This window comes from Pan paniscus, chromosome Y (genome assembly GCF_029289425.2).
Source record: "Pan paniscus chromosome Y, NHGRI_mPanPan1-v2.0_pri, whole genome shotgun sequence".
NCBI lineage: Eukaryota > Metazoa > Chordata > Mammalia > Primates > Hominidae > Pan > Pan paniscus.
In genome coordinates this window covers 38,580,253-38,652,341 of record NC_073273.2, presented here as the reverse complement: position 1 = coordinate 38,652,341, position 72,089 = coordinate 38,580,253, and the positions used below count along the sequence as shown (strand labels likewise).

General features: G+C 39.3%; 1 protein-coding gene across 5 annotated transcripts; it reads right to left on the bottom strand.

The window, feature by feature from the left end:
* Window positions 1–53,362: 53,362 nt before the first annotated feature.
* DDX3Y (DEAD-box helicase 3 Y-linked) lies at window positions 53,363–69,999 on the bottom strand. 5 transcript variants are annotated; one of them, XM_055107199.2, is made up of 18 exons: window positions 69,585–69,999; window positions 69,019–69,065; window positions 66,372–66,429; window positions 64,557–64,604; window positions 61,971–62,100; window positions 61,054–61,209; window positions 60,874–60,973; window positions 60,038–60,173; window positions 59,250–59,335; window positions 58,880–58,978; window positions 58,635–58,795; window positions 58,085–58,229; window positions 57,832–57,976; window positions 57,417–57,598; window positions 57,227–57,344; window positions 56,797–56,950; window positions 56,288–56,427; window positions 53,363–55,796 (listed from the first exon to the last, which is right to left on the bottom strand). In XM_055107199.2, exons 2-18 carry the CDS (start codon window positions 69,061–69,063, stop codon window positions 55,717–55,719), a joined length of 1,983 nt encoding a protein of 660 aa, XP_054963174.1. In that variant the 5' UTR covers window positions 69,064–69,065; window positions 69,585–69,999; the 3' UTR covers window positions 53,363–55,716. The 5 variants fall into 5 exon arrangements, with proteins under 5 accessions (XP_054963174.1, XP_063458131.1, XP_054963175.1 ...); XM_063602061.1 differs by lacking the exon at window positions 69,585–69,999 and adding an exon at window positions 62,752–63,812 and having other exon boundaries at window positions 69,009–69,127; XM_055107200.2 differs by lacking the exon at window positions 69,585–69,999 and having other exon boundaries at window positions 69,019–69,303.
* Between the last annotated feature and the right edge of the window lie 2,090 nt (window positions 70,000–72,089).

Below are 72,089 nucleotides of genomic sequence, written 5' to 3'. Positions count from 1 at the left end.
TTTCTAGTGGTTTTAAATGGATTATACCTACAGTCCATGGTTTTTTAGACCATTGTGCCAAGTTCATGACACTTGAACATGCCTGCCTTTACTAAATCTCTAAGTACACTGAAAATATTTAATGCCTACACCCTTAGTTGTCACATGCTATAAACTTAAGACCACAATTGCCAAGTGTTTAAGATCTAAATATTTTTCTCTGAATTAAATAAAGGCTGCAGTAATGGGTATGTCATTTCCAAATTCTCTACTAGACATTTCATGCATGAGCTATAGAACTCTGGAGAAACATTACAACGTACTTCAAGGAGAATCCAGGGCATAGACTCTCTATGGAGGATATAAGCTTCTTTTTCCATGGCTATAGATTCCTATGTCTTAATCAAAACCTTTGGAAGGAATGGCCATACATCTAGTCAGATTGCCATCATATTTGACTATTCCACACTTCCAACAGTGAGAGAAAGATATCCTGGAATATATTCTGGCTACTAATAGAAAATTAGTTAACCCCACTTAGACTAGGCACTCTGGTGAAAGATTTAAAAATGTGGAACATCTCTGGTGCTCATAGAGCATTCGGAAAAAAATAATTACAATTATATCAGTGAGACAAAGATAAGAATTCTTTTAACATAGAGGAAAAAGGTACTATAGGAACCCAGCAATAGGTATACACAGTCCATCATGATTGATAATTTGGCATGTGGTTTACCATACAGCTTTAAAAACTTTATTTATATCATATCTTATTGCTACTGTATCATTTTGGATAAGAACTTTATATTCCCTGAAACTATACATTTAATTTTTCTTACAAATTTAGACATAACTGAAGCATGATATACAACACATTTTTATTGTACAATTTTATCATTTTGACAAAGACAACAAAAGCTTCCATCACTCAAACATTTCTCACACCACTTTGTAATTCATCCCTTCACTTAACCCATCCTTATTCAACTAGTGATCAGCTTTTCTTACTATAAAACAGTATTTATATTCTAGAATGTCATAATAGACACTCAGTTTCTTTTTTAGTGTAATAATTTCAATATCCATCCATGTTGTTTCATGTATCAATGATCATTACATTTTATTTCTGAACAGTATTAATAAATGTAACTCACCATGTAAACAGAATTAAAAGCAAAAATAATATAAATCATCTCAAAATCAAGAAACAGTCAAATACCACATATTCTCACTTACAAGTGGGAGCCAAATAATATGTACACATGGACATTGAGAGTGGAATAATAGATATTGGAGGCCTCGAAGGGTGTGAAGTTTGTAGATGATATCAAATAACTTAATGGGTACAATGTACATTATTTGCATAATGGTTGCATTGAAAGTCCAGACTTCACCACTACACAATATATCCTATCCATGTAACAAAATGGACCTTGTTCTCCTTACCTACAAAAAAAAAAAAAAAGACATACAAACTGACAATAGGTAATTTTTTTTTTTTTTTGAGACAGTCTCACTCTGTTGCCCAGGCTGGAGTGCAGTGGTGTGATCTCAGCTCACTGCAACATCTGCCTCCTGGATTCAAGCAATTTTCCTGCCTCAGCCTCCCAAGTAGCTAGGATTACGGGCATTCCATCACATCCAGCTAATCTTTGTATTTTTAGTAGAGACAGGGTTTCACCATATTGGCTAGACTGGTCTTCGACTGACCTCAGGTTATTTGTCCACCTAGGCCTCCCAAAGTGCTGGGATTACAGGCATGAACAACTGCACCCCGTCGCCAATAGGTAAACTTTTAAATGCTCGATATGACTAATCATTAGTGCGATATTAATAAAAACCACTGTGAGATATCAGCACACCCCAGTTAGAATAACTATTATCAAAAGCCAAAAGATGCTAGCAAGCCTGTATAGAAAGGATGTATAGATGCTGGCAAGGAGGTATAGATGTGGAAGACAGTGTGGCGATTCCTCAGGGATCTAGAACTAGAAATACCATTTGACCCAGCCATCGCATAACTGGGTATATACCCAAAGGATTATAAATCATGCTGCTATAAAGACACATGCACACGTATGTTTATTGCAGCACTATTCACAATAGGAAAGACTTGGAACCAACCCAAATGTCCATCAAGGATAGACTGGATTAAGAAAATGTGGCACATATACACCATGGAATACTATGCAGCCATAAAAAAGTATGAGTTCATGTCCTTTGTAGGGACATGGATGAAGCTGGAAACCATCATTCTCAGCAAACTATCGCAAGGACAAAAAACCAAACACTGCACGTTCTCACTCGTAGGTGGGAATTGGGCAATGAGAACACTTGGACACAGGAAGGGGAACATCACACACCAGGGCCTTTTGTGGGGTGGGGGGAGGGGGGAGAGATAGCATTAGGAGAAATACCTAATGTAAGTGACAAGTTAATGGGTGCAGCACAGCAACATAGCACGTGTATACATACGTGCCAAACCTGCACATTGTGCACATGTACCCTAGAACTTAAAGTATAATTAAAAAAAAAAAGAAAGGGGAACTCTGTTGAATGGAATGCTAATTAGTACAATCAGTGTGGAAAACAGTCCAGAGGTTTCTCAAAACATTAACTACTTGGTATAATACTCAAAAGAAATGAAATCAATATGTTGAATAGGTATCTGCACTTCCATGCTTACTGCAGCACTGTTCACAATAGCCGAGATACGGAATCAAACCATGTGTTATCAGCAGGTGAATGGATTTTAAAATGTGGTATATATATGCAATAAAATACTATTCAGTTATAAAAAATAATGAGATCCTGTCATTTGGTAATTGACCTAATTGAATGACTTTATAATGTATACATAGATTAAAAGATCACATTAGGCCCCATAAATATACACAATTATTGTCAGTTTAAGCATTTAAAAAATCTAATGGCTGAGATGACTAAGCCGAAAGGGCAATAGCTATTTTGTTTTGTTTTGTTTCAGTTTGGCTTGTAAATAGACTATTTTAGTCACTATGGCTTTTGTGTTGCAAATGAGAGGTTCTTTTTAAGAACAGATTTTCTCTCTAAACTTACCTATTTTCTTTAGATTAATGATAGATGGCATGGGTGCTTTCTTAAAATATCAGTATTTCTGAGATATTAAATCTAACGAAATCTACTTAAATCTAGCTTTTATAAACCATATTGTAATAACACAAAAATTATTTGTATTCTTAAAAAGTAAATAAAAATGTTCTCTTTGGTTGATTGTTATATGGGACTTTTAATCACTTATTCAACCTTAAGAAAAAAGGTTAATAAATACCCTCTAATAAAACTTCTTAAAGCTGAGCAACTAATAGCCAAGTGTTTTCTTACTTACACTTTCCATTTCATATTGCCTACATTTTGAACCAAAACATTTGAACATCAAGAGTTTGTACCAGTTTACTTTTTTTGTATTGTTCACAGCTATCTTTTTTCAATTTTTAAAATTATTTACTTCTTAAATTGTGGTAAAATATAGATTATATAAAACTCACCATTTTAACTACTTTAAGTATATAGTTCAAAAGTATTAAGTACATTCACATTATTATACATGGCAAATTATAAAGAGTTTCTTACATCTTTGTATATGATTGTGATTTCAATCTGATAATTTTGTGTGGGTGATTAAAAACTCAGACATTAAAAATCTTATAGATTTTCTTGAAAAAATTTAATGTTGGTAAATTAACAGCATTATAAAACTAAAATATGAAAATGCTAAACAATAATATTCTGGCATTTATAAACTATTCTTAGATTTGAAAGATTTGTATCTCTTAAACGGCACACAATAACATTAAGAAAATGAACATAAATATCACTCTGGCTTGATATCTCAATGCCCATATGTTAGTTATTTAATTAAATTTCATATTAAATTAACATAACTAAATGTAAGTTGGTTATTTTGTTAACTAAATATAAAAAGTCATGTTGCTTGGCCAGGCATGGAGGCTCATGCTTGTAATCCCAGCACTTTGGGAGGCTGCGGTGGGTGGATCACCTGAGGTCAGGGGTTCAAGACTAGCCTGGGCAACATGGTGAAAACTTGTCTCTACTAAAAATACAAAAATTAGCTGGGCATGGTGGTGCAAGTCTGTAATCACAGCTACTGGGAAGGCTGAGGCAAGAGAATCACTTGAATGGGGAGGCGGAAGTTGCAGTGAGCTGAGATCATGCCACTGCACTTCAGCCTGGGTGACAAAGTGAGACTCTATCTCAAAAAAAAGAAAAAAGTTATATTGCTTAACATTAATATATGTAACTTTTACTAATTAATTTACAAAGACTTTTAAAATATAATATTCTAGGTATAAATATAGAGGCATGTTAAGTTGGTGCAGGAGTAATTGTGGTTTTGTCCTTGTAATGCCTTTTTAATGGCAAAACCCACAATTACTCTTGCACCAACCTAATAAATAGTTGGATTTCTCAAGCTAGGCTTACAGACCCATAAAAAGTACCTTGGGAAAACTGGCCTCATGTTTTGTGTACACAGTTCCTGTACAAGATTCCTAACCTGTGGTAAGTAAAGAATGTCACTTCCCACCAGGCCCAGGAGCCCCGATTGTCTTGGAACCTCAAAAGAAGAGAAATCTACCCAACTTATAGGTATTTGACGGGACAAACCCATGGCTGGGCTGGGTTTTAAAAATGTCTTATTTGAGATTACTCATACAACAGAGTTCCATCAGAACCCATTTTAAAAGCCTATGTGAAAATAATTATTCCTGCTGCACTTTATGTAAATAGGCCAAGTTATAGTAAGACTGAAGTATATTTTGTGAACAAATCAGTCCCATCATTATTACTATTATTATTATTTTTTTTAATTGTGAGATGGAGTCTCGCTCTGTCGCCGAGGCTGGAGTGCAGTGGTGCGAACTCAGCTCGCTGTAAGCTCCATCTCCCAGGTTCATGCCATTCTCCTGCCTCAGCCTCCAGAGTAGGTGGGACTACAGGCACCTGCCACCAAGTGTGGCTAATTTTTTTTGTATTTTTAGTAGACCCAGGGTTTCACCGTGTTTGCCAGGATGGTCTCAATCTCCTGACCTCATGATCTGCCCGCCTTGGCCTCCCAAAGTGCTGGGATTACAGGTGTGGCCACCGCACCCAGCCCATTTTTTATTTTTAACAAAAGTAAGAAATGGAGAGAAAAAACTATGTTTCAAAAATTATGATATACCTCTCATTAAATTCTGGTCTCATCAGTTGTTTTTAAGTTTTTGTCAGTATTTTAGACTAAGCATGCTTATTCCTGTGAACCGACCAGTGATCTCTGGCTGCTGATCAGAAGAAACAAAAGGGATGAGTAATGTAAAAGTCTAGATCAATATTCTAGTTCTAGGTACATATTGGAATCAGGTGGCAGCCCCATGCACCCAAGTCTTAGCAGGACTAGCTACCAGTTACTGGGGCATGTAAGCAGCCTCAGGATTTTTGGAGCTGTCCTCACTCTCTTCTTTTGTTTTGAAATCTCTGCATGTTTCAAAACCCAAGGACTCTTTTATATTTGTGGCCAATCAGCTCACCAATGTCACCCTGCTAACTGAACTGGAACTTGTACCATAGGCTATTGATGGATTTGGCTCTGCAACCCCACCCAAATCTCATCTTGTAGCTCCCATAATTCCCATATGTTGTGGGAGTGGCCCGGTGGGAGATGATTGAATCTTGGGGGCAGGTCTTTCCACTGCTATTCTGCTGATAGTGAATGGGTCTCATGAGATTTGATGGTTTTAAAATGGGAGTTTCTCTGTGCAAGGTCTCCCTCTTCGCCTGCTGCCATCCACGTAAAATGTGACTTGCTCCTCTTTGCCTTCTGCCATGATTGTGAGGCCTCCCCAGCCATGCAGAACTGTAAGTTCAATAAATCTCTTTCTTTTGTAAATTGCCCAGTCTTGGGTATACCTTTATCAGCAGTGTGAAAACAGACTAATGCAGCTACCCATCCCAAGACATCTTTACAGACCCTGGCAACCTCTCTTCCAGTTCCAATGACCAGAAATTCCATCCTTCCCATGATAAAAAGAGCTATCCAATTAATTCCCCTTCTTGTGGGACTTGGCATTACAGCCAGTACAGGAACCAAAATTGCTGGAATCACAAAAGCCCCCTTAACCAGCTCTCAGAGGGAATACCAACAACACTAACGTCGTGACTAGAACCTTAACTATTATGCAAGAACAAATGGACTCTTTAGCAGCTGTAGTCGCCAAAATTGTCAAGGAGTAGATATGCTGACAGCAGCACAAGGAGAAATTTGTTTAGCCTTAGACTAAAAGTGTTGCTTTTGGGTAAATCAACAGGGAAAAGTATAAGACAACATCAAATACTGCTTAAATCGTGCCTCCAAGTTATGGGAACGAGCTTCAGAGAGTTGGTTAGATTGGGAATAAATCTGAAAATGGTTCTGAGGGGTTCTTCTTTTGTCAGGACCACTTGTTACTCTCCTACTTTTGCTCTTTTTTGGTCCATGTCTTCTAAGTTTAATAATCCAATTTGTCTCCTCTTGCCCTCGGGCCATCAAGCTCCAGATGATCCTCAATGAAGAATACCCTCCTCTCAATATTCAAGGGGCACCCTGATACAGGGGACCCCTGGACTGCGCATCAGTGGGACAGAAAGGAGATGAAATCCTGCCCTTGAGTCTAAGCTAAACTATTTTGTAAGTTCCTGCCACTTCACAGACCCTGGTTAGAGTTAGAAACATTCCATGGGGCCATAGAAATATCCTGCCCAACCATCTGACTTTCTGATCATCACACCCTACCAGAAAAAGGGCCAACCACGTGATCACAAGAATTTTATCCACATCCTTCCAGGCAGCAAGCCATATTGCCCAGAGCCCTCCCACTACACCTATGATTATCCCAGCCTGTAAGTGGCAGATGACTCTGGCATTAAGCTGGTCCCCACCTCTGCAGGTTACTCTGGCAATAAACCTGCATTGCCATAGACCTGTCATCTCTGTCTTTCTTTAACCCTTGCATTTCCTTAAAAACCTAACACCTTGGACCTGGCTGGATACCGCTTTCACCAACCCATGCAGTCACCCTGCCCTGACAGCTAGGAAGAGGACAAGACCTAAAGAACAACCACCACCATCAGTCAGTCAGCAGGAAGCAGTTATAGAATATTGACATTTGCTCAAAGATTTGGGGTCTTGGGCTCTTGAGGGAGAAAATGTTACAAGAAGTTAGTCGGGCATGAGCAGGGCAGGAGAGGGCTCACCACCCCCACCTGCCAGGGATGTCAGGTGATCAGGAGATGGTTCCACTGTTGGCACATTGCCTCTCTAAGAATGGTAATTGGGCAGCCAGCACCAGGGAGAGACAATCTGCTGCTGATCAACAGCTGTTAACATTAACTTGTTAATTGAATGCAGGCACCAGAAGAAGCAATAAGGGTTTCCAATAAAATCACAGGTATTGGGGTAGTGAGCCTGAATACGTGTATTAGGAGACAAAATGGTAGAGTATGACCTTTTGGGGGCACTCCACCAGAAGAGGAAACAAAGCCTCAGATGGGCATGCACACAACTTCCTAAACACACTGAGTGTGCTCACTTCCCAAGCAGAAGGAAGGCATTGTGCATGTGGACAGCCACTCTAAAGGAAAAATCATGGGAAAGTGAGAGGTGGGCCATCCTCTAAAGTCCTGGGGTCAAGGTTAAACATTGCACTTTGTCCTTCACATCACCACTTGGGATTCTTCTCAGTGTAACTTCCCTTTCTTTCCTGCTCTAAAGCCTTTTAATAAACTTCCATTCCAGCTGTTAAAAAAAAAAAAGTAAATAGCAGGATTTCTGAAAAATAAATAGAAAAATCATGCTGTAATTCCAGTGGTCTTTAGGTTGATTTCATAATAAACTATATATTACTCTTCAAATGTAACTTTTAGAGTTAGAATATTTATAGAATTTGTTGATAAAATAAAGTGCAAATACACACTCAGATTTGAAGTTAACATTTATATAATTTATTATATAAATTTCTATATACATATATATATAACAGAACATGAGCGAATTTACTCACAATACAGTCTTAAGGAACAGTAAAACTAACACAACATTTACTATCTGGTACCTTAAATGAAGTATTCAGAAATCTGGTAGTTCATAAAAGCTACCATTGTGACAACTCTTGCATGCTATACATTTTCCTTTATAATATATACTAAGTACACTTGCATATCAAACTCAGAGCCTTGAAATGTATACCTCCTAAAGCACTATTTTGATTTCATATGTTGTGTTGGCAAACATAAGATTTAAATTCCATTATTTGTCCCTCTAAAGAGTGAAATGCTAAACATAAAAAGCAAATGTTTAAATAAATAAAACCTGCAATGAGCATGAGGCTAGCCTGCCCTGCGCACCTCCCAGAGACCTGCCACTCCCAGTGTCTCTGTCACACATCCAGTGGCTTAGGCCCACTCACCTGCTTCTTCCACCGTGCATACAGAACAAAATCCTGAAAATTGGCTTACTCCCCCTGCTGAGGTTGTTGGTTCCCACACATATTCTCCAGGAGGTCAGAGGGAAGACCAGACCACCAACCATACCAATAACTATAGATGTAGTCCAGGAGCCTGAGGATTGGCATACCCTATGTGCCACCACCACTGATGTGTACACATGCCATCCAGGGGCCTGAGGATAGGCCAGATGCCATTGTCACCAGCACTCAATGTCCTGTCACCTAACAGACTTAACATATCCATCACTACCCACCACTGTGGACACCCATGTATGTCATCCAGGATCCTGAGAACAGGTCCAATCTACTGGCTGCTCCTTGTGCCCATGTGCCACTTCCAAGGAAGGGAAACCAGCTTGCCAAGTCTGCCACCACCACTGCTGACGCCCATTCATGTTTGCCACTTGGGGCCTGTATACAAGCCCACCTAGTCAGCTACCACTATGACTGATGCAAAGGTATGTCATTGTGAGGCTTGAGTACCAGCCCACAAGGGACCCCCACTGCCACCTCCAGCACCCTTGTATGTCACCCAAGAGCTCAAAAGCCAGCACATCATTACCAATGCTCATACTAAATAATGGCCCTTCTGGTGTTCCCATCTCCAGGAAAGCCTACAACAGCCCCCACAAAACCCACAGCCTAAACCTCTAAGGAACTTATATAAAACACTAAAACTACTGAATAAATCATATGGAGAATACAGTAGAGCCCTCACCAGAATCAAGCCAAAGTACATTATGCAACCAACACTTTTGATACACATGCAGAAAAATAGGGCTTACTCTATAAAAGACAATTTATAAAATTATAAGAAGCAACCAGATGTGCATATATCAAATAAGAATTTTAAAATTGTGAGAAAGCAAAGGAACATAGCACCTCCAATGGAACATAATAATTATCCAATGACAGATCACAAAGAAAATAAAATTTATAAAATATAAGAAAAAGAAATTGGAATAATAATCTGAGTAAGAAAACTCAGCAAGACACAAGAGGACACAAAGAGATAATACAAAGAAATCAGAAAAACAATTTATGATCTAAATAAGAAATTCAATAGATAGAAATGATAAAAAGGAACCAATATCCTGCAACTGAAGAATTCAATGATTAAAATTTAAAAACACAATTTAAGCTCAATAATAGAGTAGACCAAACGGAGGAAAGAATTTCCTACTTGAAGACAGTTCTTTTTAAATAAACTAAACCAAAAAAAAAGAATAAAAAATGCCAAGGAACCCTACAAGACATATAGAGCAAAATCAAGCAAACAAATAATTGAATTTGGAGTTTAAGGAAAAGCAGAAGAAATAGGAAAATAAATGGAAAATTTTTAAATAAAAAATAGCTGACAAATTTCTACATCTTGTTAGAGATTCAGACATCCACATGTATACTCTGAGACACATTATAGTCAAACTTTCAAAAGGAAAAGGCAGAAAGAGAATTCTCAAAACAGTAAGAGACAAGCATCAAGTCACATACAGGAATTATCAGCAGACTAACAGCACTTTCTAGCAGAAACATTACAGAAAAGGAAAAAAATTGTGTGATATATTCAAAGTGATAAAATAAAAAAACCCCTGCTAGTCAAGAACACTATATTCAACAAAGATATTATTCAAAAATAAAGAAAAAATAAAGTCTTTCCCACCCAAGCAAAAACTGAAGAAATTCTCTACAACTATACCTGCCCCACAAAAAGGTAATTAAGGGAGTTCTACATCTGGGAGGAACTCTCAAAATTAGACATAGAAGAAACATAACTCACTTGAGTTATGCTGAGGTTGTTCGTTGCCACACATATTCTCCAGGAGGTCAGAGGGCTGTACTGTATTCTCCATATGATTTATTATCAACATAATAAAGGCCACAGATGATGAGCTCACAGCTAACATCATACTGAATGTGGAAAATCTTGAAAGCTTTTCCTTTAAAAACTGGAACAAAACAAAGAAGCCCACTTTCACCACTCTATTCAATACAGTCCTGGAAAGCCTAGCCAGAGGAATAAGAAAAGGCATCTAAATTGAAGAGGATAAAAGGCATCTAAATTGAAAATGAGAAAGTCAAACTGTCCCTCTTTGCAGATGACCTCATGTTATATGGAGAAAAAGACTTAACCAAAAGATCTGTGGAATTGATAAACAAATTTAGCCAAGTTGCAGAACACAGAATCAATGCACAAAAATTAGTAATGTTGTTTTACACCAATAATGAACTACTGGAAACAAAACCAAGCAAACAGTCTCATTTAAAATAGCTAGAAAAATAATAAAATATCAACTGAGTGAAGTGGCTTATCCCTATGATCCCAGTACTTTGAGAGACTGAGGCTAAAGAATTACCTCAGGCCAGGTGTTTAAGAACAGCATGGGCAACATAGTGAGAGCCTGTCTCTACGAAAATGCGAAAATTACCCAGGCTTTCAGGTAATCCCAGCTATTCAGATGGTTGGATCGACTGAGCCCAGAAGGACAAGTCTACAGCAAGCTGTGATCATGCCACTGCACTCCAGCATGGGCAACAAAGCATGATCCTCTCCCCACCAAAAATAATAATAATAATAATAACAAATAAAAATAAAATACCTAGGAATAAATTAAACCAAGGAAATGAAAGAACTCTACAATGAAAAGTAAAAGAACATTGATGAAAATTATTGAAGATGACACAAACAAGTGAAATGACATTCCATAACCATGTACTGCAAAAATACTGTAAATATGATGAAAATACCCAAAGTAATCTACAGATTCAATGTAGTTCTATCTAGACACCAATTACATTCCTCACAAAACCAGAAAAAACAATTCTAAAATGTGTATGAAACCATGTAAGACCCTGACTAGCCACAGCAATACTGGACAAAAAGAACAAAGCTGACAGCATTACACTATTTGACTTCAAAAAGTACTGTGAAGCCATAGTACCAAAAACAGAATAGTAATGGTATAAAAAGACACTAAGGATAATAGGAAAAAATAGAAAACATAGAAATAAATGTTTATATTCAACTGATTTTCAATAGTGGTGCTAAAAATGTATATTGAGGAAGAGATACCCTCTTCAACAAATGGTGCTGGGGAAACTGGATATTCATATGCAGAAGAATGAAACTAGATTTCTATCTCTCACCATATACAAAAGTCAACTTAATGTGGATTAAATACTTAAATGGAAGGCCTGAAATTATGCAGCTAATAGAAGAAAACCAACAGGAAAGGCTTCAGGGCATCGGACTAAACAAAGATTTTATAACTCAGCTAAAACATCAGACAGCAAAACCAAAAATAGACAAATGAGGCTCTATTAAGCTAAAACAGTTCTGCACACCAAAGAAAGCAACGAACAGAGTAAACACACCACCTACAGAATGGGAGAAAAGTTACTCAAGTTATTCACTTTGATGCTGGACAGGCAAGCCCTAAAGCAGAGCTTAGTCCACAAGGGTTCTTGGCTTTGCACAGGAGAGAGTGTAACGCCAAGCCAGAGGTAAAAGAAGACAGCTTTTCTGAAGCAGCAGTGTTACAGCTCCAGTGGTGTTACAGCTCTGTGAGTGCTCCTGCAGAGTGGGGCTCCCCCATAGGCAGAGAACAGCAGCTTAGGGCAGTTCTGCAGTCATATTTATACCCACTTTTAGTTACGTGTAGATTAAGAATTGGTTTATGCAGAAATTTCTAGGGAAGTGGTAGTAACTTTTGGGTCATCTAGTCACTGCCCTGAAAAGAGGTGGTAAGTGGCAGTCCCATTTTCATGGCCATGGTAAACTAACATTGCACACTGGGGTCATATCTCATGGAAAGCTGCTTCTGCCCCATCCCTGTGGGCGGCAAGCCACCCAGGTGCCAAGGCAAAAGACCGAGGGCACGAGTAGTTCCAGTATAATAAAATATATAAAATAAGAATAGTTATACTAGATATAGATCTTAGATATGATTATATATGAATATCATTAATCATTAGTTTGCAGCGATTTCTCTTTATTTCTCTTTATGACTGCCTTTTAGATAGCAGTAACAAATTAGTGAAAGTACTAAAAGTCTCTAATAAGCAGAATAATGGCGTAAGCTGTCTCTCTCTCCTCTCTCTCTCTGCCTTGGCTGCCAGGCAGGGAAGGGCCCCCTGTCCAGTGGACACGTGACCTTACCTATCATTGGAGATGGCTCACACTCCTTACCCTGCCCCTTTGTCTTGTATCCAATAAATATCAGCACAGCATGGCATTCAGGGCCACTACCAGTCTCCGCGTCTTGGTGGTAGTAGTCCCCTAGGCCCAGCTGTCTTCTCTTTTATCTCTTTGTCTTGTGTTTTTATTTCTACACTCTCTCATCTCTACACACAGGGAGAAAACCCACCAACCCTGTGGGGCTGGACCCTACATCTGGTGCCATACAGAGATAGTTGACCAGATGTAGTTGGGATCACTGCCCTGGTTACATCTATATATCCATGTCACTTGCTCATATATTTTTTGAATGTTAACCTAAACCTCCCCAAAGTTGCTAATATATAATAAAAGCAGCAGCTTTTAGTAATAAGTACATAGACTCCTTCTTGTTCAACTGGTAAATAATCCAATGTTAGTCTGTTATCAAAAACCACATTTGCGAGAGAGTCAAGGTGCTAATTAGTTCCCTTTAATACCTGATCTGTGTTGATTTAAGTTCTTTAGAGTTGACTCATGGTAAGCAAAGCTGCCCTGGAGTGTTGCTAGTCCTATTGCTGCCCTGATTCCTGCCAGAATTAATTCTACAGCTTGCTTACTTCTGGTATTCTTAGGTTTTAGGGGGTAATAGACCCCCGCAGGGGCAAGGATGGCTAGTGTATATTCACCTGTGTTTCAAGTTTCTTATATACAAGGGAATGCTACTCCTAAAAAAACAGGTGGCTCCCTAGAGAGTTGACGGTGTTTATGGGGTTTGACATCTTCCTATTCATGGCCACAAACCAAAATGAGGCCAGCTGGGGCAGAAACACTCTGGAGGGTGTGATGTTCATCCTTTGCTGCCAAGTTGTGTCTATAGAGATATTTCCCTTCTGTTCCAATGAGGGTGGTCAAAAAAATTTTTTTTCTGGAAGGGGGAGTACTGCAACCTTCCCAGACTAAGCAGTTGTTTTTCCCTTGTTTGTTCTGAAGTGACAGAAGGCACCATATATGGTCTCCTCACTTACAGGTAGAATTCCATTTACCTTGCTGTGGCCTTGGGAACTTGGCAGCTAAAGTTGGATCATAGCATCACAGGGAAACTTCCACTTCAGTGTCATTAACACAGTAGTGGGTACAAAACACAGAACTGTTAGTACACTGGAAACATAGGTACCTAACTTCCTAGGCCCACATGATAGTGCTGGGGGGTGCAGGTGGAATATATTATGTGGGGGAGGGTTTCACTTAGCAAGTAGGGGTTTGGTTATTTCAGGATCACTATGGTTAGTTAGGAGGTCTGAGGTCTGGTGGTGAGATTTTCCTAATAAGCCAGAAGATGCAATTCTCTATCCTGGCAATGCTGATAAATCCAGGAGGCATGAAGATGATTTCCTGATGCTATAATTGTTGAAATATTTACTACAGAGTTGTGTTCCCACTCACATGGGATCAAGGTAGTTGACAGAGCAAATAGGACCAAGAGTGACAACATGGGGTCTGGCTGAGTGGGGCCTCTACACCCAAGAAGAACAAAAACTGTTTCCTGGGAGGTTGGCTAAAGTGATAAAAAAGTAAAATTACAGTCGGGAAAAAGAGAATAGTTAAAGCTTTTATTGCCACCCACAGCATCATGTTACAAATTCTGGATGAATGTTGATTCTTTTAAATAGGTAGCAGTACTCCTCCAAAAGCTCTTAGATGTAGGTTATGGTGTCCTCCATTTGTGTGCCTGCAGTTTGTGAGCAACAGCTTTAATCCTGGACAGTTGTACTGAACTACGTAGTCCCTAAAGTTTAACAGGACTGTGACACTCAGCAATACCTGATAGGGGCTCTTCTATTTTGGTTATATCTTCTGCCATTATTGAAACTTTCCTGAGCCCTCCCTAGAATCTACTATACTTACTGAGCAAGCTGCAAAACCATGAGCCAGTTAAACATCTTTTTAAAATAAATTGCCCAGTCTTATATGTTTCTTTGTAGCAGTTCAAGAACACACTAATACTGCTGTCACGTAAAAGGACCTGATATTGAAGTAGATGACCTCCTGTTAGCCACTGGTACTTTATTGCTCCTAGAGCCACCAGTGTTCCTAGGATCCCTCAGAGTATTGTTCTTTCCAAGTTTTTAGCAGATAGGGGGTCAATTATCAGCTTTGTGAGAGGGGGCAATAATTTGTGTCCATATGCTTGGAGGGCCTTTTGAACCTGGCTTAAGTTGATATTATGGGTGAGCATTCTATGTATCTTTTTATCAAGCAAAAGATCAGAAGCTAAAAATGGCCTCCCATAAATCAGCTCAAAAGGACTAAGTTTTAGAATATCCTTTTGGGGACATCCTTACTTGTAAAAGTGCTACGGCTAGGAGAGAAGCCCAGGCCTCTGAAGTCTCCTGAAGGGCTTTGCTAATGTCCTTTTTAAAACATAATTAGCTTTTCTATGTTACCTGAGGATTGAGGACTCCAGGAGGAGTGAAGGGGATAGATAATGCCTAAGACTGAAGAAAAGCTCCTGGGCCACTTTAGGAATGCAGGCATATTTATTATCTATCACTCTGCAGACTTTTAGGTAATCCAAACGTTTCAGAGATCTCATTAAGTAAAAATTTTGACCCTCTTTTTTTTTTTTTTTTTTTTTTTTTTTTTTTTTTTTGAGACAGTGTCTTGCTCTGTCACCCAGGCTGGAGTACAGTGGTGCTATGTCAGCTCACTGCAATCTCCACCTCCTGGGTTCAAGCAATTCTCCTGCCTCAGCCACCTGAGTAGCTGGGACTACAGGCACATGCCACCACACCCAGCTAATTTTTTTTTTTTTTTTTGAGATGGAGCCTCTCTCTGTTGCCCAGGCTGGAGTGTGGCAGCCCAATCTTGGCTCACTGCAACCTCCACCTCCCAGGTTCCAGTGATTCTCCTGCCTCAGCCTCCTGAGTAGCTGGGATTACAGGCATGCGTCACCACACCAGTTTATTTTTGTACATTTAGTAGAGACAGAGTTTCCTAATGTTGGCCAGGCTGGTCTTGAGCTCCTTACCTTAGGTGATCTGCCCTCCTTGGCCTCCCAAAATGTTTGGATTACAGGTGTGAGCCACTGTGCCCAGCCAAATTTTGACACTTCTAATATCTTCTTTGTCATTGTGGGGAAAGCCTCAATCCACTTGGTGAAAGTGTCCATAAATACTGGCAAATATTTCTATCCCCTGTAGGATGGTATCTAAAGAAAGTCTATTTGCCAGTCTTTCCAGAGCATGTCCCTCAAATGTTGTAATGGTTTGAGTAGAGCTAGGGGTATGGGGTAGCTTCCTGGATCATTACAGGCACAAAGATCACAGGCCCTGGTGACCCTCTTTGCAGTGTAGAGTAGGTTTTTTCCTAAAACTTTGAGAAACTAACTTGATAGTTAAGTCATGGAAATGCCTAACTATCTCTCACCGCTCAGCCTCAGGGAGGAAGTTTGTTGCTTCCTACTAATCATCCCAAGGGATATTTTTGTAAGCCTTTCTGCTCTGCCCGTTTAATTTCCTCAGGGGTATAGTGTGGTGTTCCTAACATGGGTGCAGTACCTGGCATTACTCAGTGTCCTATAACACTGGTGTTTCTCTAGCTGTGGCCTTAGCTACTCTGTCTGCCAGAGGATTTCCTCTGATAACAGAGATGTCTTCCTTTTGGTGTCCCCTGCACTGACTCACTGCTACTACTTTTGAGAGCTAGGAAGCATCTAAATGTTCCAAGATCTGAGAGTGATGTTGTATGGGGGACCCCTTAGCTGTTAGCCCTCCATTGTTTTTCTGTATAGCAGCATGAGCACAGGGCACCAGGAACCCATATTTGGACTCAGTAAATATATTGACTCTTAAGTCCTTTCCAGCTTGAGGACCCTGATTAGAGCAAGTAATTGTGCTTTTTGAATAGAAGCTTGGAAAGGCAGAGTTTTCACCTTGATGACATCTTGTTGACTAAATACAACAAAACCTGCCTTTTTTACTCCCTCATGCATATAAAGCTATACCCATCTATAAAGTACTCAACATTAAGATTAGATAGAAGGTCATCTTTGAATTCAGTCCTACTACAGAAGTTTGGTTGTATGGTTTCCGCACAGGAGGGAAATGAGTTAACGATCTGTTTCCTGGGATGTGAACTCTGGGAACAGGGTAGCAGGGTTTAAAACCCAACATACTTTAAGGATTACAACTGAGGTGTTGATATGGTTTTACTCTGTGTCCCCACCAGCCCAAATGTTATGTAAAATCATAATCTGCAATGTTGGAGGTGTGTCCTGTTTGGAAGTGATTGGATCACAGGGGTGGATTCCCGCTGGGTGCTGTTCTTAAAATAATGAGTGAGTTCTCATAAGACCTGGTTGTTTAAAAGTGTGTGGCACTTTCCTCCTCTCTCTCTTCCTCTCCTGCTTTAGTCATGTAAGATGTGACTGCTTCCCCTTCACCTTCTACCATGATTGAAAGTTTCCTGAGGCCTCCCCAGAAGCCATTATGCTTCCTGTGCAGCCTGCAAAACCGTGAGCCAATTAAACATCTCTTTTAAAATACATTGCCCAGTGTTAGGTGTTTCTTTATAGCAGTTCAAGAACACACTAATACAGGTGTCAAGCAGAGGGCCTGATATTTAAGTAGGTATCTTCCCGTTAGCCACTGACATTCTTTTTCCTCTAGGACAACCTGTATTGTTTAGGGGGTCATAACATTTAGTAATTGTCCCAAGATAAAGTAAAGTTACTGGTTTTTTTCTTTGGTTCACAAGCATCCTGGCTGCCCAGCTGCCACCTGGTTTAGCTATTTAGAAAAGTAAGCCACTGGCCTAGGGCTATTCCTGAGCCTTTGGGGTAAGACATCCATCCTCATGCCTTGTTTTTCAGTCACATAGAAGGTAAAAGTATTTTCTAAGTTAAAGGGCCCCAAAGCAGGAGTCGTTTTTAGTCTTGGTTTTATGGTAAAGAATGCCTGTTGGCAGGTTCCATCCCAATTCAAAGGTGCATGATTACTGTCTTTTAGAGTTTCGTAGAGAGGTTTTGCTGTAAGACCAAACCAAGGAATCCAGATCTGGCAGAATCTAGCCATTCCCAAAAAGCGTCTTGACTGTTTCTTAGTCTGAGGTAGTTGGACGGCCAAGATTGTTTCTTTTCACTTTTTGTCCAACGTTCTTGTCCCAGGTGTGAGCACATACCCCAAATACTTAACATTTTGCACAGAGATCTGGGCCTTGTGGAGCATACATGGTATCCTTGCTTTCCCAGAAAATTAAGGAACTGAATTGTGCTTCTGTTGGAGTCTTCTGTAGTAGATGTAGAAATCCATCTACATGTTGCAAAAGAAATCCATTAGTTAACTGTAGTTCCCTTAACTCCTTGGCCAATGTATTGCCAAAGAGATGGGGACTGTGTCTAAAACATTGGAGAGGAACTGTCCAGGTAAGTTGAGATGTAGCTTGAGTGTCTGGATCAGTCCATTCAAAAGCAAAAATATACTGGCAGTATGGTGTAAAGATATACAAAAGAAAGCATCCTTTAAGTCTAACACTGTGAATCAATGAATGCCTTCAGGGATCTCAGTCATTATACAAGCATTAGGAACTAATGGGTGAACTGGGTCTACTGTCCCATCAAATCCCCTTAGATTCAAAACAAATCTATATTCCTCATTTGATTTCCCAACAGGTAAAATGGGGAGTTACATGGATACTGACAGGACTGTCATAATTTGTACCTTAGGACCCCCATTATTAAGGGCTGGATGTCCCTCTGAGCCTCAGCATTCAAAAAACACTGTTTTTTCCATGGGTAATTAACATTGGGTTTTAGGAAAATCTGGACTGGGGGTACATTAACAGCTCTACCAGAAATTTCCATGTCACAAACAGAAGGACCTCCTAACGAAGCAATATGAAATGGAAGGCAGCTCTTCTCCATATCTGTGTTAATGTAATACTTGGAGCTAAGAGAAGTTTTCCTTCCGGCCTGTTGCCTTCTCATGGGGCACTTTAAAGTGAATTGTGATCTGTAATTTGGAAAATAAGTTTCTCCCTAATAGAATATAAGTATTAAAAAACCTCTTGGAAAATGTATGGTGCTTCACAGTGGAACCAAGCAAACAGGTACATCTCCTCATTCTTGGCTGGCCATTAATTCCTGTTACTGAACAAGAGTGGGAAAACAGCAGCCCTCAGAAATGGGTTAAAACTGACTAGGCAGCTCCCGTTTCCAATAAGAACTCAATATTTTTGTCTCCTATACCAAGGGTTACCTGAGGCTCCTCTGTGGAGATGGTAAGGTGTCCAGTCAGAGATATAGAGAATCTGAAGCCTATCAGTCTTCTACTTTTTGGGCTATTACGAGTCTGAGTGTCTCAGACTATCTTTTAATCCTGGTGCAATCCTTCCAATGGCCTTCTTGCATACAGAAGACAAGTGCTGATTTAGGTCTAGAGGCTGGTAAGTGGGGGACCTCATCTGAGCATCCTAGATGCCAATGTCACCATATTTCTTTGAGAGGGGTAACTCTGAGGCAACAGTGGTCCTAAAGTTGCCACTAACAATTGTGGTTTTTGGCCAGTTCTTCTGGTTTTTGCCTCTTCCTCTGCCCTGTCCTGTTGCGGGAATTGAGGGACCCCGAACAGAGGGACCTGCTGAAGCCATGACAGAAGAATATAAATTGTGAAGATTTCATGGACATTTATCACTTCCCCAATCAACAGTCATAATTTCCTATGCCTGTCTTTACTCTCTTAATCTCGTCATCTTCATAAGCTGAGGATGTATGTTGCCTCAGCACCCTGTGGTGATTGCGTTAGCTGCACAAATTTTTTGTAAAGCATGTGTGGTTGAACAACATGAAATCTGGGCACCTTGAAAAAAGAACAGGGTAACAGCAATGTTCAGGGAACAAGGGAGATAACCATTAAGTCTGACTGCCTGGGAGCCAGGCAGGACAGAGCCATATTTCTCTTATTGCCAAAAACAGGTAAGAGAAATATCGCTGAATTCTTTCCCCAGTAAGGAATATTAATAATTAACAGCCCTGGGAAAAGAATGCATTCCCAGGCAGAGCCTCTAAAATGGCCATTCTGGGGGTGTCCAACTTATGCAGTTGTAGATAGGGATGAAACACGCCCTAGCCTCCTGCAGCGCCCCCAGGCTTATTAGGATTAGGAAATTCCTGCCTAGTAAATTTTAGTCAGACTTGTCTGCCCTCAAACCATGTTTCCTGATGTTTATCAATGACAGTGTGTGCACAGCAGGACCAGAAACCTCATTAGTAATTCTAGTTTCACCCTGGCCTTGTGACTTTGCCCTGCCCATTTGACTTGTGATATTTTGTTGCCCTTGAAGCATGTGATCTCTGTGACCCACATCCTATTTGTACACTCCCTCCCTTTTGAAAATTGTTAATAAAAACTTGCTGGTTTTACGGCTCAGGGGGCATCATGGAAACTGCTGACATATGATGTCTCCCCCAGACACCCAGCTTTAAAATTTCTCTCTTTTGTACTCTTTCCCTTTATTTCTCAGACCGGCCAACACTTAGGGAAAATAGAAAAGAACCCACATTGAAATATCGGGGGCTGGTTCCCCCGATACTGTCTCTATTATTGTCAACCCCAAGGGCAATGTCTAAGAGTTGGCTCAGGGCGGTTGGTGTCCCACTGCTACTTTTTGTTGCTTTATCCAAATGTCAGGGGCAGACTTAGTAATAAAATCACACCCAAAAGAGCTCACACTTCCAAGGGGTCAGGGTCTATATTATTATATTTTCGCAGTGCCTCATACAAACAGCCCTGAATTAGAGTGGGATTTTCATCTTTTTCTTGACCTATTTCTCTTACTTTATCATAATCAACTGGCTTAATCCCACAGTTTTTCTTACTATTAAACAAGTTAGTATGTAATTTCTGCATTTGACACCTTGAGACCCTTTCTAGTAATCCCATTGAGGTCTGGATCTGGAACTGCCTCTCTTCCCACAAGATAAGTGGCATGGCCTGTGTTACACAAAGCCGTTCTATCTGTATGTTTATAACAGTACCTGGAATTCTTTGTTATTCATCTACATTACATTAAGTGTATAATAGGCTGGGCACCGTTGCTCACACCTGTAATCCCAGTACTTTGGAAGACCAAGGTGGATGTATCACCTGAGGTCAGGAGTTTAAGAACAGCCTGACCAACATGATGAAACCCCATCTCTACTAAAAGTACAAAAAATTAGGCACGTGGTGGTGGGCACCTGCAGTCATGGATGTGGTGGTAGGTACCTATAATCCCAGTTTCTCAGGAGTCTGAGGCAGGGATAATCGTTGAATCTGACAGGTGGAGGTTGCAGTGAGCTGAAATTGCGCCACTGCACTCCAGCCTGGTGACAGAGCAAGACTCTGTCTAAAAAAAAGTAAAAATAAAAAAAGAGGAAGAAAGGAAGGAAAGAAGGAAATAAGTAAATAAGTGGATAATAATATTTGCATGTCATACCAAGTTAAATCAGTCAACTTTACAAACTCATTTACAAACTACCCCGGATCCTTTGAAGACTGAGCAATTTATTCCTTGCATATGGCCAAATCCGACATGCAAAAAGGCACATGTACTTCAATTGTTCCTCCATCTCCATCAGCTACCTCCCACAGTTGACACAAGTTTGATTTTGGGGGCTAACATGGGGTCTCAATCCTAGTAGACTGTTTGGGCTCACTTCCTTTGCAGTGAGGCATATGAGCCAGCGTTTGTTGGATAAGATGGAGGGGTGCCTGGTGACCTTGGGGTGGAATCCTGCACTAAATAACTAGTGGGGCTCCCTCAGAATTAGGGGACTGAGGAAGCTCTGAAGGAGAATTACAGGCCTTCTAGGAGGAGTAGCTAGGAAGAGGTCATCTAGCATATCTGATGCAGCTTCTGGATATCTGGGAGTATCATGAGCCAGACACATTCTACAGCTAGCCCTTAGGTTAGGATCCTGGTAGAGGGCCATAAAAGCCTTCACATGAGTAAATTCTTTTCCTTCCTTTTTATAAAGCAAATCTAATTGTACAATATCATTATAATATAAAGAACTATTCCTAGTCCGAATGTATTGGTTTGCAAATTTGTATTGAACCCAAATATTATTGCTATAGTAAATGAGGTTTTCTTTTTCAATTAGTCTAATAATTTAAACTTACTTCAATTGTCTAAAAAACACCCTACTGGTAATTATTTTGGGATGCTTGCCATTGTCCATATGCCTAGGGTCACAATAAGGCTAACTCAGCCTAAGTTTAGTAAATGACTACTGACTTTTCACTTTCTATAGATAGTAAGGTGTTACAAAAGTGTTATCAGGAGCTTCAAATGGGCATTTGGATGTTGAGCCTAAATTCCACAGAGAGTGAGCAATGGACAGAGAGGAGGGATGGTATCTATGCAAGAGAGGAGGCAAAGGGGTAAACAGCATTGCCCAAGGGGCAACATCGAAGGCCCTGACTTGTCAAAGAACCTACCCAGTAATAGAAATATAGAAAAAAAAAGTTGGGTGGCCACTTGACTACTGCTATAGGTGGCTGTCCATCAGACTAGGGGCCTGGAACCTCCTAGTTCCTTTGACCAAGATGGGCTTGAACAAGGCAGTTGTAGGATAGTACATAGAAAGCAGCTTGCAAACTTCTAATGCTAGGGCAGAACAAAGTGAGACCAATATTCCCCTAGGAGGAAGGGCTATAACCCACAATCCTAGAGGGAATGTCAATACCAAGTACCGCAGAACATCTGGGACGGAGGAACTGGGGGACCAAAAATATCAATGCTGAAAACTCAGAGTGCCCAAGTTTCAGCCAATGAGGGATGCCTCACCAAATGACAAAAACCTTCAGGCACCTGGGGCAGAGAGGCCAGCCAACAGTGAAACCAAGAAAAAGTTGGGGTCACAGAACACTACAATGCTTACATCCCAGGGTCAACACAATGGGGAACCTCACACAGCCAAGTGTCCTACCTTAAACAATTGCCCAAACATAGTTAACAGAAAGTTAAAAGTAAATGTAAGACTGCAAATAAAACACACACTTTAGATCTGAAAATAAATAACTGATAGAACAATAAAATAAAGTCAGAAGGGAAAGGACTGGGGGAAAAGCGACAAGGACATGCTTTGGGGAATTTAAGTGAGTGGGGACTTCTAACTGATCACCTAGCCAAAGGCTTTTATTTTATTCCCTAGTTCTGCTACTATGCAGATGGGAGCAGAAACGACACTCAGCCATCCACCAGAGCAGAAATGGCACCAAGTGATCTTCCACAAGGGACGCTGGTGAAGATCTCTCCAGGATCCCTTAGCTTAGGTAAACTCAGCTGCCATGGTGGTAGGGGTCAGCATGGGGACTGGTAACCCACCAGCCATTTCTCACTGTCTCAATTACTGCCCAGCTGTCTGCTGTCACGTCAATCACCAACTGGCTTCCTGCTGATGGCCAACTGTTGTCTCACTGACTGCTGTCTCACCATCACCTCACTGACAGTCACTTCTCAACCCACTTCTCACACCATCACTTCGCTATCTCTCACATCACTGTCTTCTTTTCTCATGTTGTTGTCTTCTCTCCTCACCCCATGTTGAGCACTACACTGACACAGGACAGGTGAGTGCCAAAGTATGGCTTAGCCCATGAGAGTTCTTGGCTTTTGTCAGGAAGGCTGAGGCAGGATCCCTTGAGCCCAGCAGTTTGAGGCTGTGGTGAGCTATGACTGTGCCACTGCTTTCTAGACTGGGTGATGAGGAAAAATCCTGCTACTTTTTAAAAAGTCATATATATATACACACACAATGCAATGCTATTCAGCCATAAATAATGACTCTTGTCATTTGTACCAATATGTGTGGGCCTGGAGACATTATGTTAAGCTAAATAATTGTAGCATAGAAAGATAAATACTACACATTCTCACTCATTTGTGAGACCTAAAAAGATATAAATTCATGAAAGTACAGAGTACAATTGTGAGTCTTAAGAAGTATAGCAAGGAGAGGAGCATGAACAGAGGTTGGTTAATCAACACAAAATGACTGTTAGATAAGAGGAATGAGTTCTAGTAACACTGCCCGGCAAATATGGCTAGCCATAATTTATCGTATATCTTCATAAAGCTACAAGAAAGGGGCCAGGCATGGTGGCTCATGCCTGTAATCCAGCACTTTGGGAGGCCAAGGTGGGTGGATCACCTGAAATTATTTGTTCAAGACCAGCCTGACTAACATGGTGAAATCCCATCTCTACTAAAAATACAAAAAATTAGATGGGCATGGTGGTGGGCAGCCGTAATCCCAGCAATTTGGGAGGTCAAGGTGGGCAGATCACCTGAAATCAGTTGTTCAAGACCAGCCTGACTAACATGGTGAAATCCCATCTGTACTAAAAATATAAAAAATTAGCCAGGCGCGGTGGTACACATCTGTAATCCCAGCTACTCGGGAGGCTGAGGCAGAAGAATCGCTTGAACCTGACAGGTGGAGGTTGCAGTGAGCTGAAATCACACCACTGCATGCCAGCATGGGCGACAAGAGCAAAACTCTGTCTCAAACCAAAAAAAAAAAAAGCTACAAGAAAGGATTTTGAGTTTACAAAGCACAGAAATAAATATTTGAAGTAATAGGTATGATAATTACTCTGGTTTGATCATCGTAAGTGGTACAGTATACACATATCAAAATCTCACTGTGTATCTGATAAGTATGAAGAATTATATGTGCCAACTAAAAATGGAAGAGAAAAAAATCAAGAAATATTTCCAAATAAAAATAAACCTAAAATAATATCTGAACTGTTTTTATTGCATTTAAGATTCTAAGTTGTATATAGACGTACTGACAGTTGTAATGTAGGCACTTTTACCAAAAAATGTGAGTGTATAGTCCCACAATTTTCAAATGTACTATTTTATTTTCAAAACCTATTACAAATACCAGTGTTTCTTATTCCAAGGCAATTACATATTTATGACTACTTACAGTGTCTTCTAAATATATGCAAACTTAAAATGAAAAGCATCTTTTTATAATTATGAGCTATAGTTGATTTGTAATAAATTATTTATACTTATTACAGGTAAAGGTAGAAATTATATTTACCCAAATAATTAACAAATTAAAATGATAGTTTTTTTTTCTTTAATTTTACTTTAAGTTCTGGGATACATGTGCAGAAAGTCCAGGTTTGTTACATAGGTATACATGTGCCATGGTAGTTAGCTGCACCTACTGACCCATCATCTAGGTTCCTCCTCTCACCCCCACCACCCCAAAATAGCTCTTGTATGTGTTGTTCCCCTCCCTATATCCATGTGTTCTCATTGTTCAACTCCCACTTATGAGTGAGAACATGCAGTGTTTGGTTTTCTGTTCCTGTGTTAGTTTGCCAAGGATGATGGCTTGCAGCTTCATCCATGTCCCTGCAAATGGCATGATCTCATTCCTTTTTATGGCTGCATAGTATTCCATGGTGTATATGGACCACATTTTCTTTATTTAATCTATCATTGATGGGCATTTCGGTTGGTTCCATGTCTTTGCTATTGTAAATAGTGCTGCAGTAAACGTACATGGGTAGTATGTGTCTCTATAGTGGAATGATTTATATAGTGGAATGATTTATATACCCAGTAATGGCATTCTGTTGTTGTTGTTGTTGTTGTTGGTTTTGTTGCTTTTATTTTGTTTCTGAGACAAAGTCTTGATCGGTCACCCAGGCTGCAGTGCAGTGATGCAACCTCAGCCTCTCAGGTTCAGGCAATTCTCCTGCCTTAGCCTCCCAAGTAGCTGGGATTTCAGCCATGTGTCACCATGTGCAGCTAGTTTTTGTATTTTTAGTAGAGATGAAGTTCCTCCATGTTGGACAGGCTGTCTCAAACTACTGACCTCAGGTGATCTGCCCACCTCGGCATCCCAAAGTACTGGGATTACAAGGGTGAGCCACCATACCTGTCCAAAATGATACTTTTTTTCACTTTTGGGCATCAAAAATAAAGTGTTTCTTGTCTTAGAAGATTCTGTGTTGTATTATCTTCTATCTTTGGTGCATTTTTGCTGATATTATCTATATCGTATTTGTATTACAAATGTTGACATATTGTTACTAGATTAATCTCGTGTATACATCATCATGGCATCCTTTCTTGTAACCTTCAATTTTATAGATTTATATAAGAGAATAATTTGAATAAGATCTAGCCAAGGTTGACAACATCCCCTGTAAAAAAGAAGCTAGTATTTAATTTAAAGTTGGTGATTTTGGGCCAGGCGTAGTGGCTCACGCCTGTAATCCCAGCACTTTGGGAGGGCAAGGCAGGCGGATCACCTGAGGTCGGGAGTTTGAGACCAGCCTGACCAACATGGAGAAACCCTGTCACTACTAAAATTACAAAATTAGCTGGGTGTTGTGGCACATGCCTGTAATCCCAGCTACTTGGGAGGCTGAGGCAGGAGAATCACTTAAACCCAGGAGGTGCAGGTTGCAGTGAGCTGAGATCACGCCATCGCACGCCAGCCTAGGCAACAAGAGTGAAATTCTGTCTCAAAAATAAAAATAAAAAATGAATTAAGTTGGTGATTTTCTCCAGATTATCAGTAACTGGTAGCCAAGTAAACTGGAAAATAGCAAGTTGAATTGCAGGTTTCAGTTTTTCCTGAAGACCTTCAGAAAAGATGTGCTTGCTTTTGTTTTCTACAAAAATAGAGGCTCCCCATCAGTTTTTCTTTACCTTTTTTTTCTTCAGGATCTTACTCTATTGCCCAAGCTGGACTACAAGGGCAAAATCTTGGCTCCCTGAAACCTCAACCTCCTGGGCTCAGGTGATCCTCCCACCTCCGCCTCTAGGGTAGCTGGGACTATAGGTGTGTGCCACCATGTGTTGCTAATTTTTTGGTATTTTTTTGTACAGACAGGGTCTTGGCATGTTACCCAGACTGGTCTAAAACTCCTGCCATCTGCTTTTCAACTCAATAGGATTGCTTGATACAAAATCCTTATTAATATATTCTTGCTTTTCTGGCCCAGTAAGATTCAAATAAGTCAACCGGGAATTTCAAATCCTCAGTGTCTAGTAAATTCCTTCGTTCCAGAGTGGGGTCTTTTAAAGAGACTATCACATGGCTACTTATTTTACAGATAATAAATAGGAGAACCAGGCTGGGCATGGTGCCTCACACCTGTAATTCCAGCACTTTGGGAAGGCAAGATGGTGGATCACCTGAGGTCAGAAATTTAAGACCAGCCTGCCAACATGGTGAAACCCTATTTCTACTAAAAACACAAAAATTAGCCAGGCATGATGGTGCACACCTGTAATCGGGAGGCTAAGGATCCTAGGAGGATGAATTGAACCCTGGAAACAGAGGCTGCAGTGAGCTGAGATTGCACCACTGCACTCTAGTCTGGGCAACAGAGGTGAGACTCCATCTGGAAAGAACTAGAAGAACCAGAGAAAGGCTGATTAATTAATGCATATCACATCAGCAGATTTGGAGCAGAAAATATGAATACAGCCATCCACTCCTATATTCTCTAGAGAAGCATTTTCACTACTTTATACTAACATTTCTAATGTTTTCTTTCTCTGCTTCCCTCCATGCTGTCACCATCCTGCCCCAGATTCCAGATCAGCCCAGAGACAGGGTAAGACACACAACTTCAATCTTCTGTCTCACCAAGTCAGCACTTCTGGCCTCAGGAATCACGCCTACACCTGCAGATACAGGTTCTGGTTTACAAAATGCTACCTATCTTTTTGGCCCTACCTTTCTGCCCTGCCCTAATAGCTTTACACTCCAGAAGACCCACAGTCCAAGCCAGTCCCAGTAAACCTTGGTGACAGGTTGGCCTTCATAGATTAATCATTTTAAGAAAGCACAACATAACAAAATATAGAGAAATAATTCAGCGAAGTTAGGTAAAGAATAACCAAAACTAGAAATAAAGCAGAGAGATTAAAATTATTTTTTAACAATCAAAGAGAATTTATGGAGCTGGAAAATACAATGAATGAAAATTTAAAAGACGTGGAGAATATGAACAGCAGAACTAATCACATGGAAGAAAGACACTATGAACATACGGGTTACTTGAAAATATATGATCAGAAGAGAAGACAGAATATAAACATTAAAAAAACCTATGGGATTGACGGAACAGCATCAAAAGAGGAAATGTTTTGAGTTACAGAAGTTCATGAAGGAGAAAACAAAAAGTTATAAAAAGCATTTACTTTTTCCTAAATCTTTGCCTTGTAGTATTTTATCAGTTAGATCTTAGTAAAGTAGTAAAACTGCCAAAATTTAAAAGGAAATCATTAATCTTGTTAGATAAGTTTAATTGTATAAGTAGTTCTCTTATTACTATCTTCAAACTATTTCTTGAACTTTATTAAGAAAATTTTTATATCCTTTTCAAAAAATTATATTAGTGCACACAGTGTTTGGAAAAGACACATTAAAACACCTTAATGAGGCTGAGCAACATACTGAGAACCCATGTCTACAAAAAAAAAAAAAAAAAAAAATTAAACATAGCCAAGGCATGTGCTCCTGCAGTCCCAGCTACTGGGGAGGCTGAGGCAGGAAGATCACTTGAGTCCCGGAGGTGGAGTGGGCAGTGAGCTATAATCATACCACTGCACTTCAGCTTGGGTGACAGTTAGGCTGTCTCTTAAAAACAAAGAAAAAAAACTCCTGATTGCAAAGCACTCAAATTGATTTTCACATCCTTTTCCATGTAAGTGATGCTTCCTTGTCTTTGAATTTCACTTTGTTTGTAATCTATTAATTTATGTATTTTTTCTGATTATATAATAACTGTTCATTATTTTTAAATCAGAAAATAGAAGGCCAATCATGGAGGCTTACACCTGTAATCTCAGCACTTTGGGAGGCCAAGGGGGTAGATCACTTGACGTCAGGGGTTCAAGACCAGGCTGGCCAACAAAACAAAACACAATCTCTCCAAAAAATACAAAAATTAACCTAGCATGGTGGTGTGTCTTGTAATCCCAGCTACTCAGGAGGCTGAGGCAGGAGAATCACTTGAACCCAGGAAGTGGAGGTTGCAGTAGGCCAAGATCACATCACTGCACGCCAGCCTGGGCAACAGAGTGAGACTCTGTCCCTACCAAAAAAAAACAGTCATAAAATGAAGAAAGAAGAATGACTCATCAATTATCTTTCCACACTCTCTGCATCTCACACAGTGATATGGCTGCAAATATTTTGTATATGTCCTTCTAGGCTTTTCTTATGCACATTTATTTCATGTTATTTTATTTTTAAATAAATAAATAACACATATATATAATGAAATAAACATAGGCTTATATATTCTGTTTTAACCTACTTTCTCCCAGTAGCAGAAAGGCACATTTTAATGGTTATACAATGTCCTATAATGACAAATGGTTTGTAATCAGTCCTCAAATTACTTTCTATGATTTTTAATACCAATTCCATAAACTATTATTATGTATTCTGCAGAATTTTTAAATGGAAAGATTTTTATTCTCTTAATTTTATTCCCTTAATTCTACATCTTTTTCTTAATTTTTTGCCCTTACCAGTTCCTAATAAATGTCCTCTGTTAAGTGAAAGTAATTTATGCTTACAGGGTTATAAAAAATATAAGAGAGAATGTAAATGAGACCACTCAGTGGATGCTAGATTAAAAAGTAGCCATCTTAGTTCATTTAAATTTGACATTTGAAAACTTTCTAGGAGTCAGAACCTTGCAGAAGATGAAAAGAGTCAATGGAAATAATTTTTTTAAGAGAAAGCAAAGACTTCCATTTCTAGGAGCTGGAATAAACATGCTTTTCACTTTTCAGTACACCCATTAGACTTTATGTATAAAACAACAATAAGAAGATTCTGAAAGATACACAAAAGGAAGAGTAGCTAGGAACCTTAGGACCCAAAGAACAATATTATGGTGTATTATGGTGATTACCTGAATTTTCTTTTTGTCTTGTGTGTCTCAGACTTGAAGCTGAAGATTCCAGCAACCTAGACATGCCAAGCAGTACAAACCAAAACCATCTCAAACAAAGCTTTATCTCAATAGCCTAAGGAAAAGAAAACGAATAATCTAGCAAGGCAGAAAACTTTAAACAGAAACTATTCTGCTCTGGTGAAATACCACCAAAAACAACTGCAAACCTCACATTCATTCACACTGGTAAAGGCCAAATGAAGAACATGGACTTCTGCCCTTAGAAGCCTATCCTAGCCTCCCAGCCAGGGTGACAATGGAGAAGTTTAAATAGAAAACAAGACTTTTATCGCCACCCAAAACCCACCTACCACCTCAAGCGTCAATAGGTTATGGGGCGGAGAACTAAGTTCTACCTTCAACTGTGAATAACTATTCTCGCCATGACTTCTATCACCACCCAGGTGCTGCTACCACCTTTCACTTTTGGAGTACTATCAGACAAAGCCATCTGAAATAGGTTTTAATAACACTCAGAATGTTATAATACTAAAATGTCCAAGTTTCAACTGAAATTTATTTATTACACAAACAAGAAGATCTGAAACTGAGCAAAAGCAGGCAGTTAATAGATGCTGACGTCAGGATGACAAACGTATTAAAATTATCTTCTAAAGATTTTAAAGGAGTTGTCTTAGTCCATTTGTGTTGCTATAAAGAAATGGCTGAGACTGGGTGATTTATAAAAGAAAATAAGCTTATTTGGCTTACAGTTCTACAGGCTGTACAGGAAGCACAGTGCCAGCATCTGCTTCTGGTGAGGCCTCAGTTTGCTTCCACTCATGGTGGAAGGTAAAGGGGACCTGGAGAGTGGACAGACACATGGAGAGAGAGAGAAAGTAAAAGAGAGAGGGGAGGGGAAGTGCCAGGCTCTTTTTAACAACTAGCTCTAGCAGGAACTGAGTGAGAACTTACTAACTACCATGAAATTGATACCAATCCATTGACACCATAAATGAGGGATTTACTCCTATGACTGAAAGACCTTCCACAAGACCACCTACAACACTGAGGATCATGTTTCAACATGAGGCTTGACGGAGCCAAACAAAGCATGTCCAAACTACAGCAGAAGCCATGATAAAAATGATGTGAAAAATTACAAACACACTTAATTTTTTTTTTTGAGATGGAGTCTCACTGTATTTCCCAGACTGGAGTGCAATGGTGCATTCTCGGCTCACTGCAACCTCCACCTCCCGGGTTCAAGAAATTCTCCTGCCTCATCCTCCCAAGTGGCTGGGATTACAGGCACCCACCATCATGCCCAGCTAATTTTTGTATTTTTAGTAGAGATAGGGTCTCACCATGTTGGCCAGGATGGTCTTGAACTCCTAACCTCAGGTGATTTGCCTGCCTCGGCCTCCCAAAGTGCTGAGAGGCCACCAGGCGCAGCGAAAACAAATTAATAATAGAAAGTTCCAACAATGTCTTAGGAAATAAATGGAAAATATGATGGCAAACTGAAGGGAATCTTTAGAACTAAAGATTTTAAATAATCAGTATATGAGCTCAATAGGAGAATGAAAGGGAAAGAATCAAAGAGAGTAAGACAAAAATAATGGACACTGCCTAAACAGAGATAAATAAACAGAAATAAAAATGTCTACAGCCCTATAGGCACTGGCCAGGAGCAGTAAAGAAATTTCAGCTCTCAGCATCAGCTGCAAAGACTTCACCTTTGCCATTCTCCTTGTCACCTTCAGAGCAGTTCCGCCATGCAGAGGGAAGCTAAGCTGTTCTTTAACCTCTCCTACCTGATGGGAATGACTTGGTGAGACACAGCCGGGGCAGCTTGTCTCACCAAGTAATTGTGATACTGCATCCCTCAACATGCTGGCTTCCTGACATGTCAGTGCTAGCAGTTTGATTTCTCACAGAATAAGGGGCAAGTATCCTCCCACAGCTTCTTCAGAGTTGCCATAGTTATACTTGCCTTCTGGGCATTTGGTACACCCAGTCACTTACTCCACCCTGGCCACTCTCCTCTTCCATCAGCACCCACCTTCTTCTCGCCCCTTCCCCTTTGCTGCATCTCTTTGCATGTGCCAGTGCAGCCCCTGCAGGGCCCTGGAGGCCCTAGTCCTGGTAGTTTTTGGATTTCTTGAAAGCCTATGTGGGAAACTCCCCAATGAATGTTGAAACCTTTTTCGGATTAACTGTACCAGAGTAGGGACAGCCTCAATTCTATTCAGGGAGGATGCAGAAAAGCAGATTTTCTGTGGTATATCTTTCTGGTGCATCAATTCTACTGCAAGATTTGGAACAAACGAATTTATTTCCAAAGAAAGGCAACAAGTACAGAGGAAGCATCTACTGCAGAAGTTCCTCAGGAGACTTCAATTGAAGCATCAGCAAAACTGAAAGAAGGCTGAAGCTTGTCCACACATTCAAAAATAGGTGTGTCCTGTATCTGTTCTCACAAGCCAGCCAGCTGTCAAGAAACATGAGATGTGATTCTTCCATCTTACTGAATCTCTCATCAAGACATGAACTGGGCTCCCTCTTACATTATGGACAGCTGGTGCATGAAGGTGGGTCTCTGGACTGGTCTCATGCTGAAGTCAAGCACTTTGGCCAGGGCTTATTGCCAGAATGAAAGCCAGCAATTTGGTAGTTTGCTTTTATGATGTTTCCTAGCCTACACCCAAGGAACTTGTCCTGGCCACTCCCTTAACACTGACATAAGGATGTGCTGATATAAATGAAAACCCAGCTCTATGTGGTTCAGACTGCAAATTGGGCATTCAAGTACCAGGCAAGAGGCCTTAACGAGGTTTCCAACCAGACTTTCTAGAATTTCCCAAAAATACTGACTTTCCCCCTTTCAGACTCCATCTCCCAAAGGAAGTCAAAGAGGGGCTCTGGACACCATTAAGACTCTCAGACTCTTCCCTAATGAAAATGGACCTGCCTACAAAGAGGCAACCTACTGACCTCAAAGACACCAGCCCAGATTCTGAGCATTGACTTCCTGCCTCCCCATGACAGACATCATCTGAGTACACCAAAGCCCACACTGTTCCTCAACATTCATCTTCCAGACATGTTCGAGAAGAGCCCCTCAAAATTGCAGCCTCATTTCTCCCTCCTGAAAAGTCTATACCTGCTGGTTAGACCTCTCATACTTTAGGGGGCTTAGTAGGAAGTTTGCCAGTTTTGATTATTAAAATAATAAATAATAAAACTGTTTGGTTAGTTTATGTTACAACAGTAACCAAATGCTCCCACAGATAGCATATTGCACAGATGTTTTGATTTGTCCTTTCACCTTAGGTCAATTTTCCTTAATTTTATTCATCAAATTATATTTACTTCAGATAAGAGAGACATTGTAGTTACCATGTGCTCTATGGATCTGTATTTTGTTAGATATACAAATTCTCAGTCAAAACTCAGACCCATTTTATTAAAATCTGGATTTTAAATGATACTTTGAGGTAACATATGCACACTAATGATTGTTACATGGAGTAATTGTATTCTTAAAAGGGGAAAAGTTTATATAAGTGTATTGATCTGTAAAAAAGGTATAGGTAAGATCATACATTTCAATGTATATGCATTTTATCTTTAAAAAAGTAGAAAACAAATGAAGTGGGGGGTGGGGAATGGATTGACATATAGATGAAATAAGAATGGCACATGACTAGTAGCTGTTAAGGTTGGATGATAGGTCTATTATACTACTTTTTGTATTTTGTATATGTTTTTAATGTTCTGTAATTAAACACTTGTACAAAATGACAAAGTTGATCTACACTTAGCTCTTAATATCTTGTTTACCTTTGGGAAGAATGAGAAAGTGATTGTCAGGGGCATGAGCAAGTCTGATTTTATTTCTGGGTTATACAAGTGTATTTACTTTGTGATAATTCAGCAAGCTTTCCACAAATGTTTTGTGCATATATTCCTGTATGCATGTATACATTAATAAAAATTCAAATATTGAAAAAAAATGAACAAAGATTTAAGGAGCTGTGGTCCCCTGAAAACAAAACAAAAGACCTAACACTTGTGTCTTGCATCCTATAAACACAGCTGAAAGACAGCAAGAATTATTTCTTAATGAACTTAAAGAAATACTGGCTGAAAGATTCATAAATTTTGCAAAAGATATGAATCTATAGATTCAAGAATCTGAACAAACCTAAAGAGGATAAATATGCATGTGTGTGTATATATGTGTGTGTGTATGTGTGTGTATATATGTATGTGTATATATGTGTATGTGCACATATGTATATATACATACACACACACTCTTCTGATTACATAAGGAATAAATCTAATAACAATAAAATCCATACCAAGATACATAATTGCCAAACTTCTGAAAGTTAAACTCAAAGAAAAAGTTTATTAAAATAAGTGACAGAGGCGGGTGCAGTAGCTCATGCCTATAATCCCAGCACTTTGGAACACCAAGGCAGGCAGATCACAAGGGTCAGGAGTTCGAGACCAGCTTGGCCAACATGGTGAAACCCTGTCTCTACTAAAAAATATACAAAAATTAGCCCAGCATGGTGGCAACTGCCTGTAATCAAAGCTACTCAAGAGACTGAGGCAGGAGAATCACTTGAACCCAGGAGGCAGAGATTGCAGTGAGTGGAGATCACGCCATCGCACTCCAGCCTGGGCAACAAGAGCAAAACTCTGTCTCAAAATAAATAAATAAATAAATGAGAGAAATGACACCTTAGCTACACAGAAAACAATTTGAAAGTAGATTTCTTATTACAAGCCATGGAGGTCAAAGGAAATGACTCAATAAAAGAAAATAACTGTCTACTCAGAATTCTGTATTTACTAAAAAAATATTTTTCAGGGTGGGCATAATGGCTCATGCCAGTAATCCCAGCAATTTGGGAGGCCAAGGTGGGCAGATCACTTGAGGTCAGGAGTTTGTGAACAGCCTGAGCAACATGGTGAAACCCTGTCTGTACTAAAAATACAATAATTAGCTGGGTGTGATGGCACACACCTGTAATCCCAACTACTTGGGAAGCTGAGGCAGGAGGATGGCTTGAACCCAAGATGGGGGCAGTGCAGTGAGCCAAAATCATGCCACTGCACTCCAGCATGGGTGATAGGGCACAATTCCATCTCAAAAAAAAATTTTTTTCCAGAAATAAAGGGGAAATCAAGCCATTTTCATAGAAAGGAAAATTAAAATACTTCGTTGCCAGAAGACATATGCTAAAAGAATGGCTAGTAGAAATGCTCTAAAAATAAAACAATAAAGAACTCTGAAACATCAGGAAAGAAGAAACAAAGGAAAAACAGGAAAATACAATAGACTCTGTCTCTCCTTTTGGGTTTTTTTGCCCATTAATGAGTGAAAATGTTCAAGGAAGCAACTGAGATTTTTTTTTTCAACAAGTGAATCATTAAACAAACAGTGATAATCCATGGAATACAGCTCAGCGATGAAAGAGGATGAACTATTGGTTTCCAGAGAATTATATTTGGTCAGGAAAAAAAATGCCTATCTCAAAAGTTACACACTATACAATTTCACTTACATATTTTTGAATTGATACATTACAGAAATAAAGAACAGACTAGCAGCTGTCAGAGGTTTGGGATGAAAATGGGGATTGGGAGGAAAGTGAATGTCCTAAAAGTGCAATTCAAGGGATCTTTGTGGTCATAAAATTTTTCTGTATCTTAATTATATCAATGTGACTATCCTACTTTTGACATGTTCTATAATTTTGCAAGATATTACTACCAGGGAAAACTGAATACATAATACACGGGATCTTTATTGTTTCTCACCACTGCATGTGTACCTACAGTTATCATGAAATTAAAGTCTGATTTTTTTTAGACTGTGCTGCGAGAAAATGTGAAGATAGACTCCACTTGAAATGCCTTCAAATGCTTTTCTGAAGCATGTCAGGAAGACTTTTAGCAATTTCTGCTCCCCTCAGAGGTGCTGGGCTTTATAAGACTCCTGCAATTATCTTGTTTCATTGGTTGATTGGTTTTTTATTTATATTTACTATTTTTTTGAGGCAGAGTCTCACTCCTGTCCCCCAGGCTGGAGTGCAGTGCTGCCATTTTGGCTTACTGCAACCTCCGCCTCCGAGGTTCAAGCAATTCTCTTGCCTCAGCCTCCCCAGTAGCTGGGATTACAAGGGCAGGCCACCATACCCAGCTAATTTTTGTATTTGTAGTAGAGATGAGGTTTCACCATGTTGGCCAGGCTGATCTTGAACTGCTGACCTCAAGTGATCCACCTGCCTTGGCCTCCCAAGATGCTGGGATTACAGGCATGAGTCACCACACCCGGCCGGCCATTTGATTGACTGATTAATTTTTTTTTTTTTTTTGAGATGGAGTTTTGCTGTTTTTGCCCAGGCTGGAGTGCAATGGTGCAATCTCAGCTCACTGCAACCTCTGCCTCCCTGGTTCAAGGAATTCTCCTGCTTCGGCCTCCCGAGTAGCTGGGATTACAGGCACATGCCACCATGTCCACCTAATTTTGTGTTTTTAGTAGAGACAGGGTTTCACCATGTTGGCCAGGCTGGTCTTGATCTCCTGACCTCCAGTAATCCACCTGCCTCAGCCTCCCAAAGTGCAATTTATTTTTAAAAATTCATTAAATTTGGCTATTAGTAGTTACATTTTTGGAATCTAAAATGCAGATTTGGGCTGGTGTGGTGGCTCACATTTGGAATCCCAGCACTTTGGGAGGCCGAGGCAGGTAGATTACCTAAACTCAGGAGTTGGAGACCAGCCTGGCCAACATGGAGAAACCCCATCTCTAGTAAAAATACAAAAATTAGCTGAGTATGGTAATCCCAGCTACTTGGCAGGCTGAAGTAGGAGGATCACTTGAGAAGTCAGGGCTGCAACCCAGATCACTTGAACCAGTGCACTGCAACCTGGGTAACAAAGCAAGACTCTGCCTTTAAAAAAAAAAAAAAAATTGCAGATTTTGGAGCAGATAGGGTTTGGTGCCCCTAATCCCTGCATTGCTCAAGGATCAACTCTATTCAGGGGCAGGGGAGTATATGGATAGTTGCATCTGTACTGACCGTGTACAAGAAGACAAGCTGAGAACAGGAAATTGGTTTTTTAGGCCAAAAATGGCTCAAGAAAGCAGAAAGGGAACAAAAAGCGAATTGATCATTTCAAAGTTATTTTCTTATAGTGTTAAAACAGATGGGACTTCCTTATTTTGCTAGTTCAGATAAGCCAGGCCCTCTCTATTAGTACTGTCACTCTTGTTTTTTTGAAAATTGGTCCATTCAAAGTTGATTGTGTGGCACCTAGCCGTGTTACCTAGCATCAGTGACTGAATTCTGGTTTTGTCTGGTCTTTTGGGCCTAGTTCCTGAAAAATGCCACATTCCTGAAAAATGATAACATATAAATCCTGGCATATATAAAACAATTACCTGGTAGTGTCATGTGAATCACGTAATCATGTATATTAGATTTCTGATTCTTCAAAAGGGATTAGTAACCTACAAGAATTTCATATCCACGTAAAAGAGAGCAGAAGTAGGTATCTCTTGCCAAAATCAACTCTAACTCTACTACATCTGACTTCAGCTTTTTAGTATAACAATACCAATTAGTAATTTTGTTAGTGGTTTTTAATGCCTTGGCAGAAAACTGAAATAGGACCCAGAGGTTTTCAGCTTGAAAACCCTGGTTTCATGCTGTTACTCTGCTGAAGTTCTGCGCTTGACCATAGCCACCACTTCTTAATAGCAGTTTTGAGATTAAAAAAAAAAAAAAACCCAGACTCCTGATTCCAGTCTCAGACAATGTCTCCCATACTGCCAGGCTTCCTTCTCAGTGAGCCTCACAAGGGCCTTTCATTAGGGAAACTTTAAATGCATTACGTAAGTGTGAATGCAGCCCTCACATTTATGTAAGTAGCAAGTACTTTCCACCCCTGGTTGGCAATTTGAAATATGGTGAAGAGGATCTAAATCAGTACTGAGACCAGTCTGCTAATCCAAATCTACCTAAGAATTCATTTCCTATAAGCTAACATCAAAGCTAAAATGAATAAGTTTATATATATGGTTAACAATTCAAATCAGCATTAACTTTCCTGAGGGGGAAAAAAAGATTGACAGAAGAGATTTAAAATAAATGTTTATTTTGTATATTTTGTTCTCTGGGTGGCTATTGTGTATCTTTTAGAAAAAAGTATAGGGGCCAGGGCAGTGGCTCATGCCTGTAATCCCAGCACTTTGGGAGGCCAAGGTGGGTGGATCACAAGGTCATGAGTTTGAGACCAGCCTGGCCAAGAGACCAGCCTAGCCAATATGGTGAAACCCCATCTCTACTAAAAATACAAAAATTAGCCAGGCATGGTGGCAGGTGCCTGTAATCCCAGCTACTCGGGAGGCTGAGGCAGGAGAATTGCTTGAACCCAGGAGGTGGATGTTGCAGTGAGCCAAAGATCGCGTCATTGCACTCCAGCCTCGTGACAGAGCAAGACTGGCTCATACACACAGAAAGAAGGAAAGAAAGAATGAAGGAAAGAAAGAAAGAAAGATAGAAGGAGAGAAAGAAAGAAAGAAAAAAAGAAAGAGACAGAAAGAGAGAAAGAAAGAAAGAAAAAGAGAGAAAGAGGGAGGGAGGGAAGGAAGGAAAGGGAGAGAGAGAAAAAGAAATAAAGAGAGAAAAAGAACGAGAGAGAGAAAGAAAGGAAGGAAGAAGGAAGGAAGGAAGGAAAGGGAGGGAGGGAAGGGAAGGAGGAAGGAAGGAGGGAGTGAAGGAAGGAAAAGGAAAGGACGAAGGGAGGGAGGGAAGGAAAGGAAGGAAGGAAAGGAAGGGAAAAAATAATAGTTAATGAATGAAATCATTAAATGACACAAAGTATAAACCAAGGGCCTTTTTTGTTTTGGTGTTAATATTCCACAGACTGATTTTTAAGTTGTACTGGGAAATTCTTACTGCAAGATCTTTCCTTTTTTAAACAAGCATTAAAAGTCCCGAGAACCAAAGAGTTTGCTTATTTTGTTGTTTTTGCTGTTATAACTACCATTACCATAAGCTTAAATAAGAGTAATAGTACTTTTTCTCCAGGTAAGTACATCCTGTTCATAGGATTCATGCTTGCTGTGCAAACAAGACAAGTTTGTTTTCATTAAGACAAACACTCTGTGCATTGTTATTGATCCTGAGAATTAACAGTTCCAGAATCTGAGATGCTCTTTCTCACATAAGAAACTAAGCAACATAAGTAATATGGTTCAGAATCCTCAGACAAATAAACACATTAGTCTTATGCAGAGTCTAAACCATATGTTAGTGTACATTTACAACAGCAGTCTATTGTGGTATAAAGGATGATTTATAGAATAGTCACTCATGATTTTATTCATAAGTATAGCTCTAAAATGTGGAGAACATAAAAATATTCTTCCAGGCCACAAAGTCTCCTGAGAATTTTGAGTCCCACAATGTTTTCAGCCCATTTATTGTCCTAGTAGACATATACCAAGAAAGCAGCAACCCAGGCCCAACTTTGAAGTGGAGATGGAAGTGGGTGAGGGAGGAATATGGGAAGAGATAGGAAAGGAAAGAACTCTGTATCAAGAGCTGCTTTACCGGAAGAAAGCTAAAACAGACTCAGTACCTTGACATAGCTACCTAGGTTCCTCTAGGCAGCTCCTGAAGTAAGCATATGTGATATTCATATCAAGACCCCTGTTGATTACCAAACTTTAAAATGAATTGGGCTGTTAGAGGGGAGAGAATTCAAATAGCAGCTGCCACAGATATGGCATCTGCAATACTTGGCTGTGCTGTCTTGTAACAGGTCTGCTTAGAAGGCCTTCTATTGTTAGTAGATAAAAGAAGGGTATTATTGTGCCTGGTAAGCATAAGTTTAATCAAAGGAGAAGACTGCTAAACAAAATTGTTATAAAAAGTACTATCTTTGGAGATGGCATAGACTCTCAGAGTACTCTTGGTTCTGTCTGGTAGACAAAAAAAATTGGCATAAACTTAGCCAAGGAGTACATAGTCTTGTCCTTTTACAATCCTTTAACAATTCAGGAAAATCGAGGTTTGCAAATATTCATTTTTTGCACTTTCACAGAAGATTAAATGTTTAAATTCACCAGTATAATTCATATTTTTGTTCTCTATTTCGCCATTTTATTTGGAAAAGTTGTGTTCCTTGGTAAAATTCTACCACTGTATTCAGTAACAAACATGTTTAACAGTCCATACTGTGGTTTTATTTTGTCCTTTTATTACCAAGTATTTATCTTTAATTATATTATTTTCTTCTATGGCACTTACTTTTCCTTTTATTAATTTCCAAGCTGCCAAAATGGTGTTGAAATTGCCGCTGAATACCAGTCATAGAGAATGAGAAAAAAAACTAATTTGATTAAATATATTCTTATATATTTTAGTAGTTTTAATATATTTATATTTAGTAGATTGGTTTTGTTTCATTTGTATTTGCTTTTGCTATTAGAATAAAATAATTTTAGACCAATGGAACACAAGAGAGAACCTAGAGATAAGGCTGCACATCTACAAGTATCTGATCTTTAAAAACCTGACAAAAACAAGCAATGGGAAAAGAGCTCCCTATGTAATAAATGTGCTGCGATAACTAGCTAGCCATATGTCCAAGATTGAAACTAGATCCCTTCCTTTCACCATATACAAAAATCAAAACTTAAGTGTAAAACCCAAAACTATAAAATGTCTGAAAAACAACCAAGGCAATACCATTGAGGACATAGGCACAGGCACAGATTTCATGACAAAGATGCCAAAAGCAATTGCAACAAAAGCAAAAATTGACAAATGGAATGCAATTAATCAAAACAGCTTCTGCACAACAAAAAAGACTATCAACAGAGTAAACACAAAACCTACAGAATGGGAAAAAAATTTGCAAACTATGCATCTGACAAAGGTCTAATATCTAGCATCTACAGGGAATTTAAACACATTTACAAAGAAAAAAAACAAACTACTACATTAAAAAGTGGGTGAAAGATATGAATGGACTCATTTCAAAAAAAGACCTGTATGTAGCCAACAAGCATATGAAAAAAAGCTCAACATCACTACTTACTAGAGAAATGCAAATCAAAACCACAATGAGATACCATCTCACACCAATCAGAATGGCTACTATTAAAAAGTCAAAAAATAATAGATGTTGGTGAAGTTGTAGAGAAAAAAGAATGCTTATACACTGTTGGTGGGAGTATACATTAGTTCAATACATTGTGGAAAACAGTGTGGCAATTCTTCAAAAGTCTAAAGACAGAAATACCATTCAACTGGCCAGGCACGGTGGCTCACACCTGTAATCCCAGGACTTTGGGAGGCTGAAGTGGGCAGATCAGGAGGTCAAGAGATTGAGACCATCCTGGCCAACATGGTGAAACCCCCGTCTCTACTGAAAATACAAAAATTAGCCAGATGTAGTGGTGCACGCCTATAGTCCCAGCTACTGGGGAGGCTGAGGCAGGAGAATCACTTGAACGTGGGAGGCAGAGTTTGCAGTGAGCAGAGATAGCGCCACTGCACTCCAGCCTGGCAACAGAGTGAGACTCCATCTCAAAAAAAAACAGAAATACCATTCAACCCAGCCAGCCTATTAGTAGGTATTTATCCAAAGGAATAGAAATCATTGTATCACAAAGACACATCCATGTGTTATGTTCATTGCAACACTAGTCACCATAGCAAAAACATGGAATCAACCTAAATGCTCATCGATGACAACTGGATAAAGGAAATGTGGTATACACGGTAGAGTGCTATTATGTAGCCATAAAAAAGAACAAGATCATGGCTTTTGCAGGGACATGGATTGAGCTGTAGGCTATTATCCTTAGCAAACTAATGCAAGAATAGAAAACCAAATATCACATTCTCACTTATAAGTGGGAGCTGAATGATGAGAACTCATGGACACATACAGGGGAACAACACACACTGGGGCCTTTCAGAAGGTGGAGGGTGTGAGGAGAAAGAGGATCAGGAAAAATAACTAATGGGTACTGAGCTTAATACCTGGGCGATGAAATAATCTGTACCACAAACCCCCATGACACACAATTACCTATGTAGCAAACCTGCACATATATCCCTGAATTTACAATAAAGTTTTAAAAAAAGAAAAGTATTTTGTTGTTATTAACTTTCATTAGTAAACCATGCTCACATGAAAGTTAAGCACACATACGTAGCCAGAGGTTGACTATCTGACAAATTTATGTAGATCTGCATTTTAGGAAAACAAGTTTTATATTCTTTCACTGGAAGAAAGCACTCCCATCTTTGGGTGAACATGTTTCCTAAAATAGAGATTTTTAATATTGTGTTTATTGTAAACCACAGTGAAAATGCTATGCTTTTAAGTAATAGCAAAAGGTATGTCCATATGCTCTGAGGTGATTATTATAAATTGATAATAAACTATCTAAACTTTAATAGTTAATGCCTGACATTGTAAATTTACAATAAACTACCTAAACATTAGTAGTTAATACCTGATATTAAAAGAATGTTATATCCTAGTTTGAAATTCCTGTAGAGATATTAAAACCAGTATGAAATTTCTCTCCTTAGCTTGTCAAGATAAACAGATTAAGTTCTAAACTGTTCTGATGTCTGCCCATCTCCACTGGAGAGATGCTAAGTAGAATTAACTCAGTCTCTCAGTCCTCATTGTCATACTTCTGATCTCCTTTCTATATGGCTGTGTCTAGATTCTAGGTTTAGTGGCGTCAGTGTCATCATATCAGGCTCATTAGAGTCTCTTATAAATAAAAGGCCTCAAGGAAGTGTAAGAATCCTAAGACAGTGTTAAGAAGTACTGCTGCTAAGTATCTGAAGGCATCAAATCTTTTAATTTTTCCCCCAAAATCTGTCTCTGTCAACCAGGGACATCATTTTTTTTCCCCCCACTGTTCTATTTCTTCACTGTAGATTTACTTGTTCATCAAATCTTATAATGATCAGTATCAGTAAGCCAAATAACAACTCAAATGTTTTTCAAGCATTTCCTATATACAAGGTACTATACCAATTGATGGACTATAGTAATAAAGCAAGTTGACATTCTAGTCAAGGAGCAAATACTGACCAAATAAGTATGTATTTAATTAAATCATTGTACCTATATATCTCTAGCTCTATTTCTATACTTCAGAATGAGCAAAATAGATTTTTAAACTTCCAAAATGCATTCCCTGCTTGAGGTTCACTGTATGTAACTGAATGTATAAAACATGTTGAATCTTTAAATAGAAAATGAGAAAAAACTAATTTGTAATGCCAAAGTCAGATATGTATTGGTACAAGTAAAACTGAGCTCCAGAATTTGTTTCCAAAGAATGTTTTGAATATAAGGTATCAAGCAATGAGTCATGAAAGACCTCTGTTAGGAGAATGAAGTTAAAATAGGTTCTAGGTCTTCTTGTTAGCCTGACTATAGAAATACCAATGAATAGCTTGGGTTATAAAAGCCACTGGTAACCGGTACCTCTCATGGACTTATCCTGATTAGTTCTGGGACAAACACAGATAGGCCTGGGGGTTTGAAATGTGTTTGTTGAAGAATGTACATTCTTTTTCTGCTTTGTCCACTTCCTCCATACTATACTTCCCATATCCTGGAGATAACCAGTAATGCACATTGAGCAGTTTCTATGGCCAGTGTTTGTTGTACAAATTTGCCATCATAGGGAACAATGTCTCCTTTGTCATGAAACAGATTTTGTTTCATACTTATATGTAATACATTGAGGTTTGACTTTGGCTAATTCTGACAACGGTGCAAAAACAAACACAAAAAGGTAATAAATTCAACTGACTTACGCATGCTTTTTCTTTCCCCTATGCTCACTTCACCTTCAATCCGTCATATGTGGAATGAACCTCTTCAGCACCTGCAAAGGGAGTCTGAGATCTTAGAGGGAATATATGCATACTACTTTGATCTAATAATTTTCAACAATAAAATTGATGAAAATGATTAGGCATCAGGGAGAAGCTGTTGAGTTCATATGCACAGACCTTCCATGAGTCCCAATCCCCTAGAGCCTAGATATCTAAAGAATTTTAGTATAACTAGAAATCATCTCTTACCTCATCATCAGTCCTGTTTCAGCAGGTCTAACTAGAGACTAGTTATAGTGTTGCCTAAATTTACAATTATTGTCATGCTCAAAAAAAAGAAGGAAAAAAAAGTAATTTAAGGAGACCATATATTTTAAAACTAGTTCTCCTAAACTTTAATTAAATATATATTTAAGTGTACAATTATTTAATTATTTGGAATGATTAGAGATAGTTGGAAATCATAGCTTTTTATTGTCAAGGCTCCAACAGCTGCACAAAATAGCTGCTGCTTTCTATAATCCATTTTATTAATAAATTCTTTTATTAACAATAAGTTGTCTTGAACAGAGAACACTGCATTTAGTCTGATTTTACTGATTAAAAGGTTTTTCTTAATTTATTTCAAACAGTGATAAAGTTATAACTTCTGAAAAACTTTTTTTATTTACATTCTTTCATGTAACTTCCAGTTATAATATAGTATCTTCTCAATACTCTGAAAATCTTTTAAAGATATGAAGTTGAGTCTTGAGTAATGCATGTCAGAGCACTGTGCCTGTACCAAAGAAAAAAATCTGTAGCCTTTTTTAAAAAAATACTTTCTATCCTTGTTCTATAAACAAAATGTATAGTCTTTTATCAAAGTGTGTTTTATCTACGGCATACTCATTGGAAATAAAATGTTCTATAACTAAGCTATAAACCCATACACATCTCTTAAACTGGGGGAAATCTTTTTAATAACTGACTTTTACTACTAATAATTATATAGTGAAATATATTTGTAATTTTGTCTCAATTTCATTTTTGTAAGATTTTACTTTTTTTTTGAATCAAACTCTCCCTCTGTCACCCAGGCTGGAGGGCAATGGCACAATCTCAGCCCACTGCAACCTCCACCTCCTGGGTTCAAGCGATTCTCCTGCCTCCGCTTCCTGGGTTCAAGTGATTCTCCTACCTCAGCCTCCCAAGTAGCTGGGATTTCAGGCCGTACCGCCACGCCCAGCTAACTTTTGTATTTTTAGTAGAGTCGGGGTTTCACCATGTTGGCCAGGCTGGACTCAAAGTCCTGACTTCAGGTGATCCACCCACCTCAGCCTCCCAAAGTGCTGGGATTACAGGCATGAGCTACGGTGCCTTTCCAGATTTTACAATTTTGGAATGTATTATCTGATAGTAATGTTTTAATTAAGCAAAGACTTGTATATTTTTAGTTTATTTTTTCACTGCAGCTTCAAACCCTTGGGCTAAAGCAATCCTCCTGCTTCAGCCTCCCAAGTAACTAGGACAGGCAGGCATGAGCTACTGAACTCAACTCAGATTTTCTGTATTTTAACCCAAATCAGTTTAGGCATTAGCTGTCAACTGAATTATTCCAAATAATTCACCTATCAAACAATGCAAACTTAAAATTAACCTAGCAGGACAGTTTGAGTAGTTTTACAATATATATACTTACTCATGTGTTCAATAATTAAACATAGTCGAGTTCTTCATTTTATTATAGATAGATCTAGTTTTACCACCCAATAATCTTTTAGATTTTAGAATTTGTTGGTGATCCTTTAACTAACAGAAGACCAGGGAATGAATAACAGCTGGCAGGACAACAAAATAATCTGAAATAGCACAGTTTGGGTCACTTCCAGAGTGGCTATTGCTCTCTTGCTTTATCCTTGATACAGGAGAACAATCATTTCATATTCATTGAGAAACTGTGTCATGATTTTAACTATCCTCCTGCTGCGAGAGGCATTCAAACCAGAGTGACTCCATCTTGATCAGGGGCTGGGTAAAATATTTTACTCCCTTCACATCTCTGTGTCATCAACCTATAAACCTTTTAAAGTCTGGCCATGTATTCCCTTCCCTGGTGCACCACCTTCCTTATGAAGTGAGTCAGGGCAAAGAAAACTTTTCCTTTTCCTTGTACTTGTTGCCAAATCCCACAAGACAGTTGAGATAGGGCCAATATGAGTAATTTCATAATTCTCAACTACTGCACGCTTTCTTTCCTTCTTACATCCTGGAGCTTTCTTTGCCCTGAGATGTGGCCAAAAAAAAAATGAATTTCTCATAGGCTGCCTCAAAGCTTGGCTACATTTTGATAAGCATCTCTCATCACTTTCTTTGCCAGATGTCATTAATTAACCTATTTTAATTTCCAATCCTATGCTTTTCAGAAATAGAAACATAACTTCTCTGACCTCTCATGTCACTTTCAGCTAGTCAAAGTATAACTAGAGAGCTTCAGTCTAGGTGAGGGCTCTTAATTCCTAAGGGAAGCTAGAAATCTCTTGTAATAGTCAACAAAATGTTCTGAGATGAAAGCATTGGGTTATTCTAAGACAAAGCTGGCACTACATGAGGCCACTGAGAAATTAATTTGAATTAGAGAATCCACATGAAACCCCATGATGTAGGAAGTATTTGCCCCAGTCAACACCTAAACTTTATCTAGGTCCAATAAAAGCGTCAGAACTTAAATGTACCTACAGTGAACTTCGTAGGGCTTCAGCCTCACTTCTTTGGTTTGCCTGTAAAAAACAAAAACTGACAATCCAGCTTGACAGATGATGATCACATCCTCCCTGGGAGCAGTTTCTAGCCTGGTGTTAGCACCCCTGCACCTGGCATTGACAATTCTTAAGACCCCATAGCATCATCAAGGATGACAATGATTGGGAAATGGTTCAGAAGAGTGCCTGATGCTCCCCTACCCAGATTGCTCCTGGCCTAGTCACGTGGAAAGAGAATATTATTTTCCAGGACAACATACTGGTTGACAATTTAACCTCAGGAAGAAAGGCAGAGACTATCACTGTCCTCTTTGCCATCTCTGACACCATGGGCATGCAAAAATTATCTAAAGAAGAGCTGGTAGTACCAACAGACAGGTTCTTAACCTGCTGTGCCAATGTTCCTCAATGGTGATGTGGAGCCACTAATAGCACTAATCTCCTAAGTTTAAGATGAAATACAAAGTTCTTAGGAAGGCTAGAAATATTCTGTATATTGATCTAAGTGTGAGTTTATAACAACAGTGTATTTGCCAAAATTCATGGAGCTGTTTATGTAAGGTTTTATAAAATATTACTTTTGGGGAAAAAATCATCTACAAAATACACCTGGTGAAGAGAAAAATGCATGCATAGTAAATGTACAGGTCAATGAATAAAAGGTGAACATGTATCTCTGAACTATACCTACAAAAAGAACATCAGTTATCGATACCATAAAAGCCCTGTTAATATCCCTTCAAGGCTTCTATAACCATAGTTTTGCCATTTAAACTTTCTATACATGGAATCAGACAGTATGTACCATTTTGTGTCTGACTTCCTCAGCGCATCAGTTTGAGACTAACCACATATCAATTCTCATGAATATGATATGGGAGGGGTGGCAAGGAAGTGCTGGGTAGAGAAAGGTGGGGTCCCTGGTGAGGGCTCCACCCTCAGGCCTGTGCCCACGAACCTAGGTGAGAACTGGGACTGTTTTCACACTCAAATGTTGCATTTCCAAGACCACCTTGGCCCACCATACCCCCCACACTGTGCCTATAAAAACCCTGAGACCATAGTGGGGATGTCAAGAAGAACACACCGGCAGACAAACACAGAGACATGAACAGGCCATCAACAGTGGAACCATACAGACACTGAGGGAAATTCAGCCAAGGAGAGCCTGGCCAGTGAGTGGCCTGACTCTAGGGAAAGACAACCTTCCCACTCCATCCCCCTTCTGGCTCCCCACCCAACTACTGAGAGCTACTACCACCACTACTCAATAAAACCTTGCACTCATTCTACAAGCACACGTGTGATCTGATTTTTCCTGTGGGCTAGGGAAAGAACCCCATGATATAGAAAGCTCTCTGCCCTTGCGATAAGGCAGAGAGTCTAACTGAGCTGATCAACACAAGCTGCCTGCATATGGTAAAGCTGAAAGAGCACACTGTAACACATGCCCACTGGAGCTTCGGGAGCTGTAAACACTGAGTCCTACACACTGCCGTGGAGTTGGACCCCACACTGCCCACAATCTGCCCATCTGCATGCTCCCCCTATGGGTTTGAGCTGCGGGACACTGAAGAGGAGGACCACTCCCAGAGTCTGACACCCTGCCAGGGGGATAAGGGAACTTTTCCTGTTTCAACTGGGGGTCATCTGGGATCCCAGAAGGTAAGAGCAAATGTGAAACTGTCAGATCTGCCTCTTTCCCAAAATCCTGCCACCTCTCTCTCTTTCCTGCAGATAAAAGGATCTGTTCCCTTTCAAGAAGATTTAATTTCCCTAACCGGGCTGGTCAAAACCCCGACTTTGTCTCTTTTCTCTCTCTCTCATGGTTTGAAATGGCTATTATCTCTTCCTTTATAATGTTAAAGAATTTTGCTACAGGCTGTGGCAATGCTGAGTTGCCAAAAACGCAAATCAGACAAATTGTTCTTAGAGGTGCCATCTCTGCCTCCACCCTGACACATGCAGACGCACACAGCTCAGGGAAACTCCCCTTACCCTTTCCCCTTCCAGCTGGGGCACCTGGACATGTTCACAGCATGCAAAGGCTGTACTTAACAGCCACCAGCTGAGGAAGGTAAGAGAAAACCACGGTGGTAGCCGGGACCTCACAGAGCTGGCAGGTGGGCACTTATGGCCTGTCATGCCAACAGAACCTTTCTTCCCCTGGCCAAGGAATTCAACACAGTCTGAACCCAGGAAAGGATACAAGGATTAAAAAGAACCTCTTGCACTGAGCAAGGAGTTCTTTCCCCAGGACATTCCCCTTTTGACCCTTAAACTGTTTTTTCTATTTTTTTCCTTTTCTAAGTGAGAGGACTCCCTCTTCCCAACACTATTTCTGATAGGGAAGGTAACAAAGGAAATCCCTTGCTGGCTGATAACCAAATTCAGCAGAACTCATTTGAGACACTATCTAAATAGAAACAGTCCCTGAAATATCTTTTCAGTCCCAATCCTGATTCCAAGCTTCAGGCTGAGACCTTAGAAAGACCAGGTTGGAGGGATCCAAAGCCAGGCCATAGGCACAATGTAAATGGGTAGGATCAGTTCCTGTAGACTAAACCGTCAACCCATGGAAGAAGACCATACTCCATGGCATAAACAGGCCCAGGGAACTCAAAGTTTGCCAGCAGCAGGGAGAAAGGGAGGCAGAGGTGAGGGTGGTTAATTCCTATTCTCCAGATTTTCCCTGCTTCATGGGAACACACCACATTGGTACCTGTGGCCAGCACCTGCCAAGGTCCCTGAGACTCAGGGATAAGAGGTGGAAGAAAAGGGAGGGCACTAGCTTTCTTTCTCCATCAAACCCTGAGTTTTTGCTTCAGCAAAACTGACGAAAGAAAATGAGAAATTTCCTGTCTTTCAGAATGGGTAACCAGCTCTTTTCACCAACCCCACCTTCTACTCCTCTGCAGTGTGTCCTGAACCATTGAGACCGCTTTGACCCTCAGAATCTGGAGCAAAAATGCCTCATATCCCTTTGCACAAAGGTTTGGACAAATTATAAACTGGGTTCACCCCAAGAAGGAACCACTCACCGTTATACCATCTGACAGTTGGAACTTTTTCATAGACGTGAAGACATATGGTCTGCGTCCCACATATGCAGGCTTTCTATACCTTGCAAGGCAATCCAGAACTTTGCCAACAGTGTAGGATTGATTGCCATCTCAGGGAAGGCTGGAAGGGGCAAGCCCAGGGGAATTAAAAGATCTGAGTCCCAGAAGCACCCCCAGTAGAGGAGCCAGCTCTCTCCAGCTCTGCTCCTCTGGGTCCACACCAACCTCCCTATCGAGCTTCAGCCTCTCACTTGCCCCCTCCTAGAAATCCCTCCCCTAAACAAGCCCCAGTTATCACTCTTGCCCCTCCAACAGATGTCCAGTGAATTTGGCCCCAGTAAAGTCCAGGTCCCCTTCTCCCTATAAAACTTAAAGCAAATTTCCAGAATTTCACCCAAATATTTGAACTCTCCTGGAAAGATGTTATGTTACTTTGGAATCAGATCCTGATGCACACTGAGAAGCAGGCCACTCTGCAAGCAGCAGACAGATTTGGGGATGAGCTTTGCATCACATACAGCGTCAGGGAAGGGAGCAAATATTATCCAACTGGAAGAAAAGCAGTATCAGTGAATGACCCTAAATAGGATCCCAGTCATGAGATGGCAGGCTGGAAGAGGAGATACTTTCTGGTGTGCATAATGGAAGGCTTACATAGGATGAAGACCAAGCCTCTCAATTATGCTAAGCTGTCCATGACTAACCAGGAATTCGATGAAAATCCCGCTGCCTTCTTTGAAAGGCTAAGAGAGGCCCTGGTAAAGTACACCTCTCTATCTCCTGACTCAATCAAGGGACAACTAATCCTAAAGGATAAATTTATAACTCAGGCAGCCCCTGATATTAGGAGAAAGTTGGAGAAACAGTCCCTGGGGCCAGGTAGTATATTACAGGACCTCCTGAAAGTGACCACCTCAGTCTTTTACAATAGAAAAAGGGAGGCACAAGAAAGAGGCAGAAGCTTTAATGACCACCACACAAGACTACAAACACCAGAATTTCCAGGCAGGGCACACTTGTTAATTGCTAAAGATATGGCTACAATAGCTACCTCTCTTCTAAAGTTTAACTGACCCTATACAAGATTTAATTTCTTTCACCAGGGTAGAACAGCTAAGGATACAATGTTGTTGTTAGTATATTTCATTTCTTATCTCTGTAATCTTTAGCACTAAATTTTTCCTTGTATAATACACATTTAATGCACGCATACTTAACCTTATGAAGTTTTTTTTTTCCTCTCACATATAGAGGTCATCGAACTCCAGACAGGCAACCAGAGCCTCAATGTGAGCCCTTAGACCTCTGTCTGGGAGGAATCTATTTTCCCAAAAACAACGCCCCATCAGCAGGAAGCAGCTAAGACTGGTTGTCTCCATATTTTTATGGCAGTTACATGTACCTCTTCAGAGGGGAAAAATGATACAAGAAGAGGACAGGAAGTGCTGGGTAGAGACGGGCAGGGTCCTTGAGAGGGCTCCAACCTCATGTCCACGGCCCTAGGTGAGGACAGGCACTCCTGTTTTCACACCCAAATGTTGCATTTTTCCAAGACCATCCTGGCCTCCCATGCCCCCCATCCTGTGCCTATAAAAACCCCAAGACCATGCTAGGCACACACACAAACATCTGGACATCAAGAGGAACACACTGGCAGAATACACAGATGGCAACAGGCCACTGACAGTGGAATGACATGCATGCTGAGGGAAATTCCATAGAGGGGGGTCAAAGGAGACAGCCCAGGCACTGAGCAGCCTGACTCCAGGGGAGACCACCTTCCCACTCCATCCCCTTTCTGGCTCCCTATCCATCTACTGAGAGCTACCTCCACCACTCAATAAAACCTTGCATTCACTCTCCAAGCCCACATGTGATCTGATTTTTCTGGTCCACTAAGACAAGAATCCAGGACACAGAAAGTCCTCTATCCTTGCAATAAGGCAGAGGGTCTAACTGAGCTGATTAGCACAAGCTGCCTGCAGATGGCAAAACCTGGAGAACACACTGTACGACATGCCCACTGGGCTTCAAGAGCTGTACACAACGGGTCACAGCCCACGCTCGCCAAGACCTGCCTGTCTGCATGCTCCCCCTAAGGTCTGGAGCTGTGAGACACTTAAGGATTGAGCCACTCCCCAGTCACACACCCTTTGTGAGGGGGATACAGGAACTTTTACTGTTTCAAATACATAGTATCTCATTATAGAAATCTATTCATCTCCCTTGCAACTATTAAATAACAGCATCATTGTGAATATGTTCATTTTTTGTAAACATACTGTTATTGTCTTCAAAGTTCTAAAAGCTCATTTTTCATACAGAGAACTGCTACATAGCACACACATCAGTACCATTTCAAGTTCACATTTTCTTGCAGGACAGGCTTGTCTAACTTTTCTCGTGACTGCTGTAGAGATGCATCCACTTCATTTGTCCAATAGGAATGAGATCATTCCAGCTGTACTTCTTGCTCGAACTCAGATCCTGACTGATCCATTATTCTCTGAATCTAAAGAACTCATACTCCTAAAAATGGACATTAGACCACTGTGGTCTTCAAAAGACAAATACACACACTTGTGCGCAAACACAAGCACATTCAATTTCTGAGCCCTCAGTCCTGGAGAAGACAAATACAATGATTCAGTGGAAAATCACACCTAAAAATCACCTGAGCAGGAGGGAAGGAAATGGGAGACCATTTCCATTGCTAGAAAAAGTTACCTTAATTTGGTCACTATTTGGCTAGTTCACTGCAGAATTTCCACATAGTATGTGTTCTACAAATATTATTTACTAATCTTCAAATATCAATAGTAAATTATTAACTAAACTGTATTACCATCAACCAATCTGAACAACTTAATTGCAAATCCAATTTTACCTACATTGTATCTTTTATCGGGAGATAGCAGTACCCAAAAATCAGATCATTTACTAAGTGTGCCTGTAATTGATAAGGACAAATTCTTTTTAACTGCGTGAACCTCAACACAGCTCGTGTCGTATCAATCGTCATCAGGATGATAAATACAAATTAAAATAACACACCTACTTACATATATAAGGTGTGTAAGAAACCAAGTAATGTTGAGAATATAGAGCAACCACAAATAAACTGAGACCAACTGCAAAACGGCATAAATACTTCTGAAAACCAGTAGTACCTACTGAAAACAGGTAAGACACGAAGGAGCATTGGCGTTTACCATCGTATTAAAATAGTTTGTTGCTGCTACAAACTAGAAATTAGGTGCTATTTACACAACAGAATTCCACACAGCTATCACAATGTTAAAAATCTAAGGAACATTGTAATTCCATCTCACGAATGTTAACATTAGTGCAAAAAATGAGTTAAAAAAACTGTAATTTCATTTACACCAAGTTTATTAGACTAAAGCTTATGTGTGCTGTTAAAAGGATAGTGCTTATCCTTTGCAGTTTGAGGTTGGTTGCCAAAAGGGGACACAAAGGGACACTGAGGTTCTTGATTTCCTTAAAAAAAACCTATTTCAAACATTAACACGTTAGACCAGTTTGCCTATCGTGTTTGTTAAGCAGCACTAACTGCTGTAATGTGTTAAAAGGATTGTCAGCCACCAGAAAAAAGAAGTTGGACAAAACGTGCTTATGCGATTCTCAGCTATCATTAACCTACTCCAATTAATTCTTGACCTTAAGTAACTACTTACAATCAAAAAGTAATTTGTTAGGCAACTGACTTTTTACCCAATTCATTTAGTTCAGCCATCTTTCACATCAAAAATGCTTAAAATAACAATCACACTCATATTAAGTTGCTTAGACCAAAATGCAATATATGCTGCATGTATAGACCTTTTAGATTCACATCAGTCAGAATACAAATCCTGCCTCACAACTCCAACCTTCTACCACCTTCATCATTAAGGCAAAGTACTTCTAGCCTCAGGACAGTATTTCACAAACAGCTTTGGTAGTTAGCCAAGAAATCAGATTTCCAATCTTCAGGTTAAGAGCACAAGTTCATCTTCAACTCAACATTAAGCTACAAGTGACAGCAGAAAGACTTTTGAACTTTTTATTTTAGTAAAATCAGAATAAACAGAGGACATGCAGTGCCAGCATCTAAAACTAATACAATAAGCAATTACTAAACTTTTACAGTGACTCGAGGTTCAATGATTACATTCAGCAATTCCATTCTTTATTTACTGAAGAATACTGCTGGCTGATAAAACCGAATGTTAAGTCACTGACAGAAATAACCACGTTTGAGGACTGTAAATATACCAGACAATCACTGAAAATCAAACAAAACAAAACACATAACAAAACTCAAGAGAAACTTTGTGGATGTGGACACTTCCTATCAGTGTTCAGAAGTGTTTCATTAATATCTTAAGACAAGCATATCATTGGCATGTTTTAGTTTCAAGTTGACAATTTTGTCTTAAATTTTGTCAGAAAATTACAGCTACATTGCCAATGCCGGGTCTGCTTAATTTGACTCAAGTTTAACAGACTTAACATTAAAAGCTCACACTACCCCGAAATATATTATTTCACATACAGTGACATTCAACATTCAAGTGCCAGTGTTTTTTGTACTGCCTTTTGGTCAAGTTTCTTTAAACTTTCAAAGAATCATTTTTAGGCTTACAAAAATAAATATTTGTCAAAATGTTCAATAAATATTACACAACTAGCAGCAAAAAGTATCTAAAATCTGTTGTGTGCAAATAGTTTTCTTCTCAACTACCATACCATGGTCCCCAATAAAATTTAGGAATCTACTTCTTCACTGGCTGCATTCAACAATCTCCAAGAGACAAAATAAGATTGGAAGGTCGAGGACACCCACACAAGACATATATATATAAAATTCTCTGCATGTGCAATAAAATACTTTGTAAAAAGTTATGGGAGAAATGTACAAGAGTCTAAACCTACACTAATTGAAATAGCACCTTAACAAATGACCTCAATACTGTCAAGTGCACCTACTTAAAAGTTTTAGAACAAGGCACAATACACTTGAAAATCTATTGCACTTTAATTTTTGTCAACTTCTTATGCCATTGAAAAGATTTGTTTTTAAAGATCATTGCATCTGGCCACAAAATCAGTACAGAATTCCAAGTGGGAGAGGCATTTTTAGTGGTGGACAATCATCTTTGGCCAAATTTAGCACAAGAGACTATAAATACCATGGAAACCTATGCAACTAAAATACGCTAAAACTGCACATATAGAACACACACCTTGTGCAGTTTAGTACGTATTTGCAACCTGTGTGATTTCAAGGATTTGTTAGTCTTAAGATTTGCAAAGTCTGCAAGTGTAAGCCATTTTAACATTTCAATGCAGCTTTAACAGAGCAGTATGAATCTACATTAAATTAAAGCCTGCTGCATAATCCTTCCTGTTTAAACCATTCTTGACCAAAAAACATCAACACTAGCATGCATTAAAGACCAGAATCCAACCAGGCCTGTAGTGAGGCCTGGTCACTGCCATGGTCGGCCATTCTAATATTTCAAATTTTTATAGCAGGCATTAAAAAAACTGATTAAATCTCCCCCATTTTATCAAAGCTTTAAACCTTTCTTGTGATAGCATGCCGTTTGCCTAGGTTAGAATAAACTCCCTCAACATTAAATGAGAAATTGCTGTACTTACTTAAATTAACCTAGAAGAGCTCTTTCAAAAATATTAATTGGTATATTGATACATTCCACCTCATCATGACTGGAATGGCTTAAAGAGTGTAAGTTTCCAAGTGCCTATCCAGGATAGAGTGAGCAAGTCAGAACTTAATTTAGTAAGGTTGGCCATACAAAAAACTATGCTTTAATGCTTTAAGATGTTCTCCCAACCCCAAGTCTGCAAAACTCAAACAGTCCTAATGCAGACTACTGCCTGAAGTTTTTTTTCCTTTTTATATTTATGGATGAATTGATGACTCCTGTTAAAGTTGTATCATACCTCTGTGCCAAGGTTTGATTTTAGGCCAAGTTTAGTAAATTTATTTTGTCAAAACAATTGGTATCATGAGCATTACTGAGCCAACAGGACATCAAAGTAGTAAGTTGTCTAAAGTTAAAGTCACAGTACGTTAACAAACAAACGATCCTCAGTCACAAAATTATAAATGCAGTTTGGGGTGGCACTAAAGCAGGAGGGGAAGAGTTTAATCCAAACTACAGCAATTACATCTTCAAACCAATTTCTGAATAGGGCTGCTGTTTTTTCCTTTCATTTTTCTTCTTGTGACTTTGAGCTCCCTTGAATTATCAGGAGAATCACAGCTGGTAATGTACTGCAAGTTCTTGAAGCTACACAATATAGTCTGGCTAAGTTACATGTGGTTTCCATATTAGCTTCTTAAAGGTAAGGGTGACTTTGCTGCAAAGCAGATTCAGTTGCCCCACCAGTCAACCCCCTGGGAGTTATAATTTCCTCCATATCCATCACTACTGTAGAAGCCTCCATAGCCACCTATCAAGAAAAATGTTGAGAGAGAAATTAAGTCATTCGTTAATACCTTTTTTTTCTCAAGTACTTTAACATAAAACCAGTAAAAGAAATCTAGGGTTGGATTTTGTGTCCCTCAGAAATCAAATCTCCCCAATGAATTATGCTTTGAAAAAGAGAACTCGTAAGAAAAACAAAGAGCCTAGGCCAGGCACGGTGGCTCAAGCCTGTAATCCCAGCACCTCGGGAGGCCAAGGTGTGTGGATCATGAGGTCAGGAGGTAGAGACCAGCCTGGCCAACATGGTGAAACCCCACCTCTATTAAAAATAGAAAAAAATGAGCTGGGCATGTTGCCACGCACCTGTAATCCCACCTACTTAGGACGCTGAGGCAGGAGAGTCACTTCCAGTGAGCCGAGATCAGGCCACTGCACTCCAGCTTGAGTGACAGAGTGGGACTCCATCTCAAAAAAAGAAAAACAAAAAGCCCTTCCTAAAAGAAAAATTAACATTACCTCCACCAAATCCTCTGCTGTTGCCGTAAACACCTCCACCACTGCGGCTGCTGCTTCCACGACTAGCACCAAAGCCAGAACTGCTGGAACCACTACTTTGTCGATAGTCTCTGGCACCAAATCCTCCACTGAATCTATTACTGTAAGCAAAAATATGGCATGGCAGTGTTAAGTACAAAGTTCAATTAAACTGAAAATTCCTGCTTAAACTCTGCAATTCCCAATTTGATTTTTCAGTTCAATTCCATTATGTTCCAATGGGAACCATCCCATTAATGTCCCAATGTGTTCTAACAGTATTTCTAAAGGACTCAGGAGTAAGGACCTAACTAAAGGACTCAGGAGTAAGGACCTAACACTTAATTCCTTGTCACCCTCTCTAATAATCATCCCTTGCCCAAAATGTTTATTATTGTTGAAAATAACTGTTTAACACTTTTAAGTTAACTCTGAAAGCTTCTTGCCCCTAGTAAGCAATAACAAGAGTGAAGGCTCGAAACAGTGTGTACCTTTTAGATCGTCCACGACTGCCACCCTTGTATTGGTGTTCATAAGCCATATTTTCCAACCAAGAGGGCACTTCTTGTTTAGCTTCTACAAGAAGATCCAACAAATCCTTTGTAATATTGATATTTTTTTCATTAAAGAATGAGGTGGCAAGGCCTAAAGTGTTCAAAAAAAGTACATGAAGTTTCCATAAAGTAGCGGAGTATTCTTATATTCCTATATAAAACATAGTAAGAAAGAAACTAAAATATGACATTGTAATTTGTAATATAACCAAATCAAAGAGACTGAAAGAAAAACTTTTACTTGGCTGATTAATCTGATATGAAATTTTACCTCAAAAATAAACATTCTATTTTTCAGATTCTGTGTCAAATCTTGGCTGTATGCATCACAATTAAAAAAAAATGAACTGTCTAACAAACCCCTTACCCAGGTTTCCTACACGTCCTGTACGGCCAATACGATGCACATATTCTTCAATATCACTTGGCAAATCAAAATTGATAACATGTCTCACATTTGAAATGTCTAGTCCTCGTGCTGCCACCTGAAAAATTAACTTCTATTAAAAAAAAAAAGCACTATCCACACGATAAATTAAAAAATAAAATATACATACAGCTGTAGCCACTAGAATTGGGCTTTTTCCTGAGCGAAACTGGTGAAGGGCCTCCTCTCGATCTCTCTGTGACCGGTCTCCATGAATACTAGTACAAGCATATCCTTCATGGTATAAGAAATCCTCCAGGGAATCTGCTCCCTTTTTGGTCTCCACAAACACTAAAGTAAGTGAATCCGTCCCTGAAAAATTATAAGGCTTTGTTTACTCACAGTGAATTAGCATCACTACTTAATCTAAATTATTAACTGGCTTAATTCTAGTCCTTGTGCTAAAATACATCTTGGATGCATGCAAACAGAGCCAATTAATGTAAGCATTGTTTTAGCCATATTTAGAAAGACGGGAAAGGCCAGAAGATATGTAAAGAGATTATCTTTACATGTAACTGACACTATTCTTATTCATAATTTACCTGCTGCACCTAAAATGTCCAGTAGAAATGACCGTTTATCTAACTCTTCCACCCAAACTACTTTCTGTGTGATGTTCTCAGAGGTAGAGCCTACTCTGCCTACAGCCAAAAAGATATATTCATCCAAAAAGTCACGAGCAAGCATCTGAAACAGTGAGAAAAATACTCAATTACCTATTTTAATACATAAATTATCTGAAGATAATGAATAAACACAAATGTTCTGAATGAAAGTTCAAACGTCAAACAGTACCTGTATTTCCTTAGGAAAAGTAGCACTAAACATCATGGTGTGACGAACGCCCTTTGGTGGCATAGTATCTTGTTCAACTATACGACGTATCTGAGGTTCAAATCCCATATCCAGCATCCTATCAGCTTCATCCAACACTAAGTACCTATTACGAAAACCCTCAGTTGATACTGGATTATTAGATCTGAGAAACTAATTACTATATATAGTTGTGTAATTAATTGCACTAATATAGTAACTCAAGTAGTAACTATTGCAGTGTCACAATTTGACACATACTCAACAAATGCATACACACACACACACACACACACAAAATCATGAGATAAAATGCTCAAGGTGACAACCGAATTACCCATGTTGATTGTTAAAATGAAGCTCAGAGCCTCAAATAAAATTTCACTTACTCTTTCCAAACCGTTAACTGCAATTTTCAAAACTATGTAGAAAATTAAATTATTAAAGTTAAAGCAGTGCTAGTAAAATACAACAAAAGTAATCAACTTTTAATACAGAAATAGATGCACCCCATATATAAAAACTGACATACTTGCAGAAGTCTAATCCAATCTTTCCTCTTTCCATCATATCCACTAGACGTCCTGGAGTGGCTACTAACAAGTGGCATCCACGTTCTAAGTCCCGAATCTGCTGACCAATATCAGCACCACCATAAACTACACAAGGACGAACTCTAGATCGGTAGGAAAACTTTAAGCAAAGAACATGTCAGTGACTATAACAACATCATTTGACAAATAAGAAAAGCAATAATCACTAAAATGAATATTTTACTTTTCTGGCTTCCTCATAGATCTGTACAGCCAATTCTCTTGTTGGGGCTAAAACCAAGGATATTGGATATTGTTTGCGGCGCCCGTACCTTCCATTTTCCTAAAAAATAAATATAATTTTAAGTTCATAACCCAAAACTTCAATTGTTTTTAAAAATTCATCACTTTCTCTTTATAATTTGCAGATTACATCTACAAACTTATTTTCAGTGGGTGAAAGGGGTAAAAAAAAGTAACTTATTTTCAGTGGGTGAAAGGGGTAAAAAAAAAAAAATGAAAATAAGGTATATCTGGCATCCGTCAGAAAAGTCAACAGGGCTTTGCAAAGCTTTTTAAAACAAAAATGTCTGACTTTATAACAAAACCTTTACCTTCACAGCCTTCAAAGCTTCTCCTGGACCATCTGTATATATCTGACTCAGTATGGGTAAAAGAAATGCCGCAGTTTTCCCAGATCCTGAAAACAAAACACTGGCTTATCATTTCTGAATATTAACAGATGACAAAGTGTTCAAAATGCCCTTGAATTGTAAGAAAATTTTTCTTACTTTATTTCCAATTTTCTAGGAAGTTACAGTAAATTTATATGGCAAACAAAGTGACTACTGTGCTTTATTTTTAAACAATGTATTTCAATTTGTACAAAACACAACCACTTTTCTGAAAAGTGCCACCAACTTTCAGTTCAACATTTCTTTGTAATCACTACATACTGTTGGAAGGTAAAGCAGGGGTCAGTGAACTTTCTGTAAAGAGCTACATGGCTCTTGCAGGCCAGTCTCTCTGCCACATCTCTGGCTAACCTCTACAGCTACAGACATAACCAATGGCTATATTTCAATACAGCTATTGAAAAATAAACAAGAGCTAGGTTTGACCTAAAGGCTGCAGTTTGCTAACTCCCGTGGAGTTAACTGCAAAATACGCAGTTCTATTTCTTTAAGAAGATTTTGCCGTAAGCTTCCTCAAGATGTCCAGATAAAAACATTAGTTTCATCCCAAGGATCCAAAGATATACACAAAAAGACACATCCTCAGCTAATCTTTACCTGCCTCAAATGCTAAACACAGGATTCGGACATCCCCTTCAGAACATACTACTTTTAAAGTAAGTCTGATCAGGTATTCTTAACTTTCACTTTGTGTTGAGTAAGCTTACCTGTTTGGGCACAAGCCATTAAGTCTCTTTTTCCCTTAATAATAGGAATGGCATGTTTTTGCACTGGAGTAGGACGAGTATAGCGAGTAAGTTGAATGTTCCCCATGATAATTTCTCCCATGTCAATATCGCCAAACTGCCAAGAATTTAACCAGGTTAATCAAATACAAGTAAATACAGAAGTAAACATAGCAGATATAAAATGCTGTATCTGTCGCAATTTCTGTTTTATACTAACATATTAATGGAAGTAACCAACTAAACTGTCTGATTTGGTTTACAGATGCTATGATTTCAGTAAAAGATTCATGGCATTTTTTAAGAAAATGCCTGGGTTTAATCTACATTGAAAAAAGTTTTTGGAGGCCAGGTATGGTGGCTGACGCCTGTAGTCCCAGCACTCTGGGAGGCTAAGGCATGAAGATCACTTGAGATCAGGAATTTGAGACCAGCCTGGCTAAGGCATGAAGATCACTTGAGATCAGGAATTTGAGACCAGCCTGGCCAACATGGCAAAACCCTGTCTCTACTAAAAGTACAAAAATGAGCTGGGTGTGGTGGTGTGCACCTGTAGTCCCAGCTACTTAAGAGGTTGAGGTGGGAGAATGGCCTGAACCCAGGAAGGAGGATGCAGTGAGCTCAGATCATGCCACTGCACTCCAGCCTGCGTGACAGAACAGAATCTGTCTCAAAAAATAAAAAAATAAAAATAATGGATGCTTCATAAGTTTGGTAAATTTTTAATTCCAGGATTATTCTTAACAATGACATTAATTTTCTTTTCATAATCCAATGGGTTTGCATTAATAACTTTAAGAGTCAAACAAAAAACTTACATTCTCAATATGTGGTGGACAGTTACTGCCGGTTGCCTCTACTGGTATATCATCATATTTCTCAAAGTTAATCCCCGTGTTTCCTCCAGAAAACAGTTCTCTGAAATCAAACAATTATTACATACATGTTATACTAAGCAATAAATTTCACAACAATTAACATACATTTCAAAAACTTACTGCTCCAAGCGTTCACTTGGTGGAAGTGGTTTTGACCAATCATCTTCATCTGACTTGTCACACCAACGACTACGTCCATTCCGTTCAAATCTGCCAAAGTCAGGTCTGTCACGATTGCCAATACCATCATAGTCACTCCGTCCACGATCACCAAATCTGAATGGCACAAGCAATCAGAAGTACATGATTTAGCCCATGTTAGATTATCATCGCTCTAGAAACGTACTTGGGTATCAGTTGAATTACTGAACACAACCACCCTTCAAAGATACTGGCAATTCAATATTCGTTTCTCATGTGAAGTAAGGCCCTCTAATTAACCAGTACTTAAACTGTAATTTATGTCTTCATTTTTAAGAAAATTATAAAAATTTTTATAAAATCACACAGCTTAGACCTCACATGCTAAGAATTAGGTTTTTAGATACTTATAACTAGTTATGTACTTTACATCTTCATTTAAAATAGTATCATCTAAATATATTTACTAGTAGGAAAGCAGGAATAACACTTGAATTTCTCCTTTATATGAAAGCAGACATGTGACAAGAGAATATTTTTAGAGTTTTACTCCTATTTGTGAAAAACAGAAAACAGGATTAAATACAGCCATTAGGTTTTTAAGATCAACTTATAACACACATCAAAAATGAAGTGTTTAAAGCTGTCACAGACAGGCTTTAAGTATCATTTAAGTTGAAACAGATTTCACTGTGTCAAATACCGTATTCATCTAATTTAATAAATTAATAAAGACCTCTTACTGCTAACAAAACAATGAGTAAACCAACATTCTGCTTTAAATCCATTAGTAATCTGTTAAAGACATGCTTGACCACTGAAAGTATGAAGAATGAGAACCTACCAAATTAAAATTTCTAAATTTCTACTCTATACACACACAAGCTGAGATTTACCTTCCCCTTGATCCACTTCCACATTCACTGAAATAACCAGGCTTTCCTCTAGAATCTCGAGACCCAAAACTGTTATATGCATCCTTATCTTTGCTGCAACTCCAACCTGAACTGTCTTTATCATGGAATCCTTCAATAAAAAAGCAAAAATCAGAAGGTGACAAGACTTTTACATAATTTGCATCTTTCAAAATATGAAGTCCTTCACATGCAGTCTTACTTTATGTTATCTTTGTGGGACCAAAGGTCTACAAGTCCCATAAGCAGAACTGTTAAAAGCTTTAATGTTTTCTTCCACCAGAGATTATTATATGAAGCAAAGTAATCTCATGACCTGAGAACAAGGTAGCTTGCATGTAACATAGCTATGCTATTAATACTATACTATCATAACAATTTTTTTCTTTCATTTTTAAGTGTAAATGTCAAATATCCGAAATATAAACCTACTCCAATTAAATTATTTAAGATGAGTCTTTTTTTAAGCTATGACTGATTAAGAGGGATTCCAAGTTCCCAATTTTTAAGCTGAACTTGTAGCTAGTGCAAGCCCATTGTTAGTTTCTTAGTTATGTCCCATCCTTGACAAATCTTGAATAATACAAAAGGTGTTAAACCTAAACATTTAACATATGCTATATATAATACACATTTTGGGAAGTCCCAGCTAAGTAAAAGATTACCTCAGGGACTGTGGGTTACCTACAGAAAAGCTTGAACTAAGAGACCTACATAATCAGAAGAAATATGTCAGATGGATTAAAACAGGGATGGCTCACACCTGTAATCCCAGCACTTTGGGAGGCTAAGGCAGGCAAATCACAAGGTCAGGAGATCAAGACCATCCTGGCTAACACGGTGAAACCCCGTCTCTACTAAAAATACAAAAAAATTAGCCGGGCATGGTGGCGGGCACGTGTAGTCCCAGCTACTCAGGAACCTGACCAGGAGAATGGCATGAACCCAAGAGGTGGAGCTTGCAGTGAGCTGAGATCGCGCCACTGTACTCCAGCCTGGACAACACAGCAAGACTCCGTCTCAAAAAAAAAAAAAAAAAAAAAGCTCCAACTCTATGCAGTTTATGACCAAAAACTACTCATACATAGTATAGTAGTATGTAGCAACTGTATGTAGCAAGCATCATAGTAAACAAGGACTCATTCAATGAAGAACCTGGAGAAGTCAACTTGCTGTCTATCAACAATAGTATAAACAGGACTAGTTAGCTGAGCATCTTAATTCATCTTTTAAAATCTAGCTTTGTCTAGTAACACCAAAAAGAAACAGATCAGCTAAATGGAAGTGGTCAATACAAAACAAGGAATTTCCATGTTGTCTACTTTGCTCTACCAGACCTCTAAAATAGCCTCAAATTCTAAAAGTCCAAAAGTAACTATGTAATCTTAATATGCTCGTTAAGAATAAGGTATACTTGTGTTAAAAAAAAAAAAAAAAAAACCCTCATTGTTGCCTACTTTCCATGTCTACAAACTGATAAAAAAAAAAATGACAAGAGTAAACTCACTCCACAACCACACACTTACCTAAATTCAAACATTTCAATGAATGTTTAAAGTTACAAGTTAATAAAGTTATATTTTCCCCTGCTTTTAAATCTCCAATATTAGACAAATGAATAATTGTACTTCCTCAATCTAGATCTATTGTACTAAATCGATTGTACTTCCCAGATTTAGGAAGTTAGATGTTTAAGATCTCTTCCATCCCCTCAAATACTAAAATATTGCCAACTCTCCTTAAGGCAGTTAATAAACCTTTGATGCAATTCCAGCCAGATGCAATACTAAGAATACCGGTGATAAAAGAAATTCTCCAGTTATTCTGAAAAAAGAATACAATCATTAGCTAAGTGGTCTTCTGATAAACAGACTTACAGAGGCTACAGACTAAACATAGAAATACAAACCCACTCCACACCCCTTTATCATTACCTTCTTTCCTTTTGGTTTTAAATACTTTTCCGACCTTTCCTTCTCCTAGAATTTTTTTGATGTATACGCAGCACTCAAAACATCACCCCAATTAAACTTTTCTAAATTACAAATTTAATAGTAAACCATCCTAAGTGTTTTAAGGCATTTCATGCAACACCTTTCAAATGAAGTTGTTTAGGCTGAAACCAGACAATCTCACCAGCTTATTGGATGTGGCCAAAAGTGGTAATCTTAACAACTGTTAACTAGTCTAAAAAAAAAAAACCCCACTTTTGCTGTGCTAACTTTTCCAGACAGCAGCAAGCAGGACTTTATCACTACACAGTTTCTTTTACGTAAGGCATTTCCACAAATACACTGGTTTCCAATTTCAAAACATAAATGTTTACAAACAGATAAACCACTATACAAAACCCAGATTCTTTGGGCTCAGTTTGCCAAAGGAAACAACAACTATCCATCATTCAACATTATACAAACTGTTCCAAAAACAGAAAGTGCTAGTTCTTAAAGACAGTCTGAAAGAGGCACAGGAGGGGACAAAAAACGTTTACAGACTTCCTAAAATTTCTTCCCTAGGCTTTGATTAGCTGCTAAAGGTTAGGTCTACAAAGTTGCCTTAAAGACGTACCTTTAGATGCTTCTCTGTTCCTTAAGTGAGGAGGTATATAGCGCCCTTCTAAAAGAGAAAACGTAAAATTAGAAGCCTATAACATCGCCAAGATACTGCTTTTAGAAAATGTCTATTAAAAAATAGGTCCTGGAAAACAAACTTTTAAAACCTGTATTTTATACAATAAACTACTTTGCAAGATGAGCGGAAAAAATGCTTACTCTAAAATACATTGCAAACCGCAAATATTTCAGTAGCTAGTAGTGGTTATCTAACAATTATCTTTTAAAAAGATCTATTTCCAATAACTGCTTCATGAATCAACACTGACCATTCAACATGGTAATTACCCCAGTATAAAAGCCTACTAGGAAAAAAAAAGACTCTTATGTGCTATACTAAATTAACTACCCAGTAAGAGGCTTTTAAAAAATCTGTACTGGGCTGGTCACGGTGGCTCACGCCTGTAATCCCAGCACTTTGGGAGGCCAAGGCGGACAGATCACGAGGTCAGGAGATCGAGACCATCCTGGCTAACAAGGTGAAACCCTGTCTCTACTAAAAAAAAATAGAAAAAATTAGCCGGGCATGGTGGCCGGCACCTGCAGTCCCAGCTACTCAGGAGGCTGAGGCAGGAGAATGGCATGAACCTGGGAGGGGGAGCTTGGGGTTAGCCTAGATCGCGCCACTGCACTCCAGCCTGGGCGACAGAGCGAGACTCCGTCTCAAAAAAAGAAAAAAAATTCTGTACTGGTAGATTAAAGTGATACCATAAAAACACATGAAAAGTTGGAAAGTGAAAATGATCTGGAAAACAAATCAAGTGTTTTAAGTTAAATCAACAAGCCAGTCTATGATTAAGAAGTAAAAGAACTTATGAAGTAGACAGTACTTTAACTGACTACCTGATTTTGTTACTCAAAAATCCAAATTTGAACTAAACCTCCTACTTTTGGATTTAACTAAATATCCAAAAATGTCTCTACCATTTAAATATCTGTAATGTTCATATAACGACGAAGTTTGAAATAAATTTATAAAACTTAAAAGTGTTTTGTTTTGTTTTGTTTCAAAGCGTACCAACTACTTTCCTTGTTGAACAACAGTAAGAAACCTGGACTCAAACCAAGGATACTACTGAATAACCACCAACCTTACTCTCCTATCCAAATACTAACCTCACCCAATCTTCCAAAAACAAACAAGACCAAGTGTTTCAAAAGAATGTCTTTATAACTAATTTCCTTTCACAGGAATATAGCTAACTCATCACCTTAAAATCAGATGAGCTTGGTTTTATCACTGAATGTTAGGTTCTTCATCGTCAACAGCAGTAGGTGTAGCACATAAATGCACAGGTTAAAGTTCTTTCATTAGGTTTAACACAATGCAGGTCAATTCACAAGGACGGGCTTATATCCCATGCTGGGCCAGAAATGAATGGCACTGCTTTTCTAAAAATAATGTGTATTACATTAAGGTTCTTGGTTTTTTGTTTTTTGAGTCAAGGTCTCTGTCGCCCATGCTGGAGTGCAGTGGCCTGATCTCAGCTCACTGAAGCTTCCAGCCTCCCAGGCTTAAGCAAATTCTCCCATCTCAGCCTCATGAGTAGCTGGGACTACAAGCACGTACCACAGCACCAGGATAATCTTTTGTATTTTCAGCAGACATAGGTAAACAGTGTATTTTATTACCCAGACACACCAAAATATCTCATATTTTTATATAGTCAAGTTGAAAAGAAAAAAATGTAAATTTAAAATTAACAAGTCCAGTAAGATATTAACATTAAGCTCTGATAAACACTCCATTTTTAAAAAAAGTTTTACTTACTGCTCGCTGTACTTGCTCCTCCACTCTGTTTTTCAGAGTTCAGGTCCAGATTAACAAGCTAGAAGAGATATCAATAGCTCACATGCTGATACACAAGAACAGATAACATCACAAAAGACAAATGAGACCTAGATTCCAATCTTATCCTGTACCACAAACTTAGCTGCCATGTCGGCCTGGCATTACCTGCCAAATTTTAAAGATACCAACCATGACAAATGCAAATGGCATCAGCTGAATACCAGCAGTTTCACAGTAATGAGTTGAAATTCATTAATTCAAAACAAATTTTCCTTAACAATTTTCCAAAGTGAAAACTTTCCTAACTAAAAAAATTTACCATCAATTTCTCAGTAACTTCAACATCCAATTTAGCTACAGTCATGATAGTGAAATGTTCCCAATGACAGTGGTTTTCTTGATATTCTAACCCTAAAAATAAATGGCCATTAAAAGCATTTGAAGATTCCTTAATTTATCTTTGCCCTGAAGACGGTACAACTATTTTTAATGCAAATAAATTCCTAAACATCAAAAGCTCAAATGCAGATAAATTCCTAAACATCAAAAGCTCAAAAAAAAAAAAAAAACTTCACTATGTTTTGAGTACTACGCGGCTTTACACAGCTGTTGTCATTTAATGTTCGATACTTTATGAAGATGGTAGCATTTATTTCTCCCATTCTAAACATCAAATTCGGAGGTCTTTGGTTACGAAGTTAAAAAGCAAAACATCTCGTATTTAATGTTTCTAAAATGACATATCCAATCTCAATTCCTGCCTCCTTATACTGATGGATTTTAAAACTAGAAAAAAGGTTATTTCGCTTTAAGGGCTTTCAGCATAATACCTTACCTAGAACAACTCTGAAGCGGTGGCGGGGGTAGGGGAAAAAACCACGTACGTTAAAATAGATTTTTTTCAAAAAAACACGCTAAGACCAATGCCAAGAGCACCTTGGTCACCTTTTTGCACAAACTTTCTATGCCGTAGAAAGTTTACATATATAAGTTCAAGACACTATCACATTACATGAATCATCAATTAAGATACTACAGTACTTAAAAATCTTGCCATCTGAATTTACTACTTAATTCTAGTTAACTAGACAGCACGGTTTATCAAGAGTTAAATGGATGCCAATTACATAGAAAACATAAATGTGTATTGCCCAGGCTCTTAATTTTCTATTTCTGTGATCTATTTAACACGTCAAGTCTCAGTAAATTGCAGGCGTTGATACGTCGTCAGTGGAAAAATAACCTTCAAAGGCAGACCATTAAATCCCTCAAACGACACCTAACAGCAAAATTTAAAATCATTTAGCATCACGAAGCTTTAATCACAACTAAGAAGTTCCGACGGTATTTTTTGGTTAAAAAAAAAAAAAAAGTATGCTCTTTATTCATTCCCTCCCCTAGACTTGGGAGACAGAAATGCAGGGATAAGCTTGCAAACGACTGGAGTGCCAAACGCAAAAGCGCGGTAGGTTCCTGACACAGAAAACGAGCCTGATCTAACACGTAGACCACCTATCTTCTGCCTCATCGCCCAAACTTCCAAAGGATCTGTCCTTAATGGAAACAGAGTTAAACCTATATCAACAATCCTTCGGCGATAACAAGAAAGTAAACCACAAATAACCTGTCCCGCTAATCAACATTCGAGGTTAGTTTTCTACCGGACGACTTCTGCATGTATCGCCTAAAGTAAAGGTACAATACCATATAAAAACCGCACAGCTCTCGGCTAGGCGGCTGTCCAGTGACTGAATTAACAAAGGGGTGTAGGGCAATGCTGCATCTCTAACCTTCCAGGTGGTGTCTTTCCGCGGGCGTCCAATTTCCATTATGTCTACAGGGTCAAGAGAAGCACGCGGCAGCCATCCTTCCCTACCCTCCCCACCATCCCTTTCCGGTCCTTCTGCGTCACAAAACTTTCCATACCGGAAGCCCAGTTTCGGCACGCTCAGCACCCGGGCAACGGTTGCTCCGTGGCTACGGGACCCCACCAGAAACAAGATACAGGATACTTGTTACGTTGTGCTTTATAGTCACTCGTCTTCAAGAATTCCACAGGCCTGGCCCCTCTGCTCAAGGAACACAGCGCTGCCCAGTCACACAATCGTATACACAAAGACTCTGGCCATTTGCCCGAACAAAGACCATACTACTCTTTCTTCTCGCTACACAAACTGGGTGGCCTGAATACACTTTCTTCTTAACAATGACACTACAGCGAATACGTCAGGGGCGCCTGATGAGAGCCTCACCCTGGACATAAAAACGGTCCGCTTTTGCGAACCGCCTCGCTCCCCCGCCCCCTCTCACAAACGGGTTCGTGGTCGCACATGCGCGTCTCCACGGAACAAGCAAACACAAAAGCCGCCATTGCGTGAGGCCCAGTACTATACCAGAATACCAGCGTAACCACTACCATTAACGTTACTGCCATCGCCCGGTCCCTTCCGTACGTGGTCTTGTCATGGTCTCATGCAGTTTCTCTCCCCATTTCCCTAGAGTCCCAGTCACATAACACACGAACCCACCAGAAGTGAAACTGAAAAACCAATTAGCAGTGCGCCACAAACCGTCAGGCCAAGTAAAGGGTCCCGTAGAAAGCTTCGGCAGGCTTACTTTGACTCACCTGCTGGTCCAGTTCAGGGTCATTTTTCACCACCACATGACTCATCCCTGAAGAGAAGCGAAAAATCGGGTAGTCCACTGTAGGTGTGAGACCGAATAGCGGAACTCTCACACCAGACCTACAGCTATTATGCGCGCTGCTTAACCTACGCGGTAATATGCCCCTCCCACAGCTATACGACGGCACGCGCGACGTGCGTCATCGTTGGCTCCACCCCTCCACCACCACCACCCAATCCCTTTATCGCTACCGTTACTTCTCCCTAAATCGCGTTCGTTTAGTCATAAGATCGCGGGATTACGTAGTCCCAGCGGCTCTCAAAATTCGCGCGATGTTTGCTATCCCCGCCCTCTCCTAGTGTCTTCGAATTCTAGGGATCTAGCAAGATATCTTTCACCTTTTTCGCTTTGGGGAAATCTTAAACATAGTAACAATCTACCACTAACTCCCGCTCCCTCCTCACCCACCCTCAACTTCCCTTCTTCCTTAAGCACTCTCTCTTCCCTTTTACTTCCGAGAATAGGAAGTTTCGTAAAATTTTTCCGTTCCAACTAGCCGTCACCTACCTTTGACAAGCTTCAGCAAAGTTGGAACTAGTCAAAAAACGCTCTGAAGCCAAGATAGATAAGGGTTACGGGATCCCAGGTGTTAGGCGCAGTGACCATTTTATGTGAGCGATCCACGGTGGTTTGAATACAATCTTCAGGTTAGGGAGGTGAAACAACAGGTCCGCAGAAGGTCCCTCTGCAGGATGGACCTGACTGCACCTGAGGAAAGCTGAGTGGATTCCGCAGCACGTGTGACCAGCCAGAGGCTCGACAGGCTTGACAGGGTTAGGCTGCTGGGGTTCACCTAGGAACCCCAGACCCCTCTAGTTTTTCTACCAGTGTGCCTGCGCTTTATGAGCATACGGCTTTAGCATCACAGGATGAAGAAACAATGAAACAATTACATACTGATGACGTTGATGATAACACACCTACCAGGGGACCTAGGCCTAGGCCCTTAACGCACCCTGGCATAGGTCCCTTGTTTTCACGAAACAATGAAACAATTATATACTGAATGACCCTGGTGATAACACACCTACCGGGGGACCTAGGCCCTTAACGCACACTGGCATAGGTCCCTTGTTTTTCTGGGCGCCCTGCAACCTAGGTTAACCAGTGCTATACTACGTCCCCAAAGCCAGCCTAGCCATGGGATTGTGAAAGACTCTTTTGGTTGCCCAAAAGAATGAGGGTTGAGGGGGATCGGCCTACTGAAGGAACCACTACACCAAAGTTGTCCTACGTTCGTAACAACTTACAGGCGCTGCAGTGGGTGGGAAATAGTCTTTTGCCCTAGAAGGAGTTACTTTTTTTGGCCAAATTCTCAGTCCTCCCTCTAGTCCAGATTCAGCAGACAGGCAGGGGGGAAAAAAAAAAAAAAAAAAAAAAGCTTAGTACTAGATTCCTGGCTTTAACTAATAGCCATATACGTGGTTTTACAAACACTTCTTCCCTCTGAACTCTCAGCGAAACCAGATTAAATATCCAGATTTTACACCGTCGTTCAAAGGGTTTCCTAGTGCTAAAATTCAAATACCTTCATTCTCAAAACATTATCACAAATATTTCTGCGTTTCCGAATTTAAAATTAAAACATTCAAAGTGATTGGAACATACACTTTCTATTCAGTGTTCCCAGAGTGAAGTTGGTTTACTGCTTTGGCAAGTTAAAGTTGTCAACTAGATTTCCTTTTTTATAACATATTTTGTGTCGACACCTTTACCATTCTCAAGTTAAATTCACACGTGATATAAAATAAATTTATTGGCCTTCTCCATTTTTGACCTTCCTTTCCTCTCTCTTTGCCTCCCAAAGAAATAAACTCAAATGATGCACAATGACACCCCTCTGGCCCCTAACAAACCTAATTATTATATAATTAAAAGAATATTTATAATAAAATATGTATTTTGGCATGTAAATGACCGCCACTGCTACACTGACAAATACACAAGTGGTTGCCTAATTTAGCTGCAAATACAAACAGAATGTATTCACAACTCACTGTATTATGAACAGGGTTGCAAACGGTAGTATTTCTAAAATGGTAAAAACAATATAAATTTATACAGTCGTTACCTTCTTGGGGGAAAAAAAACACTCCCTGTATGTTTAAAGTATTCAAAAATCCTTTTGGTTTGTTTGTTTGTTTGTTTTTGTTTTTGTGACAGGATCTCACTTCCTCATCCAGGCTGGAGTGCAGTGGTGGGATCTTGGCTCACTGCAGCATCCACCTCCCAGGTTCAGGTAATTCACCTTAGCCTCCCGGTAGCTGGGACCGCAGTTGCACACCACCCACCATGCCAGGCTAATTTTTTTTTTTTTAACTGAGAAGGGGTTTTGTCATTTCGCCCAAGCTGGGCTCAAACTCCTGAGCTCAAGGGATCTGCCTGCTTTGGCCTCCCAAAGTGCTGGGATTGCAGACACAAGCCACTGCAACCAGCCTAAGAATACTTTTGAGTTTATGTTTAAAGCAATTTTGTAGGTTTAAATCCTAACCAAAGTATTTTCTACTGTGAATGTCCCTGAATTACAGGACATCTAACACCCTGAGCCCTGCCTGCTAAAATGTCAGCAGCCCATGCCAATCATTGTGATACTCAAAACTGCTAGCACAAGTTTACAAAATATGATCTTGAGAAACTAGGCTTGAAGACCTCAGGGTCTATTCCAGCTCATTTATGAGATTCGTATTATGGAGCACTGTTAAAGTACATTTTTGGCCTCACTTATTTCCTTTTTGTATAGCCCAGGGAAAACATGAGCTTCTGATATTCAGAAGCTGTGAATTCTGACAGCTCTCATTTGTATATGAAAATTAGCAATAAATAGGACATAATGACAAACCTGGCTCTGGGACTTATTTTACTTTTGAATAGTGCTGAAATGCAGGTATTGCAATAGGAGTACCTGAAAAAAGGTTATATATATTATACATACATATATATATATATAGCAGTTTCCTATTTTCAGTTATTCTAGAACTACTCAAGTCCAAACAGCTAGTGTGGTTTGTTAAT

Excerpts from the sequence above, each read along its gene's own strand:
- DDX3Y (XM_055107199.2), bottom strand. The coding sequence starts at position 69,063 with ATGAGTCATGTGGTGGTGAAAAATGACCCTGAACTGGACCAGCAG. Across the intron at positions 61,210-61,970 it reads GGAAGTGGATCAAGGGGAAG|ATTTGGTGATCGTGGACGGA; the intron begins GTAAATCTCAGC and ends TGTGCCATTCAG. Across the intron at positions 60,974-61,053 it reads CCAAGTGAACGCTTGGAGCA|AGAACTGTTTTCTGGAGGAA; the intron begins GTAAGTTTTTGA and ends GTTTGATTTCAG.